We start from the raw sequence: 72,089 nt of genomic DNA, 5'->3' as shown, positions 1-72,089 counted from the left end.
ACTGCTGAGGATGGCCCATCCGTTCTCCAAAGGAGATGTTTCCTTAGTGATAGCTTCAGAGACTGGGCTAGAAGTAAAGCTGGTATCTGGGGGACACTCATATTTCCAAGACTCTGGAGTTTAGTGTCCTGGACTGTCTCCCTCAAAGGCCAAAAGGAGGAGGTCATCAAGGTGACAGTGGTGATTTTGTTAATTGGATCCATGCTATCTCTTCTCTCTTGCTTTGAGATGCCGGTGCTGCTTCAGAAAATATGAGACAAAACAAAAATGAATGACTGGACTAACTAGCAGAGCAAAGCAAAACTTACTAAGACTAAAAGCAAGCCAACTCTCTGCAAACCAAAATAAATGACCTAAAAGTTCAGTTGAATGATCCGAGAATTATTGGCCTCTCCCAAAATAATAATAGTTAACATTTATATAGCATTTACTATGTTTCAGGCTCTGTATTAAACACTTTGCAATTATTATCTCTTGCAAAAAAAATAAAAAAAGTTTAAATAAATGTAAAAAATGGGGGCAACTAGGTAGCACAGTATATAGAGCATCTGCACTGGAGTCAGGATGATCTGAGTTCAAATTTGACTTCAGACACTTAATAATTACCTAGCTGTATGACCTTGGACAAGTCACTTGCCCCCATTGCCTTGCTACAAACTTTAAAAAATATTAAAAAACCCAATTATTATCTCATTTGATCCTACCTGAGAGATACTATCCCCATCTAACAGTTGAGGATACTGAAGCAAACAGAGGTTGAGTGACTTACCCACAGTCACACAGCTAGAAATGAATTGCCATCACATTTGAATCCAGACCTACCTGATTCCAGGTCTAGTCCTCTAACTTCTTTAACACCTAAAAACAAACTAGAATGCAGAAACATGTAAACAACAACTGAGACAAACAGTGTCTGGGGTCAGATCTGAACTCAAAAAGTTATCTTCCAGACTCCAGTCCCTCCATTTTATCCAATGTTCTACCCAACTGCTCTAGGGTTTGTATATAAATATGTCCTTAATCAAATTGAATTAGATAAAATATTTGTAGGTCATTGAGAGAACATTTGTGAACTAGTCCTAGAAAAGATAGGAGAAAGGAAAAAATGAATTATTATTTTCTGCACTTATAAGTGACAGTCATTCAAAACAGAAATCAGAAGATGATCAGACCACACACACACACACACACACACACACACACACACACACACACACAGACACACACATATATGGCTGGGCAAAGAAAATATAAAAATATATGTGAATGAAAGCAGGATCAAGGAATCTGGGTCTTGATACAGGGAGAGCTATCTTCTAGGATAGAGTCTGGGATAAGATCTTTACAAGAAAAACAAATTGTAGGCAGCTTGTGCTGTTTTTTTTTAAGGGTCATATCCAAGTATCTGGATCCTGGCTGAGCAGGGTATGGAAAGGGGAGGAAGTCATGTGTGTGTTGGTGGGGGTGGGGTGGGGGGGTGGGGGTGGGTGTAGGTAGAGACTGAGTTAGGATTCCTTTGAGTTAAACAACCCAAGGCAACAAAACAGGGCTTGATGGAGGGCTGGAGGAAATCATTAAAAATTTAAATAAAATAGAAAAGGATTGTAGAAGGGATTAGAAAACAGAACTCAAAAATTTACTCCATATAAAAAACATACCTAGAACATAAAAGCATAAAGACAAAAGTGAGGGTCCGAATTAAAATTTTTATTAACTCCAAAAATTCAAGAATTGAAACCATAATTTCAAATTAGAAATTCTTTGGAAATAAGAAATGAGTTAGTGGAAAATGAAAATAAGGCATTTAAAAAATATTACATTTAAAAAAAGTTGTCTTAACCAGAAAATAAAAGAAACAAGCTTAGATTACAACTAATTCCAAATAATCAGTGATCTAAATTTTAAAAGTTACCCTAGGAAAAACTTTAAGTCTAGAAGATTACATCCTTCACAACTTGAAGTTAGAGCAACACCTTTTTTTTTTTCAAGGTAAAAGCATTCCCCCATTATCCAGTATAATTCCTTGCATTCAAGTCATCATTGACTAAATGTTTGCTAAATCAATGAATTATCTGCAAACAACTCACATAGGAAATAAGCATTTAAGGAAACAAACACTTACATGCCCACTATGGGCTAAAACTTCAGGCAACTTAAAATCCCCAAAACATAATTACTATATCAATGCTTGTACCTGATCTGGTATCTATGAAATTTTATCTTTAATCTTGATTGGTTATGCTTTATACATGTTCTGACTGATTCCTGAGTCACTTAATGTATGTAATTATATTGGGAATTGATTGTGTTTAGCTCCACTAAATGAATTCCCAACTAAACAAGTAAAAGTTTCATGTAATTATAGATTTAGAACTGAAAGGCATCTTAGAGGCCAACCAGGTTTCTCCACCCCCCCCCCATTTTACAGATAAAGAAATTGAGTCCCAAAGAGAAATGAATTGCTCCCAAAGTGACCCAAGAGTGAGAAAGGTAGGAGGTGAACAATAGACCTTTGCTTCCAAATTCCCAGTTCTTTCCACTGGATTACATTACATTAGTTTTAATTGAATCTTACAGGAATGTGTATGCATTTCTGAACAACAACAACAAATTATGAAGTGAAGAGTATTCCTAAATCATTTTCTTTCCTTAATTTGGAACTATGCTAAAAGGGCAACAAAAATATGCATACCCTTTGATCCAGCAATATGATTACTGGGTCTATACCCTGAAGAGATGATGAAAAAGAGTAAAAGCATCACTTGTTCAGAAATTTTCATTGCAGCCCTGTTTGTGGTGGCAAAGAATTGGAAATCAAGTAAATGTCATTCAGCTGGGGAATGGCTTAGCAAACTGTGGTATATGTATGTCATGGAACACTATTGTTCCATTAGAAACCAGGAGGGATGGGAATTCAGGGAAACCTGGAGGGATTTGCATGAACTGATGCTGAGTGAGATGAGCAGAGCCAGAAAAAACACTATACACCCTAACAGTAACATAGGAGCAATGACCAATCTTGATGGACTCACTCATTCCATCAGTGCAACAATTACTTAGCCCACATAAAGATTCCTTCTTCAGAAGTCTCCCTCAGGGGCAGCTAGGTGGCTCAGTAAATAGAGCACCCCCCTTGGAGTCAGGAGGACCTGAGTCTAAATCAGATCTTAGACACATCATAATTGCCTAGCTGTGTGAACTTGGGCAAATCACTTAACCCCACTGCCTTGCAAAAAATCTTTAAGAAAAAGAGGTCTCCCTCAAAGCAGGTGAATATACATTAATCACGACTAGAGAATACTTGAATTATTCCAGTGGAAATGGAATATTATACTCACAAACATACACATACATAAGTATGGACACATGCACTCAAAAATGAATTCAAAAGCAAAACTCAGAAGAGTGTGTAGGATCTCTCATATTAAATCAACTAAAGGGGTCAAGAAGTTTTCAAAATTGATATTCTGAAGAAGCCACAAAGAGAAGCCATTTCAATGAGAAATACAAAGAAAGATTATTGAAAGGGAACAAAGTAGATACATGGGAAACTCAGCAAATAATTTACATTTTTCAGACATGTCCAGAAGATGGAAACAAAAAGAGGCAATAAAATATAATCTTTTAAAGTTTGCAAAACACTTTATATACATTATCTCATTCTGTTCTTACAACAATCCTGCAAGGAAGCTATGTAATCCCATTCTACAGATGTTAAAAACCAAGGCTCAGGAAGGTTAAATACTTTGACCATAATCACGCATCTATGATGAATATATCAGAGGCAAGATTCAAGATAGGGTTTATCTGACTCCAAGTGTGATATTCTCTATCCACTACCTTTCACAGGCTCTAATTCTGCCTCCCTCTCTTCACTAGAGGATGAATACAAAAATGTGGTATGAAGAAAGATAAAGCAAGAATTATAGAGTTCAAATGCAGATCAAAATTTATTATCTTCAAATTAAAAAAAAAAGTTGATGGAGCTAAGATGGCAGCAGGAGAGGAGCCTCTCTTAGGTGCTCTCTCCAAAATATTTCAAAAACCTTAAAATTATGACTCTAAACTTTTGAGAGAAAGAACCCAAGAACAATCCAGTGAGGCAATTCACCAGTCCAAGGTAGCCTAGAAAATAGTGGGTAGGCTTTATGCCACTGGGTTGGAGGGGCAGCAGCAGAGCGAAGGAGTTTCAGCCTCCTGGGAACAGCCCCAGGCCACCTGGGAGCGCTGGATCCCAGCAGCAGAAGCAGTTTCCTGACCTGCACCAAGCACAACTTCAACAGGGTGACCTATGCCAGAGTGAGCTTAAAGTCCAAGCCCTCAGCATGGCCATAGCACTCAGTGCAGACTTGGAAGCCCAGATACCAGGAAACGGAAGCAGGCCTGTGGAGCTGCCCAGCAGGAGCCTCCAGGCAGCTGTGCCCTAGGCGCTTAGCCCACTGAAGGTAATGAAGTGGAGGGAGACCACCAAGGTTTATTCTCTGTCCTGGTAACAGCATTCTGGGGCTTTAACCACATTCAGACCCTGGTCACAGTCTGGGGACCCCATAAAAGCAGGGACCACCCCCTCACAGACCCGTGGCAGAGGGGTGAACTTGCAGTCATTCACAGACCAGGAGAGCAGTCAGAGCCTCACACACTGAGGTCCTTGGTGGCAGGGAGTGGGTCCCAATAATACTCAAAAACTCAGGAAGTTCCCCAAAGCCAGGTACAGCCTGGGGAAATAAGTAAACAGAAAAAAAAGGAACCTGACCGTAGACAATTACTTTGGTACCATGAAAGACCAAATCACACAATCAGAAGATGTGAAAGTCCAAGTTCTACATCTAAAGGCTCCAAGAAATATAGAAGTTGGACTCAGGCTATGACAAAGCTCAAAGAAAGATTTTGAAAATCAAATAAGGGAGACAGAAGAAAAATTGGGAAAAGAAATGAGAGAGATGCAGGAAAAACATGAAAACAAAGCATCTTAGTCAAGGAGCTCTAAAAAAATGCTGAAGAAAATAACATGTTAAAAACCAGCTCAGGTCAAATGGATAAAACAGTTCAAAAAGTTTATTGAGGAAAAGAATATTTTAAAAAGCAGAATTGGTCAGATGGAAAAGGAGATAAGAAAGTTCTCTGAGGAAAACAAATGCTTCAGATGTAGAATGGAGCTAAAGGAAGCTAATGACTATGTGAGAAATCAAGACACAATACGTCAACAGGGGGAAGGGTGATGATGATAGAGGAGAAAGTAGATCATAGGAGAGAATAATCAGACATAACACATTTTCTTTTTACTTTTTGCAAGGTGCTGGGATTGGATGGCCTGTCTGGGTTGGGTGGTTGCTGGGAGAGAGCTGAACATGAAGGTATAATATATTGTAAAAATGGAGTCAATGGTGAAAAGGAAATGTACTGGGAGAAAGAGAAAGGAGAAGTAGAATAGGCTAAGATATTTCATGTAAAAGAGTCAAGAAATAGCTTTTGCAGTGATATGGAGTGGGGGAAGGTGAGGTGGAATAAGGGAGCCTCCATTTTCATTGGAAATGACTCAGGGAGGAAACAACATACATACTTAATAGGATATAGAAATCTAGAAGAAAATGGGGAGAAAGGGGATGGGAGGAATGGGATGGGAGGAAGGGGGGGATGTCGGGGATAGAGGAGAGGGTAGATCATGGGAGAGGATAGTCAGATATAACACATTTTCTTTTTTTACTTTTTTGCAAGGTGGTGGGTTTGGGTACCCTGTCCAGGACTATGAGGCCAGGTGGTTGCTGGGTCTTTGGTCTGGGATGTGGGCTTAGGGCCTCCTGGTTCTAGGGTCGGTGCTCTGTCTGCTGTGCCACTTGGCTGCCCCACAGCACATTTTTGAAGAGGGACAGAGTGAAATGAGAGAGGAAATATAATAAATGGTAGTGGGGAGGAATGGATGGAGGGAATTACAGTCAGCAACAGCAACTATGGAAAAATATGGAAGTAACTTCTATGATGGAATTATGATAAAGAAAGTAATCCACCTGAGACAGAGCTGATGATATCAGAACACAGACGGAAACACATGTTTTCCTTTTTGTTTCTCTTTATTTTTTGTGAAGTTCTTAATTTTTGTAGGGGGAAGGGGGTTATGTTTACTCTTATAGCAAGACTTTTAGTAATGTGTAAATAAATAAAAATGTAAATGAAAAAATGAAAAAATAAATATATATGTTTGTTGCTTCATACATTTTTGTTTTCTCAAATCACGGTATGAAAATTTGTTATTGTACTCTTTTTATTGGCTTTTCAACAATAGTGGGGAGTGGGAGTGTTTTTTTAAATATAGAAGCCAAGAATTATTGGTAATGTATTCAGTTGAGCATGAATCATCTTAAATACCTTCAAATATTCAACAAAATCCAATGTGTGTTTTATTGAATATTTTATTCATTAATTCATATATATATTTAATGAAATAGTTAATACAACAATCTTATTCATTTTTACTCATGAAATACATTTTTTTTAAAAGACAATATTCTAGTGATCCACCCAAGACAGAGCTGATGGTATCAGAACACAGAATGAAACACATTTTTTTCTTTCCTCTACTTTATTTCTCATGAGAATCTATATTTTTTGGGGGAGGGGGGTATTATGTGTACTCTTAAACAAGAATATTTTAGTAATGTATAAAAAAATCACTTGTACAAAAATATTCATAGCAGCTCTGTTTGTGGTGGCAAAGATTTGGAAATTAATGTAAGTGTCCTTCAATTGGGGAACGGCTTAATGAAATGTGGTATAGGTATGTGATAGAACACTACTGTTCTATTAGAAGCCAGGAGGGATGGGAATTCAGGAAAGCCGGTAAAGATTTGCATGGACTGATACTGAGCGAGATGAGCAGAACCAGAGGAACACTGCATCCTAGCAGCAACATGGGGGTGATGACTAACCTTGATAGACTTGCTCATTCCATTAATGCAACAATCAGGCACAATATTTTTCTTTCTTAAGGATATGATTTCTCTCTCATCACATTCAACTTAGATCACTGTATACCATGGAAACAAAGTAAAGACTAATGACTGCCTTCTGTGGGGGGTAGGGAGAGGGAAGAAAGATTAAGGGAAAAATTGTAAAAAATTCAAAATAAAAAAATTCAAAAAACCCTATCATTGCATGTAGTTAGAAAAACAAATAAATAAAATATTTTAAAAAGAATATTCTATTTTTGTCTAATATATATTATTTATTAAGACATGTTTTGCTGAGACAAAATGAAATTCACACTTCAGAGTTCTAGTTAAATTTTATAGTTTTTTTCATCTTTATTTCCCATTCATTGGTGATAGACAATGTTGTGATACATTAAGGGCACAACCTCTAACTTGCAAGTAAAAGACATTTCCAAGAAATGGAAAGGGGCATTGCTGGGTATTGTAGGTGGTTAACATGAAGAGATAGACTCTAAAATGAAAATACTGTGTGAGAGGGAAAATGTTCCCAAATGTAGGACTATGGGATAGAAAAATAAGGGTTTAACACAGATCTGAAGTTGAGAGTTATGTAAATTTTTTTTTAAATTTTTCTAATAATTTAAGATAAACCATCAGTTTTAAAAAAACATTTAAATTGAGAAAGACAATATATCATTGATTGTTTTTTTATAAAGTGTCGGTGTACAAATTTTATCAAAAGTCTTGTATAAAAACTTAATCGTCCAGTTATATAGATACACACATATGCATATATATTAAAATTGAAAGATGGAAATGAACTTAATTCTTTAATTTAGCCTTTATTAAGCCTTTAGACTTTGGAAAGTTGGAGTTGGGAAGATTTTGGGCTTGAATTTCAATTTAATCACTACAGTAATTACTGGCAGTGCTGCCTTTATGTAAATGGACCATTCCATAGACTTCTATATAAAATGATTTTTACACAATATAGGTTTGTTTCATCTACTCACTTTACTTAGCCTGTGTTACAAGACACACAAAATAATACCTTTACACAAGTCACAAAATCTATTTAAATGCAGCCATATTAAACAATGTACTATGGTAATAAATAGAATTATGAAATGAAAGGTAAATTTAATGATAAAGTTTGCTCAGGTTTGTAAAGTTAACATAGGTGTGTAGTATGTTGCCCCTTCCCCATCCACTGTACTTTGCCTTTATCACTAGTGGTTCACTGCATAACTTTTTTTTTTTAGGTTTTTTTTTTTTGCAAGGTAATGGGGTTAAGTGGCTTGCCCAAGGCCACACAGCTTGGTAATTATTAAGTGTCTGAGGTTGGATTTGAACTTAGGTACTCCTGACTCCAGGGCCGGTGCTCTATCCACTGCACCACCTAGCCGCCCCCTGTATAACTTTTTAAAAGAAGCTATTGAGAGATGTTTGGACAGTGACTTTATTTCCCTTGCATCTGATGATAGAAAGCAATGCTCTCCTCAAATCATTGAACTCTTGAAAATCTTGAAGTATTTGAATCCATCTTTTTAATACAAGAAAAAAATTCAGTCAAATGATTAAATGCTTCTGCCAGTTGTGTTGTTGTGAACCTTTTTGGTTTGACTTCAGTTTTTTAACGCTTCCTTTCTTTTGCAGTCTTTGCAACTAACAGCTCAAGCAGATCCTCATTTAAGCATTCTTTTCATTTCAGTTCAATCAATTCCTCTACATCATTCTCATCCACTCATCCATTTTACAGTCTCTCTATTCACTTCTTCAATGGTTTTATCTTTGTCAAATTCATTTTATCTTTGTCAAATTCACAAAAATTGAGAACAGACTGGGGGCACGTTTTTCCCAAACTCTCTTCATACATGTTTCCCTTAAATCTTCCCATGCTTTTCAGAACTCTTTACATAAAGTCAATTTTGTATAATGTGAATTTACATAATGTGAGAACTGTCTATACTTAACCTCTTTTAGTGTGTTTCCTTATTTGTTGTATGGGAATAATGATACTTGACAACATACATTATTTTACAGAAAGAAATTTATTTTTAATTTTTAAATGTAAATATTTTATATATTTTTCCAAAAATATACAATAGTAGTTTCTACCTATCATTTTTGTAAAGTTTTGAATTTTACAATTTTTTCCCCATTCTTGCTTCCCTCCCCCCACCCACCCCTACAGAAGGCAGTCTGTTAGTCTTTACATTGTTTCCATCCCATACATGGATCAAAATTGAATGTGTTGAGAGGACAATCATATTCTTTAGGAAAAAAAATAAGAGATAGCAAATTATGTAATACATAAGACAATTTTTTAAATTGAAATTTTTAAAAATTTAAAAAATATTAATAGTTTTTGTTTAAACTTCATAGTTCTTTCTTCATATATAGATAGTTTTCTCCATCATAGATACCCTAAAATTGTCTCTGATTATTGCACTGATGAAATGAGCAAGTCTATTAAGTTTGATCCCATTCCCATGTTGCTATTAGAATGTACAAGGTTCTGGTTCTGCTTATCTCACTCAGCATCAGTTCTTGCAAATCCTTCCAGGCTTCTCTGAATTCCCATTCCTCTTGGTTTTTAATAGAACAATAGGGTTCCATAACATATGTATATCATAATTTATTCAGCCATTCCCCAATTGATGGACATTCACTTGATTTCTAATTCTTTGCCACCACAAACAGAACTGCTATGAATATTTTTGTACAAGTGATGTTTTTACCCTTTTTCATGATCTCTTCAGGGTATAGACACAGTACTGGTATTGTTGGATCAAAGTCATGCACAATTTTATTGTCTTTTGGGCATAATTACAGATTGTTCTCCAGAAAGGTTGGATCAGTTCACAGCTCTACCAACAATGCATTTGTGTCCCCGTTTTTCCACATCCCTTCCAACATTGATCATTTTCCTTTCTGGTCATATTGGCCAATGTGAGAGGATGAGATGGTACCTCAGAGCTGCTTAGAAAGCAATTTATAATCCTAAATATGAGTCATTATTGCTGTTTACTAAGTATTGTGTCAGGCATTTAGGATGCTACTAAATTTAGATTTGATGATGGCCTTACCATCATGTGACTTACATTGTAGGAGAGGAATAAGCTGAATTGGAATGGGATGCAGAGTATGTGGAGAGGAGTAATATAAGTTTTCAAAGAGAAGGCAATTAAAAGATAATTAGGACAAAGAATTCAAAGTTTTATTTGCCTATCAATCAATCAACAAATATTTATTAAACACTCAAGTGATGAGTATATTAAGTTCCCCCTGCCCAAATGAAATCCTTCTGCTTTTCACGAGCTGACATTTAATCAGGAGAAATTATATATATATATATATATATATATATATATATATATATCTAGAGTAAGTGTTTAGAGATTACATACATCTTAGTGTCTAGAGATTATATATATGTAAGTATCTAGAGATAACATACAAAGTGATTGCAAGTTAGTTAAGTAAAAATTTTTTACAGAGGGAGTACTGTAGCAGTTGGGGGCTTAAATGTAGAAATCGTTGTTTAAGTTGGATCTTGAATGAAGAATGCTATTCTTTGAAGTAGAAGTAAGGATAGAATGCTCTCCAGTTATAGGGGAATAGCATGGCAATGGGAGAGAGAGAGAGAGACGCTAAGGGTGAAGAACAGAAAGAATCCAGTCAGTCTAGCAGGATTGGCTGTGGGAAAGGTTAATAATGTTTAATGAGATTGGGAAGATAGGTTTGATGTTGTCCTATGAATTGAAAATAAAATAAATGTTAAAAAATGCTTTTTTGACCACCTTCCCCCCTACCCCAATACATACATCAGTTAAGGACAAGATATATGGGATGTGTTTAAAATCTAAACAAAGGAGTTTATATTTGATCCTAGAGCCAATGAAGAAGAATTGGAGTTTATTGAGTTAAGAGTGACATGACCTAGCTGTGTGGCCTTGGGCAAGCCACTTAACCCCATTTGCCTTGCCAAAAAAAAACAAACCTAAAAAAAAGAGTGACATGGTCAGATGTGAGTTTGTTTCCTTAATTTTGATAAATCTTTGGAGGATATATTGAAATGGTGAATGAATTAAGATTTTTACAGAGACAAGACTTGAGAAAGATTAAGTATTAGAGGGGCAGCTATGTGGCACAGTATAGTACTGACCCTGGAGTAAGGAGGACCTGAGTTCAAATCTGACCTAAGACACTAAATAATTGCCTAACTGTGTGACCTTATTTTAAATAAAAATCCCATTGCTTTAAATAAAAATTAAAAAAATAAAAAAATTAGAATTTTTCCTCTTCTAAGAGAAAGAATTGAGAAAGATAGGGAAACCAATGAAGAGATCATTTTAATATAGTTATCCCTTTTACACTACCAGTGTTAGGGGTGTGGCACCCCTTGATCTGGAAAATCTGTGTAAAATTTTTTGGCTCTTCCATCATGCCAGAGAAGTCTGAATTTTTTCTTTTTTCTTTTATGGGGTGTTTATAGTACCTTTTTGTAAAATTTGCTATTAATATTTAGTCAGGTTCCAAGTCATCTGCTGACCTTTGTAAGTTGTCTGTGGCTTCTACAAAATCCCCCCCCCCCCACCCAATGTCTATTTAATTTCTACAGTTGATTTGTGAGTTATTGAATTTGTGATGGGGAAAGGATAACTGTATTTTGGGTAGAAGTGATTAAAAACCTACAACTACCTAAGAAGGCAGAAGATATGTAAATATATGTATGTAAACATGTATATACACATATAAATATACCCACTCACATATGTATGTATATACATATATAAAATACATATAAAATATGTATATATAAAATGCATGCAATACTATAATAATATACTTTGTGTGTAGCTTCTATGTACCTGGTTGTTTATATTATGTCTCTCCCATACACCCCCCACACACAAACAAACAAGTTAAGGAGAGGATGGAAAGGCTGTGTTTTAAAAATCTAAATAAAAGGAGTTTATATTTACTCCTAGAACCAATGAAGAGGAATTGGAGTTCATTGAGTTGGATGGTCAGATGTGAATTTAAGTTTCCTTATTTTTGATAACTCTCTGGAGGATATATTGAAATAGTGAATGAGTTGAGATTTTATGTGGAAAAGACTTGAGAAAGATTAAGGGTTAGAATTTTTCCTCAAAGAAAAAAAATCACCATTTTATACGTGAATATTTAGAGCAGCTCAGTTCTTTTTTTAGAAAAACTGCCATCTACCTACAACTTCTTTATCCTATATTTATGAAGTTGATTTAAAAAACCAAGTATGACTTTAAATTTATCCTTATTGAATTTCATCTTACTTGTTTTGGCACAATATTCTAGACTAGATTGTCACTGCTTTTGGATCTAGACATATAATACTCCAGTGTGTGAACTATCTCTCCCAAATTTGTGTCATCTGCCAATCTGATAGGAGCACCATCCATGCCTTTACCTAACACATTGATAAAAAAATGTTAAACAGCTCTGAGCCAAGTACAGAGCTCTCCTTAGGGCACTTACCTAGAGAACTCCTGCCAAATTGACAAGGATTTATTAAAGACTGATTGCTCTTTCAGTCTGGTCTTTTGGTCTGTTCTAACTCCATCTTTTTCATTTAGTTCATGTCTCTCTATATTTCCCTAAAGAAAAAAAGAGAAATTTTCATCGACAGGGAAAACAAACAAAATGAGAGCTGATTAACTCTGCCTTCTCTCTGTTGTCAGTTAACATAGTCCTATCCACTCCAAGCAGGGTCTCTATCCTTTCTTTGGTTCTCTTCTTTCCCCCAATATAGCTTAACCCCACATTTTATGGTCTCTAGTATTTTATTTTACTAGTCTCCCTTCTTCTTTCCTTCTTATATCCTCTCTTCTTTTTTCCCCCTCCACTCTACTTCATTCTCCTCATTGGACTTAGAGTTAGGAAGATTTCAGCTTGAATCTTTTCTGTGACACTTATTAGTCATATATAAATCATTGGAAAATCATGTATTGTCTCTGAATTCAATTTTCTCATCTATAAAATAAGTAGGATTTTCTTAATTTATGGAATTGTTAAGGGCTTAAATGAGATTATGTATTTAAGATACCATCAAAATGCCAATTTCATGATTATTCCTTTTCTTCTCTAGGCTTCAGTTTGATCATTTTTAATGATGAGGGTGGTTGGACTATATAATTTCAAGGTTATTTTCAGTTTTAAGATTCTAGGTTTCTATTTTCTCTGATAACATCTTAATAAATTCCTTAATCGCAGTTTCTAAATAGTCCAGGAAGCACTAAGGAGTCTAAAGTGCTTCCTACAGTTTCTTCATCTCAGCATGATTGCTTTTGATGAGCAAGCCAAGAATTGCAAAATGTAAAACTCTGAGTGGAAATAGTTCAATAATAGCACAAGTGCCATTTTTTCCTGTGACTTCTTTATGCATCTAGTCTGTTAAACAAATGCAATTAAAAGTCTACAACCCACAGAAGGAAGCTCATAAATTATTATTTTTGAAGGACACAGCAATAGAAACATTTTTCTGTAAAAACCAAAAATCAAGATATTTAAAAGTTTTAAGTTCTGAAGGATTAATTATTTAATTCTGCCCCTCAAGTGCACTATATCTACAAATGATAAGGTTTGCTTTGACTTTTTTTTAAAAAAGGACTACTTATATGATGTATTTTCTAAAATTATCTTTAAGCATATTTTCACATGAATTTATCTTATTCTGTCCAATTAATAAACCCAGAGAAGGAAGGTGAAAGAGAAAATAAATAATTATAAATATACTTTTCCATTTTTTTATTGTTCAGGAAAAATTTGTCATAGGCTTTAACCCTTTTCTTTAGCTGCTATTTTTTGAAACTTTTAATAATTGGTTAAAGTAATAGTAAAGAGCTTATTATAGTCAATACACCAGGGTTCTGCAAGTAACTTGCTTTAGACAAACCCTTTCCATTTGTCTTGACCTGATTTGTGAGGGGATTAGATGATTTCTAAGCTCCTTGTAGATTAAGCATTATAGAATTCCAATATTACCTCCTCAATAATAATACATGGCCTGTTACAGGTTACTTCCTCCTCTAGTGCAGATTTGTAACCCATCTATATATGCCTAACCTGCGCAACTCATGTCCATGACTTTTCCTAAGTGTGCCAAAGGAACTCTGCCTAATATGTTGGGGATCTTTTTCTAACTCTTTTCACATTGTATAAATACTAATGGAGGACTGAGGCTATCTATCAGTTGTCCCTTATTTTTGCTATGTGGTCTTTTTCCCTCTCTGGGATTTTATTTCTCTGATATTATCTGTTATGCTATATCTTCTGAGTAATTCTTCATTTGTAATACATTGTAGCCTCTTTGTTGCCCTCTCAGTAATTTTCAGCATCAATTTTTCCTAGACTATATGTAATATCCCATAACAATGAAGTGTTAAAATGATGGACCTTTGTTTTCAGGGAGAAGTTTGGGATCATTAAAGAAGTATAGTTTCCCAAAGACAGCCAAGCTCAGTTTTCTCTATTAAATTTTGAACTCTACTCAATTGCCTATTATAGTGCCTAGCCAAGATTTATGTACTGATGAATATATTCTATAGGTTAACTATCCAACTGTAATTTTGAGGTGTTGAGAAATTGATTCTTGATTATTTTCACATAAAGAGACGGTACTAAATTCAATGAAAAAAATCCCAGATTATTCTTTGCTGCTTATATAAATTTTTCACAGGAAGACATAAATTGGGACTTGCTAACCTGGTTAATTATGGAGCAGTAGCCACTAATATTCTCTTCCCCTCAATTCAAAGACATTTTCAGTGGGTAGTCACAATTTCAAAGAAATAATACTTCCTACACCCCACCTTGTAATGAGGGACCTCCTCAGATCTGCTATGTTTGACAGTATCCTAGATAACAACGGACAATCTTTTAAAAGGGAATGAAGATATAAAAGAATCTGCCCCTTTCCTCCTTGGTTCTGTTAAGTTCAGGATGGTTCTCATGAAGTCACATAGGGAAAGTATGACTTTTTTTTAAGAATGATGTAGATTTCACTTAAATTTAAAATTGTGATTTAACAGCATGTCATATGAACTTCTCTTTCAGATCTCTTTCAGGTAAAAACTGACTTGCTGGCAAAAATATTGCTTCACTTTTGTAGGGGGAACTAATGAGCAACTTTGGATTATAACCAAAAGTAATGTAGGTGAATGCACTTGATTGGCAGGAGTGGGTAGGGATTTAAGACATTCCTCTGTGTTCTTTCATTTCATTTTGCAATCTTTTTCTTTCCTTCCATTTGATGAGGTGAATAGCAGCCTTTTTGGTTTCACTCCAATCTTGTTCTCTATTCTGGCTACTTCACCCATTTTCTGAAAGATGGAATAATGGAGAGTATAGAAACTCAAAGGGGCAGAATTTCACAGAAACCTAGAAGTTGTTTCTATTGAATAATGGGGAAAAATTTCCATGGGAAAATGTTTTCAGAGTTCTAATTTGGGATGTTAGGAAAAAGTCTTCCCTCATTACTTTGTCTGATTTGTGTATAGTTTCTATGTAGTTGGTTGTTTTCATCATTAGAATGTGTATTCCTTGAGAGCAGGAATTGTTTTTGCCTTTTTTGTTTTTGTTTTTGTTTTTATAGAGTCTAGCATAAGTTAAGTGCTTAATAAATGACTATTGATGAATTGACTTCAACTCCATTGGCTTCTCGGTCCCTGAGACTTTGGAAGTAGGCTCTTCCTACTTTCTTCTGCTACTGTCCACATAGTTGGATGGTAGAATCCTCTCTATGCTGATGTGGAATCTGGGACTTACATATATTCTAAAAGCTTTATAAAACTTAAAGTGCTATATAAATGATAGCTACTGATGTTATTTGTATGACAGGGACTGACTTCCCATCATGATAATTGTTTTAAAATTCTATTTTTCTCCCAATGGAGCATTTTATTTGCGTGAGTATTTAGACCTTTAGAAAAAGAACAACAGAATTTTTCCTCCTGTGTGTTTTTATCTTGCTCCCCAGGCACTCCATGATGAAGGAACCCAAACTGACAGGGTGGTAGCACATTATTCTTCCATTTTTCCCCAGATCTTTCAGTTGAATATCAAATTAAAGGCTGATTACATCACACTTGCTTAGTCTGCCTGAGAAGTTTATAACAATTTTTCTTGCTCTATGATCATCAATGACTTCAAATTTGCCAATGAGATCATGCTTCATCATCACAGTTAAGAACCAAGCAATTATTTTAAGAGCATGACCTAGTAAAACCTGACATTTTCCTTACTTCTCTGAATCAGTGAAGCTTTTGAGAGCATCTTCCAGGACATTCGTGTACATCATGGTGGTGATGTTGCAACATGACAGAAAGAGGACTGGATGGGTGAGAATGGAAAGATATGAGCTGTTTTAAAATTCGTAAATCAGTATGAATGCCCTAGGAATAAATGAAGAATTTATTCTTCTCTGAATAGGTTTAGTGGTCACTGAGATAACTGAGAAGATCTGGAGGAAAAACTCTTGGTAGGTGGTTCCAGATTATAAAAATCCATATGTCTGGAACTCCAACTCCTTCCTGAGCTCTCATGCCATGACATTAGAATAAGATGACTTTTGAATCAGTCTGGCATAAGTCATGTAGATTCTTGTCATTCTTATAGTTTTGTTCCAAAAGGCAGGAGATGATAGCAGAGGGAACTGAAATTCTCTGTTGCCCAGATGTGTTAATTTCATGCTGGAATGTGGTACCTGTCTAAGTACATAAGAATTAGAGTATTAAGGAAACACAGATGTATGATACAATTCCAGACTCCTTCCACACTGAAACATTTTGTTTTTGTTTTGTCCTGTCCCTTTTTTTCTCTCTCTCTCTCTTATTTCAACTAAATGGATATATATATATATATATATATATATATATATATATATACATATATATATATATATACATACAGTTACACATATCTTTAAATTGCTATAAACATGAGAATCATGTTTGGATAATTTTTACAACTGGAATACTAAATTCAAAATATGCTGTTTTAATACACTGCAGTGTTTAATTTACTTTCAGAATTGTTAGCATGTGGAAACCATTTGCAAAAAGAAAAAATCCTGACTCTTCTATGCTTTATTTACTGAAGCAGAAAAATAAGCAAAAACCTATAAACTGGGTAAATCTAAAACATCCCAAGCTCATAATAGAGAGCACTAACAATTGGGGGAGTCAGGAAAGATATTTGCTAAGATGTGACACCTGAATTGTTCTTTTAAAGAATTTCTGTGAGGTAGGCATGAAAAAAGGAAAGAGTTCCAGGTTTGGAGAATGGACTAGGGAAAGGACTGGAGCCTGGGTAATAGCATATCAGTAACAGGAAATTGGCCAGTTTTGATCACAAAGTTCATATGATCATATGATCTTATGATTAAAACTGACAAATTTACTTAGAATTTATCTAGTCTAATCCCTTCAATTTACAGATGAGAAAGTTAAGACCCAGGAAAGTTAAGTAGCTTACCCAAGTAGGTAGCAAGCATCAGAAGCAAGATGTGAATTCATGTTCTCCAACTCTAGAGACAGAGTGCATGATAGAGAATAATGTGACCTTTCATAAACATGTTAGAAAAATATTATAAAGGACTTTAAATGTAAGATAATGGAGCATGACTTTTTCCCCTGAGAATCTACTGACATTTCTTTTTTTAAAATTTTTAAAATTTTTTTAAAATTTATTTTTATTAAAGATATTATTTGAGTTTTACAATTTCCCCACCAATCTTACTTCCCTACCCCCCACCATGAAAAGCAATTTGTCAGTCTTTACTTTGTTTCCATGTTGTACCTTGATCCAAATTGGGTGTGATGAGAGGGAAATCATATCCTTAAAGAAGAAAAGAGAAGTCTAAGAGGTAACAAGATCAGACAATAAGATATCTGTTTTTTTCTAAATTAAAGGGAATAGTCCTTGAACTTTGTTCAAACTCCACATCTCCTTATCTGGATACAGATGGCACACTCCTTTGCAGACAGCCCCAAATTGTTCCCAATTGTTGCACTGATGGAATGAGCAAGTCCTTCAAGGTTGAACATCACTCCCATGTTGCTGTTAGGGTGTACAGTGTTTTTCTGGTTCTGCTCATCTCACTCAGCATCAGTTCATGCAAATCCCTCCAGGCTTCCCTGAATTCCCATCCCTCCTGGTTTCTGATAGAACAATAGTGTTCCATGACATGCATATACCACAGTTTGCTAAGCCATTCCCCAATTGAAGGACATTTACTGGATTTCCAATTCTTTGCCACCACAAACAGGGCTGCTATAAATATTTTTGTACAAGTAATGTTTTTACCCTTTTTCATCATCTCTTCAGGGTATAGACCCAGTAGTGGTATTGCTGGGTGAAAGGGTATGCCCATTTTTATTGCCCTTTGGGCATAGTTCCAAATAGCTCTCCAGAAGGGTTGGATGAGTTCACAGCTCCACCAACAGTGTAATAGTGTCCCAGATTTCCTACAACCCTTCCAACAATGATCATTATCCTTCCTGGTCATATTGACCAATCTGAGAGGTGTGAGATGTTACCCCAGAGAAGCTTTAATTTGCATTTCTCTAATAATTAATGATTTAGAGCATTTTTTTCATATGGCTATAGATTGCTTTGATCTCCTCATCTGTAAATTGCCTTTGCATATCTTTCGACCATTTGTCAATTGGGGAATGGCTTTTTGCTTTAAAAATATGACTCAGTTCTCTGTATATTTTAGAAATGAGTCCTTTGTCAGAATCATTAGTTGTAAAGATTGTTTCCCAATTTACTACATTTTTTTTGATCTTGGTTACATTGTTTTTATCTGTGCAAAAGCTTTTTAATTTAATGTAATTGAAATCATCTAATTGGTTTTTGGTGATGTTCTCCAACTCTTCCTTAGTCATAAACTGTTCCCCTTTCCATAGATCTGACAGGTAGACTAGTCCTTGATCTTCTAATTTGCTTATAGTATTGTTTTTTATGTCTATGTCCTGTAACCATTTGGATCTTATCTTGGTAAAGGGTGTGAGGTGTTGGTCTAATCTAAGTTTCTTCCATACTAACTTCCAATTTTCCCAGCAGTTTTTATTAAAGAGTGAGTTTTTATCCCAATGGCCAGACTCTTTGGGTTTATCAAACAGCAGATTACTATAATCATCTCCTGCTTTTACACCTAGTCTATTGCACTGGTCCACCATTCTATTTCTTAGCCAATACCAAACAGCTTTGATGACTGATGCTTTACAATATAATTTTAGATCAGGTACAGCTAAGCCACCTTCTTTTGCACTTTTTTCATTTGGCTCCTGGCAATTCTTGACTTTTCATTTCTCCATATGAATTTACTTACAATTTTTTTTTCTAACTCATTAAAGTAATTTTTTGGAATTTACTGGCATTTCTTAAGTGAGTGAATGACATGGTCACAATTGTACTTTTTCTCAATGACTTGCATGAAGTCAGATATTACATAAGTTATCATTCTTTGAGATACTACAAAACCGTGGGAGCATAGCTAAGATGATTAATGATAGGATACAAAGAAATCTTGGGAAGTGTCACAGCCCAGAGGTCAGTAATAGGACCCATGCTCAAGACCCCTTATTAAGCATACAATAGGGAGCAGGATATTTAACGTCTATAGATCTCAGTTTCCTTATTTGTAAAATAAGAGGGTTGGAGTGAATTATTTCTAAGATCTCTTCAAACTCTAGATCTACTGTCTGTTTTGAGAGGTGAGATGAAATTTAAGAGGAATAAATGTTAAATATTACATTTGGGTTCAAAAAATTAATTCTGTAAGTATAAGTTAAAAGTATTGGACTTCATAAGCAGATCTGAGAAAAGGTCTGCTAGCTCAATAAGCCCCCACAATATGATATGACAGCTAAAAAAAAGTAATGCAAAACTAGGCTACATTAACTACATTTCAAGAAGAATAATGATAAGCTGGAGAATATTTAATGATGAAAGATTTTGAGATTATGCTATATAAGAAATGATTAAAGAAAATGTAAAAGAGATGATTTATTTGAAAGGTTGTTGTGTAAGAAATTTGTTCTACTTTGCATTATAGGGCAGTACCAGGAGCCTTGGATGGAAGATTTACAGAGATAGATGTGTCAAACCAATATAGGGGAAAACTTTGCAACAATTAGAATTGTCCATAAGTAAAATGGGAGGCAGTATTTTCCTTCTCATTAAAGGTTTTCTTATTAGTAATGCAGTAGAGGTATGCTCAGGTTTCACTTGTTTTCAGAGTCCTTTGGGGTTGCTTCTGGTGGTGAGATTGTGTGATTCTATATTCCCTACAAACCTGGGTCAAAAGCCAACTTAAATGTGTTACAATGAAAATAATCTTACTATTTTGTTTTCTACCTATACGTATAACAGATCTTTTCAACTTTTTTACCTGCCAATTATATGCAAAAGACTCTGCTGGGCTCCTGGGATACAAAAACAAAATGAAAAACATGGATTTTTCTTAAGGAACATATATTTTATAGGACAGAAACATAGGTCTATGATTTAAAAAGTACATGCATAAATGTATGTGTGTAAATATATACACATAAGCATATGTGTAAACATACACGTATATTGATGTATCTATATTTTTTTTGGGGGGGGAAGAGGTCACTAATAGCTCAGGGGTTCAAGTTTGAGATAATTTAGGTTACAAGAAGAGACAACATATGAGTTGAGCTTTGAAAGCACCTAAAGAGTCTAAGATATGAAGGTAGGGAGAAAATTCATTCTAGGCATGAGAATCGGCCTATATAAGGCCATTTATATCTTTTCATCTTGCATAATTTATTTTTCTGTGTTCTCTCCTTGTTCATCTATTTCCTTTTTTTTTTTGGTTCTGTGGGTATTTTTATTTTATTTTTCTGTTTATGTTATGAAAGTTTTTCAACCTTTATCCATATACATATTTATAAGTTACATGATTTTCTTCTACCCTCCCATTCCACTCAGTGGCAAAAAAATCTAGTGAATCTTGTACATTTACATCTATCTATCTATCTATCTATCTATCTATCTATCTATCTATCTATCTATCTATCTATTCATTCATGTATTCATTTAATTATTCATTTATTCATTTAGGTTTTTGCAAGGCAATAGGATTAAGTAACTTGCCCAAAGTCACACAGCTATGTAATTATTAACTGTCTGAGGTCACATTTGAACTCATATTCTCCTGATTCTAGAGCTAGTGCTCTATCCACTGCACCACCTAGCTTCCCCTGCATGTATATTTGTGCTTCACGTGCTTCATATTAGCCATTTTTTGTATGAGGACTAAGGGAAAAGAAAGAAAACCATGGGATAGGAATGAAAAACATAAGAGAAATTTTTAAAAAAATGAACACAGTATTCATTCAGATTCTGTAGTTGGTTTTCTTCAACTGGATGTGGATGTCCTTGCCCATAATGGGTCTGCTAGGGTTGTCCTAGCTCTCTGAACTGCTGAGGGGAGCTGTATTTATTAAGTTTCATCAACTCATAGTGTTATTGTTAATGTGTACAATGTTTTCTTGGTTTTACTCATTCAACTTCAGTTTGTGTAAGTCATTTCATGCTTCTCTAGAGTCTGACCATTTATGGTTTCTTATAGAATAAGAGTCCTCCATAACATTCATATACTATAACTTGTTCAACCATTCCCCTATTGATGGACATTCCTTCAATAACCAGTTCTTTGACACTACAAAAAAGAACTGTTATAAATATTTTGAAATATGTGGGACTTTTCCCATTTTTTATGATTTCTTCTAGATATAGGTCTAGTGTTGGTATTACTGACTCTAAGGGTATAATAAGTTTTATTGCTCTTTGGGCATATTTTATTGTTCCTTGGGCATAGTTTCATATTACTTTCCAGAATGGTTGGATTAATTGACAATCCCACCACAGTGCATTAATGTCTCAATTCTTTCATAGCCTCTCCAATATTGATTGTTTCCCCCTTTTTGTCATTCTGATCAATTTGATAGGTGTGAGGTGATAACTTTTAGTTTTTTTAATTTGCATTTCTCTAATGATTTGGAGCAATTTTTCATATGATTTTATATAGCTTTAATTTCTTTTAAAACCTGTTCATAAATTAAAAAAAAATCAAGCCATTCCCCAATTGACAAATGGTCAAAGGATATGCAAAGACAATTTACAGATGAGGAAATCAAAGTGATCCATGGTCATATGAAAAAATTGCTCTAAATCACTACTTATTAGAGAAATGCAAGTTAAAGCATCTTTGAGGTACCATCTCACACCTCTCAGACTGGCCAATATGGCCAGAAATGTTGGAAGGGATGAGGGAAATCTGGAACACTAATACATTGTTGTTGGAGCTGTGAATTCATCCAACCTTTCTGGAAAGCAATTTGGAATTAACCCCAAAGGACAACAAAAATATGCATACCTTTTGATCCAGCATTGCCACTACTGGGTCTATACCCTGAAGAGATTATGAAAAAGGGTAAAAACATTACTTGTTCAAAAATATTCATAGCAGCCCTGTTTGTGGTGGCAAAGAATTGGAAATTGAGTGTATGTCCATCAATTGGGGAATGGCTTAGCAAACTATGGTACATGTATGTCATGGAACACTATTGTTCTATTAGAAACCAGGAGGGATGGGAATTCAGGGAAGCCTGGAGGGATTTGCATGAACTGATGCTGAGTGAGATGAGCAGAACCAGAAAAAACACTGTACACCCTAACAGCAACATGGGGGGTGATGATCAATCTTGATGGTCTTGCTTATTCCATCAGTGCAACAATTAGGGACAATTTGGGGCTATCTGTGATGGAGAATACCATCTGTATCCAGAGAAAGAATTGTGGAATTTGAACATAGACCAAAAAAAAAACCCTTTTTATCTTATGTAATTTTGCTATCTTTTATAATTTTTTTTTCATTAAGGATATGATTTCTCTCTCATCACATTTAACTTATCTCAATGTATACCATGGAAACAATATAAAGATGAACAGACTGCCTTCTATGGAGGGGAGAGAAGCAAGATTAGGGCAAAAATTGTAAAATTCAAAATAAATTAATTAATCAAAAAAATAAATAAAAAACCAAAAAACCTGTCCATTCGTTTCCTTTGACCATTTATCAATTGGGGAATGACTTATAACCCTATAAATTTGATTCAATTCTCTATATATTTTAGAAATGAGACTTTTATCAGAAATTTGTTTCCCAGTTTTCTGCTTTCCTTCTAATCTTGTCAGCATTGGCTTTATTAGTGCAAATACCTTTTTTTTTATTTAATGCAGTCAAAATCATCTATTTTAACAATTTCTAATGTACACTATTCCTTGCTTGGTCATAAATTTCTTCCCTTTCATAGATCTGATAAAGTATCTTTTGATATATTAATTGGTCTGTGGTATCACCCTTTATGTCTAAACCCTGTATCTACTTTGACCTTAATTTTGAATAGGGTGTGAGATATGGGTCTATGCCTAGTTTGTGCCTTACAATTTTCCAGTTTTCCCATCAATTTTTTTAATAGTGACTTCTTATCTAAGAACAGGCTGACCTCCTAAAGGAAGGTGAGCAACTGAACTGAGGAGAGGTGTTTTTTTTTTAAATTTTATTTATTTAAGGCAATGAGGTTAAAGTGACTTGCCCAAGGTTACACACCTAGGCAACTATTAAGTGCCTGAAGTCAGATTTTGAACTCTGATCCTCCTGACTCCAGGGTGGGTGCCCTATACACTGCACCACTTAGCTACACCCAAATTGTCATTATATTAACTTGACTTATCCATGAGCAATTGAAATTTTTTCCGGTTGTTTGGATCTGCTTTTATTTGTGAAAAGTGTTTTGTAATTGTATTCATTTAATTTCTGGCTTTACTCTTGGGAGGTAGATTCCCAATTCTGTTTTGTGTCTGCAGTTACATAAATGGAATTTTTCTTTATATCTTTTGCCCTTGGGCTTTGTTGTTCATATATAGAAATGCTGATGATTTTTTTTTTTTTTGCCTGGGCACTAAGTTTTATTGGATGGGGGTTCAGCCTGCTTGCTGTCTGGGCTTCCCTGCCCGGGTCAAAATGCCCCTCCAGCCTGGGGCCCTTGGTGGCCTCGGCTGCTGGCTGCAGGGAGGCCATTCTTGCTGCCTCCTTCTTCTTCTGCTTCTGCTGTTTGAGACACTTGCAGTCCTGCTTCTCCAGCTCCTGGAGCAACTTCTGGAAGTGGGAGCTTCTCGAGTCCACATCAGAGCCGAACTTCTCCTGTGCCTGGGCCTGTAGCCAAGCCCTTTGGGCCTTTTCTGCCTGTGTCTTCTCCCAGAGTTCCCGTTGTTGCTGCCCCCAGGCCATGATCATTTCTGGCATCTGGACCGTTTTGGCAGCAATGAGCTGCGCCCTCTCCCGGTGCTCCCCGTTCCTGGAATGCTGATGGTTTATGTGAGTTTATTATATATCCTGCTACTTTTCTGAATTTGTTAATTGTTTCAAATAATATTTTTAGATGATTTTCTAGGGTTCTCTAAATATGCCATAATATCATTTGCAAGAGTTAAAACTTTGCTTCCTTATTGCCAATTCTAATTTCTTCAATTTCTTTTTCTTCTCTTATTGCTAAAGCTAACATTTCTTTTTTTGTTTCTATATTGTTGTGTTTCTTCATTTTTTTAGTTTTTTGAATTTTACAATTTTTCCCCCCATCTCGTTTCCCCTCCCCCCACCCCCACAGAAGGCAGTTTGTTAGTCTTCACAATGTTTCCATGGTATACATTGATCAAAACTGAATGTGTTGAGAGAGAAATCATACCCTTGGGGAAAAAGTAAAATATAAGAGATAGAAAAATTACATAATAAGATATGTTGCTGTTAGGGTGTACAATGTTCTTTTGGTTCTGCTCATCCCACTCAGCATCAGTTTCTGTGAATCCCTCTCGGCTTCTCTGAATTCCCATCCTGGATTCTAATTTGTTCCATGACAAACATTCCACAATTTATTCACCCATTTCCTAATTGATGGACAGTCACTCAGTTTCCAATTCTTTGCCACCACAGACAGGGCCACTATGAATATTTTTGTACAAGAGATTTTTTTGGAAGATTTTATTTATTTTGAATTTTACAACTTTCCACCTAATCTTGCTTCCTCCCCCCACCCCCCACAAAAGGCAGTTTGTTAGTATTTAAATTGTTTCCATGGTATACATTGATCTAAATTGAATGTGATGAGAGAGAAATCATATCCTTAATGAAAATAAAATAAATTATAAAAGATAGCAAAATTACATAAGATAACATTTTTTGAAAAATTAAAGGTAATAGGGGAGGCTAGGTGGCACAGTGGATAAAGCACCGCCCTGGAGTCAGGAGTACCTGGGTTCAAATCCGGTCTCAGACACTTAATCATTACCTAGCTGTGTGGCCTTGGGCAAGCCACTTAACCCCATTTGCCTTGCAAAAACCTAAAAAAAAAATTAAAGGCAATAGTCTTTGGTCTTTGTTCAAACTTCATAATTCTTTCTCAGGATACAAATGGCATTCTCCATTGCAGACACCCCAAAATTGTGCTTGATTGTTGCCCTATTGGTATGAGCAAGTTCATTAAGGTTGATCATCACCCCTATGTTACTGTTAGAGTGTACAATGTTTTTCTGGTTCTGCTCATCTCACTCAGTATCAATTCACGCAAATCCTTCCAGGCTTCCCTGAATTCCCATTCCCCCTGTTTTCTAATAGAACAATAGTGTTCCATGACATACATATACCATAGTTTGTTAAGCCATTCCCCAAATGATGGACATACACTCAATTTCCAATTCTTTGCCACCACAAACAGAGCTGCTATGAATATTTTTGTGCAAGTGATGTTTTTTACCCTTTTTTTCATGATCTTTTCAGGGTATAGACCTAATAGTGGTAATGCTGGATCAAGGGGTATGTACATTTTTGTTGTCCTTTGGGCTTAATTCCAAATTGCTTTCCAGAAAGGTTGGATGAGTTCACAGCTCCACAGCAATGTATTAGTGTCTGAGATTTCCCACATTCCTTCCAACATTGATCATAGTCTTTTCTGGTCATATTGGCCAGTCTGAGAAGTGTGAGGTGCTACCTCAGAAATGTAAATCTAACATTTCTAATACTATGTTGGTGATAATGGTGATAATGGGAATCCTTGTTATCTTTCAGTCTTATTGGAAATGCTTCTAGTTTATTCCCATTGCATAGTTGATGGCTTTAGATACTGCTTATTATTTTAATATTTATTAATACTTCTTATACTCTCTAGTGTTTTTTAATAGAAATGGATATTATATTTTGTCAAAGGCTTTTCAGCATCTATTGAGATAATCATATAACTTCTGTTGGTTTGTTATTGATATTATCAATTATGTTGAATATTTTCCTAATATTGAACCCTCCCTGCCTACCTGTTATAAATCCTACCTTATCTTGGTGCAATATCCTGGTAATAACTTACTGTAATCTCTTTGATAAAATTTTATTTAAGATTTTTGCATCAATGTTCATTAGGGAGATTGGTCTATAACTTTTTTTGTTTTGATGCTTTCTGGTTTACATATCAACACCATATTGATGTCACAAAAGGAATTTTTCTGAATTCCTTCTTCTATTTTAAAAAATAGTTTATATAGAATTGGGATTAGTTTTTCCTTAAATGTTTAGTAGAATTTACTCTTAAATCCATCTGGACCTGGAGACTTTTTCTTAGCGAAATTAATGATGGTTTCTCTAATTTCTTTTTCTGAAATAGTGTTATTTTAGTTCTTTATTTCCTCTTCTGTTAATCTGGCTGGCGGCATTTTTATAAATATTCAAACATTTCATTCAGGCTATCAATTTTATTAGCAAACAGTTGGGAAGAAAAGCTCTGTATTATCTCTTTAATTTTTTCCTCATTGGTGGTGAATTCACCCTTTTCCTTTTTTTCATTCAGGTAATTTGGTATTCTTTCTATTTTTAAAAATCAGATTAACCAAAGGTTTATCTATTTTATTTTTTTCCATAAACCAACTCTTAGTTTTGTTTATTAGATAAAAGGTTTTCTTGCTTTCAATTTTATTAATCTCTCCTTTGATTTTTCAGAATTTATAAATTGGTATTTAATTGGAGATCTTTAATTTGTTCTTTTTCTAGTTTTTTTTTAAGTTGCATACCCAATTCATTGATCTCCTCTTCCTCTATTTTATTCACCTAAACATTTAGAAATATGAAATTTCCAGTAAAACCTGCTTTGGCTGCATCTCATAAATTTGGTATGTCTCATTGTTATCATTTTGTTGGAGGAAATGATTGATTATTTCTATGATTTGTTTTTTGATCCACTCAGTCCTTTAAGTTATTTAGTTTCCAATTAATTTTTGGTTTATCTTGCCATGGCCCTTAATTACATGTAATTTTTATTGCACTATGATCTAAAAAGTATGCATTTATTATTTTTGCCTTGCTGTGTTTGACAGTAAGGTTTTTTTTATATACCATAGTACATGATCAGTTTTGGTATAGGTGCCATATACTCCAAAGAAAAAGGTAGATTCTTTTCTATCCCCATGAAGTTTTCTCCAGAGTTCTATCACACATAAGTGTTCTAAGATTTTATTCACCTCCTTAACTTTCTTCTTGTTTATTTTGTGATTAGATTTGTCTAGTTCTAAGAGAGAGAGAGAGAGAGAGAGAGAGAGAGAGAGAGAGAGTTTGAATTTGGACAGTCTATCTCTAGGTGCATATATTTTTAATAATGATATAACTTCATTGCTTCTGGTGCCTTTTAAGAAGATGTAGTTTCTTTCCTCACCTCTTTTAATGAGATCTATTTTTGCTTTTGCTTTGTCTGAGATCAGGATCACTATCCCTGATTTTTTTGATTCCCCCTGCAGCATAATATATTGCTCTGATCTTTTACCTTTACCCTGTGTGTATCTTCCTGCTTCAAATATAATTCTTGTATACAATATATTGTAGAACTCAGATTTTTAATTCATTCTGCTATCCATTTCTGTTTTATGGGAGAGTTCATCCCATTAACATTTACAGTTAATATTATTAATTCTGTATTTCCCTCTTTATATCTTTCACTGTTTGTACTATTCTCTTTCCTTCCCTCTTATTCCTCCTCATCAATGTTTTGCTCCCTTTCCCCTTTAACTTTTCTTTTCAATTTCAATTTTAAGTTTACTTTCACTTATATCTATCTTTACCTTCCCTTTTATAAATCCCTTCTTCCTTTTCTTTGCCTTCCTCCCCACCCTCCCACTTCCCTGTAGGATAGAATAGATTTTTTTTAGGTTTTTGCAAGGCAAATGGGGTTAAGTGGCTTGCCCAAGGCCACACAGCTAGGTAATTATTAAGTGTCTGAGACCAGATTTGACCCAGCTACTCCTAACTCCAGGGCTGGTGCTTTATCCACTGCACCACCTAGATGCCCTAGAATAGATTTTTAAACCCAATTGGGACCATATGCTAGTCCCTCTCTGGGTCAAATCTATTGAGTAGGATTTACTCAGTGTTCAAACCCTCCCATCTTTCCCTCTACTATAATAGGTCTTTGTTTCTCTCCACCTGATGCTATTTATCTACTAATGTCTAGAAGGCACTAGCCTTCTCCTAGTATAATCCTTTTTATGTTTTTTTAAATTTTTTTTACAAGGAAAATGGGGTTAAGTGGCTTGCCCAAAGCCACACAGCTAGGTAATTATTAAGTGTCTGAGACCAGATTTGAACCCAAGTACTCCTGACTCCAGGGCTGATGCTTTATCCACTGTGCCACCTAGGTGCCCCCTGTTCTTTATTGTTTGAACTGTCTTATATTACCATCCTCTTTGTCAAAATATACTCCTTTTATCTGACCTGATAGAAGTACTATTTTTTTTTAGGTTTTTGCAAGGCAAATAGGGTTAAGTGGCTTGCCCAAGGCCACACAGCTAGGTAATTATTAAGTGTCTGAGACCGGATTTGAACCCAGGTACTCCTGACTCCTGGGCTGGTACTTTATCCACTGTGCTACCTAGCCACCCCTAGAAGTACTATTTTTAAAGGTTGATTGACTGATAAGCATCCTTGCCTATTTGTTACTAAGTACCCTCCCCTCATTAGAAATATACTTCTCAAGAATCATGAGTCACATTCACTTTATACCTTACCCACTTTTCAAGTACTTTCCATGGGCACACAATCCTCAAGAGCCAAAGCATCCTGCAAAGCCAATCATTTCATGAACCATTTATAGCACCCCCTTCCCCCGACAGCATACTCCCTCCAATTGTAGCTGAAATTTCAGTCAAAGCAAAATTTCTTCATGATGTTTTCATTTCCATTTCCTTTAAGTATACTCTCTCCATCCATCTCTATAGTACCCCAATCATAGACCTATAGTCTTCCCCAACCAAAGTATTGGATACACCTTCTCTCAATGTCCCTTTGGCAACTCACCCAATCATACTAAAATTCTCATTAAATAAAGTATGGATTAATATAAGATCACTTCCTAATCTCTTTATGTCCAACCTTTTAAAGTATGCTCTTATCCCCTGCCCCATTATACTACAAACTTCTAGATATCCAGTAAAATTATTTCTGATTTAATTATGGATAGAACTTCTAAGTTCTCTAAGTATGGGGAGAGGACTGCCTCATCAGAGAAAGTGCTAAACTCAATTCACAAGGCAGACTTAAAGTAGCTCAGAGGAAACATGAGATACATAAGTTTAGAGTAAATATCCCAGATGTTCACCTGGACTATTTGTGCACAAACTGTGGTAGAGAATTCTGAGCTCCCATTGGTCTGATCAGTCACATTTGAACACACTGCAATTTGTCTCAAACATAGTGATGTCATTTTGATCTTCTTTGATAATGAAGTACAAAGTATCCATATCCTCTAAGTACAATTTCTCCAACTATATTCCATCTTTTAACTATCCTAAGAGAAATACAATTCTCATAGTTTACAAATGTTATCTTCCATTGTAATGTTGGATACAACCTACAATTTAATGTTTATGACAAACATTTGTTTTTCTACCCCTTTCTGTTTACCTTTTTATGTATCTCTTTAGTCTTGTATTTGATGATCGAATTCTCTGTTCAGTTCTGGTCTTTTTATCAGGAAAATTTGGATGCCTTCTATTTCATTAAACATCCATCTTTTCTCCTGACAGAATAAGCTGAATTTTGCAGGGTAGTAAATTATTGGTTATATCTAAGGTCCTTTGCCCTCTGAAATATCATATTCCAGGCTTTAATGTTGAACTGATAAGTTCTATGTAATTCTGATTGAGCTTCTTTTGTATTTAAATTGTTTCAAAATTTTTGGCTACTTGCCGTATTTTCTCCTTTATTTGACAATTCTGGAATTTGGCAATGATAGTCTTTGGAGTTTTTATCCAGAGGTCTCTTTGTGGAGGTGTTTTGTGTATTCTTTCAAGAATGAATTTGTCTTCTTGATCTGTATATTGGGACAGTTTTCCTTCATAATTTCTGGAAAAATATTTTCCAGGCTCTTTTTTTTTTTTGATCTAGGCTTTCTGGTAGATCAATAATTTGTAAATTTTCTCTCTTGGATCTATTTTCTAGATTGCTTGTTTTTTTTTTCAGCCTTTTGATTTTATTTGAAGGTAACTTGGTGTCTCCTAAGTTCCTTAGTTTTGACTCATCCAATTCTAATTTTTAGAGTTTTATTTTCTTCCTTTAGCTTTTGTGTTTCTTTTTCCTGTTGGTTAGTTTTACTTTTTGCTTGATTTACATTCCCTTTCCAGTTGATTGATTTGAGTTTTAGATGAGTTGCATTCACTTTCCAGTTGGTCAATTTTATTTTTTAAAGAGTTACATTCTTTTTTACAGTTGGTTATTTTTACTTTTTAAAGGTGTTGATTTATTTCATTAATTTTTCATAATTTTCCTGCATGGCTCTGATTTGTTTTTTCCATTTTTTTTCTTCCTGTCTTCTTTGGTTTTTAAATTCGTTCTCTTCTAGGACTCTTTTGAGACTTACCATGTATATCATTTGTCACTGCTTTCTTCTTCTGAGATGGCATTTTTTTATCATTGTTATCTGCATGGTAGCTTTCTATGGTTAGTTCTCCTTTAGTTTTTTTTATTTTTTTGCTCATTTTGATTATTAAGCTTTGCTCCTGGGATATCCTGACCTTTTTTGGTTGTACTGGGGTCTGGTCCCTGGCTTATCATTGGCCAAGTAATAGCCCAGGCAACCCAGGTGATGGCTATGCAGAGGTTTGTTTCCTCCTTCATGTCCAGGATCTGCTCATGCAGCGGTTTGTTTCCAACCTAGTCCTGTCTTTTGCCCCAGTGTTCCCAGGGTTCAGACTTTGACTGAGGTTGGGACCTTCCCTGTTGGCTTGCTATTTAGTTGCTGGGACTTGTGCTGTTGTCTAACTGCTGGGACCTGGACTACACTGTGGCTAGAACCTTCCCACTGGCTTTCTACTCTCCTGCCTAGCTGGGTTTTACTTTCTCTTTTCCCTCAAAGAGACAGACCTTCAATGAAGATCCTTCATGAAATCTGCAGTTGAAACTTGTTTAGAAGTTTTTTTTAGTAGAATCTGTGGTTTTAATGTCTGTTTAGAGATTTCATTTAAAGTTGTGTAGGGAAAAGCTCTGGGAGCATGCTTGCTTCACACATCATCTTGGCTCTTCCCTGAATGTCTTCTTTGTTCCTTTATTTACTAAGAAAGCTACCAGTGAAGCTTTTGGACTGTCAGCCTTTGTTCTTCCCTCTCACATCATGACTGACAACTCTGAAAGTAACCTAGGACATACCAAGTACCAGGATAATTTCTAGGGATTCAGACAGCTTTTCTTCTCCCTCTATACTATTTTGATTAATAATTTCATCAGTTCCCAATTGGTTCAATGTTCACCTCTATTCACTTGATTTCCAAATCTCTTAGTCTCCTGGTCTCTCTTCTGATTCTCAAAACTGAATGTTTTTTAGCCATCTTAAACCCACCACATCCAAAACAGAACTTATCTTTTCCTCTTAAAGCTCTCCAGAAAACCCTGTCTTTCAAACTTCCTTTTAATATTGAAGGCACCACCATTTTCCTAGTCTCCTAGGATCTTAAATTTGGCATTATCTTCAACTTTTTTCTTGAATTCACTCTACATCCAATCTGTTGTCAGATTTTTAAAAAAAATTATTTTATTTAAGGCAACGGGGTTAAGTGACTTGCCCAAGATCACACAGGTAGGCATTTATTAAGTATCTGAGTCTGGATTTGAATTCAGATCTTCCTGACTCCAGGGTCAGTGCTCTATACATTTTGCCACCTAGCTGCCCCTTTGGTGCTAGATTTTGTTATTCATAACTTCTCTCTCACTCATACACTTCTTTTCATTCATACTGCCACCACCCTGGTGCATGTTCTAATCACTGATTGCCAGTATTATTGCAATGGTCTTTTTCCTGCCTTACATGTCTCTTTACCCAGTTGTCAGAATGATTTTTCTAAAGCATTAGTCTCCCTGTATTATCCCCTACTCAGTAAATTCCATGATCAAATAGAAAATGTTCTGTTTTTCATTTAAAACCCTTCACAACCTTGTAACATCCTCTTTCTAATCTTCTATCTTTTCCCATACATGAACTTTACTTAGCCTTCTTACTGTTTTTGCATACTCCATCTCCAAACTCCCTTTCCAGTGACTGTTCTTCATATCTGTAAAGATCTTCTTTCTTACCTCCACTTACTGGTTTCCTTCAAGAATCAGTTCAAATCCCAGTTTTTGCAAGTATTTTCCAGTTTTCTTCTTTTACGCCAACCTATTTTTACTTCTAGAGTCTTCCTTCCTTCTGAGATTAACTTCCATTGATAAATTCTCTCTTTCTCTCTCTCTCTCACTCTCTCTCTCTCTCTCTCTCTCTCTCTCTCTATATATATATATATATATATATATGTATAATATAGCAATTAATAAATTCTCATTAGAAGACTGACTCATTTCATTTGTATAGGTATCTCCAAAATGAAGAATCTCTCCATACTTAATAAAGTCAGCACTTTCCCTATAACTTAGAGTTTCATAGAGTTGCTTCCAGTATCCCACGTTCATCTAGGCAGTGTATGTCCAAGAGATAGAAACTGAATCCAGGACTTCCTGACTTTTAAGTCTAGCTCTTGACCTACTCAGTCACATTGGTTCTCATGCAGAAAAGCATAGACAATGTTCTTGGTTAATGGAAATTTTGGGGGGGGGGTGAAGGCAAAATGGAATAAAAGATTTGAAACAGATTGCAAGAAAATAAAATTGGAACCATGCCTTTATAGTTCTGATCTGTTTGGAGTTTGCAGATTGTTGCAGATGAAATTACTTTTTTTTAACCTCAGAGATTTTTGGACCAACTCTCCAAAAAAGAGTGCAAGATGGAAAGTTAGGTGATATAAAAGATTTGAAGAAAAAGGTCCAAAGCAGTCAGTGTGTCTATGGTTCCCTTTGTAATTCATGAGACAGCCAAGGAATTTTGCAAAGCTTTTTTTTTTTTTTTTTTTTTGGTAGTAGATTTAATATCAACAGCAGTTGGCTTGGTATTTTCTATGTGGAATGGTTGTTCCACCTACATAAATAATTGGAAAATAGGAACAATATTGGTGTTGCCATGGGCATTAAAGCTCTGACATCTTGATTAAGTTGCCATGAAGCCTAAAGTTTGAAGCATTTCCTCTGTTGGGAGCAGTACAATTTAAAACAAAATGAAGATATGTGGTATAAAGCATTGTTCAATTATTACAAATCAGTTTCTGTTAGTCCATTCTGGCTGAAAAATGGGGTGTCAACCTCTAACTGACATAAGAAATCAGAGGGCAAGGACCCTTTAGAGTAGGAAATTTAAGTTTTCAAGCTCAGATGCAGAATTCAGGGACAGGAACTTACAATTCTATTTTACACATATTGTTGTTGTTTAGTCATTTTTCAGTGTGGTCCAACTCTTGTTTTTGGTGGTTTCTTGGTGACGATACTGGAGTAGTTTCTCCAGCTCATTTTATGTTAAGAGGTTTGTTTTTGGGGAAAGATCAGGAGACTTAGAACTGTGCCTGTCTTCTCTCTGCCATCTTGGCTGGAAGTCCTCCATCTCATTTTATAGAAGAGGAAACTGAATCAGAGTGTTAAGTGATTTGCCCAGTGTCACACAGCTAGTTAATGTCTGAGGCTAGATTTGAATTTAGGAAGATGAATCTTCTTGGCTCCAGGTCTGGTATTCTATCCGTTGCATCACCCAGGTACCTAGGACATTACATATTGGTACAGATATTTAGTAACACATTTATTGCTTCACAAATCTGAATTAGAAGTTAAAAAATAGTAGCACTCATTACATCTCTTTCACTCCTCACAAAGGTAGGTGCTCCAGGTATTATGACCATTTTAATAGAAGATGAAGAAGACCCCCCATGCTCACATAACTAGTAAGTTTTGTAGGTTGGATTTGAATGCAATTCTAGCATTCCTTTCATGAAATCATTCTCCTCATGTAAACTATATACAGGTTGGGTTGGAACTACTGTTAACCAAATAAAGTGTTGTCTTTTTATTTCTGTTCTTCCTGTCCTGGCTTTAAATTTGCCCTTTGTCCTTTTAAGACAATGAATGATCAATATCTGATTCAGAAATGATTACTACATCAATAACAAATTATTTTCTGGTTTTTAAAATATGATTCATTTCATTGTTTCATAGTATTATTTGGGGTTTACAATGTTTAGTGCCTTCTACTTCTGATGAAATATTCATTACAAGGCATGGAGGGTTCTGGGTAGTTTTGTTTGAGAGTTCTGTTTCATTTCTTAATCCCAAACATATTTCCCAACATATTTTAATCTTTGCCTTTGCATTGAAATTACTGAGTACAAAGGATGTGCTGCCTGGGAAGATACTGTCAAATTCTTTGTAGGATTTTTCTACCTCTGCATTGTCTGAAACAGATGTTGGCACATAAACTGCAATTTTCATGGTATTCTTTTTTTTTACTCTTATCATGAGCCTCACAATATGAAATTATCATATAGCCCATTAAATGATATTTCTTGTTGCTTTCATCTGCTTCTCCAAGAAAGACTTGTAAGCCATAGTTCTATTTAACTGAAACTCTCTTGTTTTCATGTTTCATTTGTTGTGAGAATCTCAAAATTGTTGATTCAGTTTTGCCAGGAATATGCCATTCAATAATCATTGGGTAAGGATACAACATTTTAAATTTCAACTGTTAAATTACAATTTATAGTTACTTTGAAACACCAAATTTTAGTTTTTTTCTGTCTCTTTTTCCACCACTGGCACATTACAAGAAGGAGTCTTCTCAGTACTGAAAATCATTTTATAGCTTTTTCATGAGTTACCATCCCCCCCCCCCAATCATTATTAAGATTTGTTATATAATTTCTGAAGCCACCTTTTTTATCCCATTCTTTCTCTCTTGGCAGAAGAAAGACTACATAACCTTTTACTTCATTAAGAATATAAAGGGATAAAACTTGAAACTAAGGACTCTAACTAAACTTTCAAGAGACAGAACCCACAAAGGGACCCAATGAGGCAGTTCTACTACTCAAGGTAACCTGGAAAAGAGCAGAAAGGCTCTGCTCCCTGGGGTCGGAGGGGTGGCCCACCAGAGGGGTGGCCCGCCAGAGTGAAAGAACTTCAACCTCCCAGAGGCAGCCACAGGGCGCCAGGAGCCCCAGCTCACAGCAGCAGGGGAGTCTCCTGAGTTGCACCCTGAGGAGCATCGGGCACAAAGTGGGGGAACAATGGGGGGACCTCTGCCAGAGCGAGCACGTGGAGCCCAGCCCTCAGGGCACACAGAGAGCAGCTTGGTCTTTCAGCAGCGCAGATCGGGAAACAGAAGCTGGTAGAGCCAGTAAGCAGGAGCCCCCAGGGCATGAGTCCATTGATCCTAGGGAGGGGAGTGAAGAGAGAGAGACTGCTGAGCTCTGTCCTCTGCCCCTGGAACAGGACTCTGGGGCTCTGACCACATTCAGATCCTGATCGCAGTCTAGGCCCCCCCCATAGAACAACAGGGCCCCCCCACCTTGGCCTGTGTCAGAGGGGGGTGCTTATGGTCATACACAGACAAGGAGGGAGGACAGAGCCTCACACACTGAGACCCTTGTGGGAGTGTCCCAAAAGCTCAGGAAGCACCCCAAAACCAGGCCCAGGCTGGGAAAATGAGCAAGCAGAGAAATAAGAGGAAGACCATTGAGAATTATTTTGCATATGAGCCCAAGAAGGGTCAAACCACTCAGTCTGAAGATGAGGAAGCACAAGCTCCTGCATCTAAAGACTCCAAGAAAAACAGAAATTGGGCTCAGGTTATGACAGAACTCAAAAAAGACTTTGAAAAATCAAATGAGGGAGTTCAAAGAAAAACTGGGAAAAGAAATGAGAGAGATGCAGGAAAAACATGAAAATGAAGTCAGCAGCTTAGTCAAGGAAATCCAAAAAAAATGATGAAGAAAATAGCATGCTAAAAACCAGCTTAGGTCAAATGGGTAAAACAGTTCAAAAAATTATTGAGGAGAAGAATGCCTTAAAAAGCAAAAGTGGCCAGATGGAAAAAGAGATAAGAAAACTCTCTGAGGAGAACAAATCCTTCAGACAAAGAATAGAATTCAGGGAGATTGATGAATTTACCAGAAATCAGGAATCAATACTTCAAAATCAAAAAAATGAAAAATTAGAAGAAAATGTGAAATATCTCATTGAAAAAACAACTGATATGGAAAACAGACTTAGGAAAGATAATTTAAAAATTATTGGAATACCTGAAAGTCATGATCAGGAAAAGAGCCTTGACATCATTTTCAAAGAATTACTACAGGAAAATTGCCCTGATATTCTAGAAGCAGAGGGAAAAATAGAAATGGAGAGAATTCACTGATCCCCACCACCCAAGAAAGAGATCCCAAAAAACCAACCCCTAGGAATATTATAGCCAAGTTCCAGAACTCCCAAGTCAAAGAGAAAATATTACAAGCAGCCAGAAGGACACAGTTCAAATATCATGGAGCTGCAATCAGGATCACACAGGACTTAGCAGCAACTACATTGGAAGCTCTTAGGGCTTGGAATACAATATACCGGAAGGCAAAAGACCTTAGAATTCAGCCAAGAATGAACTACCCAGCAAGGCTGAATGTCCTCTTCCAGGGAAAAAGATGGATTTTCAATGAACCAGGGGAATTTCAAAGGTTCCTTTTGGAATAGCCAGAGCTGAACAGAAGGTTTGATCTTCAGATACAGGACTCAGGTGAAGCATGGAGATGGGAGGAGAGGGGGGAAATATGAGGGACTTAATGATGATGAACTGCATGTATTTCCGCATAGAAAAATGACACTGATAATACTCATATAAACCTTCTTAGTTAATAGAGCAGGTAGAGGGAGCTTTTATAGTTGAAGCACAGGAGAAAGCTGAATTCGAAGATAAAATATGGTGTAAAAATGGAGTCAATAGAAAAAAAGGGAAATGTAATGGGAGAAAGAAAAAGGAGAGGGGGAATAGGCCAAGATATTTCATATAATAAGTTTTTCCTTTATTACAATGTGCTATTGCAATGATATGGAAGAGGGGAGGCAAGGGGGAATGAGGGAACTTTTGCTCTCATCAGAGATGGCTAGGAGAGGAAACAGCATATATACTCAATGGGGTATAGACATCTGGAGTAAGAATGAGGGGGGAGCAGGGGGAAGGGGTGAGGATGTGAATAAAGGAGGAGAGGATGGACCATGGGGGAGAGTGGTCAGATATAATGCATTTTCTTTTTTTTTACTTCTTGGAAGCGGCTGGGATTGGAAGGCCTGTCCAGGACCATGGGGCCAGGGGGATTCTGGGCCTAAGGGGTGGTATGGGGGCTCAGGGCTTCTTGGCCCCAGGACCAGGGATCTGTCTGCTGCGCCACTCAGCAACCCTACAACAGAGTCAAAGTGAAAGGAGAGAGAAAATATAGTACATGGTACTGGGGAAATAAGAAAGGAGGGAGTTGCGATCAGCAATGGCAACAGTGGAAAAATATGGAAGCAACTTTTGCGATGGACTTACCATAAAGAATGCGATCCACCTATGACAATTGTTGGTGTTGGAACAAAGACTGAAGCACATTTTTTATTATTAATATTTGAGGGAGGGTGCAGGGCAAATGGGGCTGGGTGGCCTGCTTGGGGCTGAATAGCAGGGTGATCTATGGGTGTCTGAGGCCGGATTTGGACCTGGGTGCTCCTGGCTCAAGGGGCAATGCTCTGTCTGCCACCCAGCCACCCCTACTATGATTACTATTTTATTTTATTTTGGGTCTTTTTTTCCCTTCTTTTTGTTTTTTTGCAGGGCAGTGGAGATCAGGTGGCTTGCATGTCACATGGCTGGGTGATAATTGGGTCTATGGGGCTGGATGTGGGCTCGGGTGCTCGTGGCTCCAGGGCTGGTGCTTTGTCCATTGTGCCACCTGGCCATACCTACAATTTTTACTATTATTTTTTTTAATTTTAATTTTTTTCTCTCCCCTTTACTTTATCGCCAAAGCAAGTCTACATTCATGGGGGGAGGGGTATTTTGGTTACTCTTAAACAAGAATATTTTATTAATGTAAAAAAAATTTGTACAAAATGAGAATTAAAAAATAAAAGAAAAGAAAACAAAAAATAAAATAAAAGAAAAAAGAAAAAAGAAAGAATATAAAGGCTCTTTTTATGAGTTTTTAATTCTTTCTGCTTCTAGAATTCAAAACCTCTTAGTATTCTCCATTCTTTTCTTTGCTTGAGTTTCTGAAGAGGTGAATCTTTTTCATTTTGAGGCTACTTATGTCCTTCAGCCTATTTCCTTGTCTCATCTAGGAGTCTGTTTCTTCAATTATTCTTCATCTCTCTGTCTGTCTGTTTCTTTATCTTTGTCTATCTGCCTGCCTATCTATGTGTTTTTGTCTGTCTGTTTATGTGTCTGTCTCTTCCTTCTCCCATACCATTTTTTTAATCTTCTTATCTGGTAGCTTGGGCCCTGCTGTTTATATTTATAGCCAGAATTCTTCTAGTCTTAAAAAATACTTTAATTGACCATTTTGATAATGTGCCCTCAGAAATAACCGTGGAACAATGGAAGAAACTCCACAATGTTTCAGAAGAGCAGAAAAGAATGTAAAGAAGAAATAAATGAACAAAGACAAAATTGGTATTCTTAAGAAATCTGTCAGACTAAGAAAACATAGAGAATTTAGAAGAAATGGGAAAGAAATTCTCCAAAACTATAAATTCCTAACCCTCCCAACAGATTTGAATTGTATTAATGAAATCAGAAGTAAAATTAATTAAAGAAAAATCAAAAGACAAAAAACTCCCCTTTCTCCCTCTCTGACCCGCTCTCCCTCCCTCTCTCTCTCTGTTGGAATGGTTCCCCTTCTATCTTTCTTTTTCCTGTCAAGTGAGTGAGTGTAGCCATCTGTGATTGTCTGTATAGTCCAAACAGGATGGAAAACAGCTGGGTCTTTAAGGTGAGACTGAAGTAGTAGCTCTTTTTATAAGTCTTTCCTCCATTTTCTTTATCTGCTTTGTCCTGAGAGTGAAGATCACAATTCATGATGCTTGTAGTGGATGGACATCTACAGGATGTCTTCCTTAACTTCTCTGAACTCAATTCCATTGTTTTCCTTCAATTAATCATTTCCTATTTATCCTTCATTATAGTCTCCCCCATTAGATTATCAACGTTTTTGAGGGCAGAAACCATCTTAGGTCTCTTTTTGTATCCTTAGCACTTGGTACGGTGCCTGCGCATAGAAATAATAAATGTTTAATGATTGATTTGAAAATGTTTTATAAATAAAAATATTGTCTTATTTAGTCCTCACAACTCTTGGAGTTTCCATTTTATAGATGAGGAAACTGAGGCAAACAAAGATTAAGTAACTTGCCCAGAATCATACCTCAAGTAAGTGAGGTCCTAAGGTCAATGCCATCCTACATCAGTTCATACAAGTCTTCTAAGGAGCTCCTGTCTTTGAATTGGTAGCTCTTGGATGACTTCTTGTTTCACCTAGATGGACATGGTATAGACTCTGCATATGTAGACCACTCTCTCTTCCTGCTAACCTTGACTTGAATAGCTTTGCTATCAATAGCAGATGACTATATTCAACAGATTGTTCCTTCCATTCAAAAACTTTCCAGGCAGAAGTAGAAAAGTTGTCCTGGAAGGAGACACTTAAGTCAGATTAGCAGTCTCTCATTCGGTATGTTTTTGTAACCTAGCAAACTTTGCCATAAAATTGTGTGATGCTGGGGTGGCAAGATTATTTTTAGTTCCCATAATGCCTCTGGTTCTCATCCAATGTCCAAAAATATTCACGTGAAATCGGTGAAGCTGATATCCTTTTTAGTTTCTTAGTTTATCATGCAACAAAAGTCCCTGGTCTCTCTATTTTTTGAAAGGCAAACATAAGTTTCATATTGATTTGATGCATAATAATTTAACTATATTGTTTATTTAAAGACATATTTGGAAAGCTTAGATAGTCCATATAGACTGGGTTGCTTTCTGAACCCAAGGTCAGAATTTCTTGTGTGTGTATGACTTGTATGTGTAGGACTTAAAATATTTTCTGGATTTGGAATCTAAAGATGGCCCCTTAGGTATTGAGTTCAAGGAATGATGACAAACTTATTGTGGAAATCTCATTTCCCATCCCCCCTTTTTTCTTACATAAGGGTTGTGACATTTAAATATTTCCTTAATGTTATTGGCTTAACTGGCTTTGTGAAAGAGCCATATGGTTTATACAATCACAAAAATAATCTTGAAACAATGACATATGCAAGCTTAATTTTAAAAGCCTGTGAAAATAGTGGGAAGCAGATGGAGAGTTGCCATGGAAATGACTCATGCCTTGAGGAAGAAAAACATTACTTTAGGACCACTGTTATTTCTAATGGAATCATCAGATTTTCAAAATCACACCCTCCTCCCTTCTTTTGACACAGCTATTATACTTAGACAACTTTAATTCCATATTTATATAGTTTTGTTCATTAAAGTTTACAAATTAGAGGTTTAAAATTTTACATCTGTTTTCAAAATATTGCCACTTTTAACTAATACTTTTTCTTCAATGGGGGAGGAATGGTATGAGAAAGTAATCATATTTACTTATAACAGAAGCAATCACTTCTATTATTTGCTTATTCCTCTTTCATACAATTGGATAGATATATTCAGTGACAGATACTATTTTTTCATAATATAAAAAAAGTCTAGATACTTATGTTTTGAAACTCAAAACATAGTGTATTTTGAGACTGTGGGTCTTAACATTAAGTTTACATTTTAGTGGTTAAATCCCTTAGGTCTTAAGTTTCATAATATAACTAGAACTAAAAATAACTAAATCTAGATTTAGTAAACTGCCAGAGTTTACTCTTTATTATTATTTATCAATAGGTCATTTCAAAACAATTATTGTCAAGTAATTGCAAGGTTCATTTTACATGGATAAGTATTTTTTTTTAATTTTTTTTTTTAGTTTTGACAAGGCAGTGGGGTTAAGTGACTTGCCCAAGGTCACACAGATAGGTAATTATGTGTCTGAAACAGGATTTGAACTCAGGTCTTCCTGACTCCAGGGCCAGTGTTCTATCCATTGTGCCACCTAGCTGCCCCCATGGATAATTATTTACAATCGAATTATTTATTAATCAGCATGCCCTTTTGTAAAATTCTAATTTTCTTCCTTCTTAAAGTGATTGTATTTTAAAAATTATGTAATGATATAGAGCAATCAGAAGTGAGAGAAGGATTAGAGTTGGAATTAGAAGTCATCTAGTTGTTCAGCAAACCAGGCAGAGTAATTTAAGATCTTATGAAGGTAAATTCATTCGGCATTTGGCCTTGAAAGGTCCCAATCTTAGGACTTAGGCCAAGATCTGACAATGGATCAATCACAGAAATTCATTTTCTCTTAGACTCATATTATTTTCACCCAGTATTATCCCTGGGAAATTTCAGAATATATCTTGTATCTATATTTCACAGATTTCAGGAAAACTGGTTCAGTCATGTTCACTTGTAGTCAACATGTGATCTTATTCAGGATTAAGTTGGCAAAGATCCTGAAGTTTATGTTATAATGGCAAAGATACTGGAGTGGTTTCCCATTTCCTTCTCCAGCTCATTTTACAGATGAGGAAATTGAGATAAATGGAGTTTAATTACTTTCCCGGGATCACACTAGTAGTATCTGAGGCAGAATATGAACTTAGACCTTCATGACTCTGTTCACTGTACTACCTAACTGCCCAATATAAATGAAAATAGTAAATATATTTACTGGGTGCATGATAGTATTAAGCACAGTGCCACATCAGAGTTCCTTTAATAAAAACCCTTATTTTATCTCAGAGAAAATTTAGAAAATGCATAAAAGATTCACAGTAGTCCATAAACAATGGACAAAAATCTCCTCCCTCTCCAGTGAGTCCTGTCTTCTCTAGAATCCCATCTTCCTTTAGACTCATGGGTACCATTTTGTTTGGAATCTCTACAAAAGAGAAACAAACTTGGGATTGCTAGGGAGAACTATCCTAACATGAAATTGTGAGTTCCACTTTAGCTTCAAAGATCCAACTGTTTTTTCAAATTAGTGTCCAAGATTATGGTACTAGCTGGACTTCTCTGGGAGGAAATTTCCTTGAGGATGCTAGAGATTCAACCTTGTTTTCCATTGCATTGAGATGGTTCAAATTATCCCTGGTAAAAAAGATGGCAATGTGTTTTTCCATTCTGTGACTTAGACTCCTTTTGCTGTTCCAACTTGGGGGTTATATACATAATTCTCTTCTCTCTCCAGGAAGCTGGGTCTGTCCAGGAAATCCCTCCACCTTTATCAAGGAGGCATGAGTTTAGAAATCATCACTACTTGTTCATATATTTATTTTCTTTTTTTTCCACAATAGTCATCTGTCAGATTGATTGGTTATTGTCACAGTATTTCAGCTGTGGGTCTAGGAACTTAGAGTCCTCAAATTTTCCTCTTGGGTCATGGGGTATATAGTCATCTGGCTGCTAATAAGCTTTTTAAAAATTTTTTAATTTTTTTTATTTTTGGGATTAAGTGGCTTGCCCAAGGCCACACAGCTAGGTAATTATTAAGTGTCTGAGGCTGGATTTGAACTCAGGTATTCCTGACTCCAGGGCTAGTGTTCTCTATCCACTGTGCCACTTAGCCTCCCCCAATAAGTTTTGATTCATGTTTTAAATACATGATATTGTGTATGTTATTGTATTTCTTTGTTTTCTTGTATTATGATTTTTAGGAATCCATTGTATAAAAAATAATGTTAAGAAAGTAATGCAATTGTATACTGGAAAATTTAACTCCTTTTTTATATGAATACTATGAAATTATTGTTATTAGAAATTATTGTTATGATGTTAGAACCAAATATTTAATTGATTATATTTTAAAGAGTATTATTGGTTATAATTTGTTATAATTGGTTATAATTTAAATAATAATTACTTTGTGGAAAAGGAAAAAAGAGAGAGACCTTGTAATATTTCCTTATTTTTGAACTTGCCAGATTTCTTGAGACTGTGATTTGATTTTGCTTTGAGTTTTGAATTCAGGTTTAAATGTCTGATATATTATTAAGTCAGTAATTCACCTTTTGAAGGAAATGCTATAAGATGCTCAAAGGAAGTATGATACAAGAATTGTTACAGGTAGATGTCTGTGTCTCGAAAAAGTTAAGGGAGACCTGGGCATAGCTCAGTTTCCCCCCATTATGTCACTTTCTTTTTGAACAGGGTAGGCTTCCTCCTGATTAATCCTGAGCCTCTCTGTGCTATCCAGTGTGAATAAAGTGGATATTTGTAACATGATTTGACTGTTCCAAAAGGTTAACTACAATTCTGAGCTGAAATCAAGCAGAACCAAGGATGCTTTATTTTATTATACCTGTTAAGTCATTCTGTACCCTCAGGCTTAGGCCTGGAGAACCAGTCTTTTTTAGTTTTTTTTTTTTTTTTTGCAAGGGTTAAGTGGCTTGCCCAGGGCCACACAGCTAGGTAATTATTAAGTGTCTGAGACCAGATTTTAACCCAGGTACTCCTGACTCCAGAGGCAGTGCTCTACCCACTGCACCACCTAGCCACCCCACCCCTTTCCTTTTTGACTAATAATTTGGTTTTCTTTGAAACCATTCTTGGAATATAATTGACTCAGGAAACCAAAGGCTGAGGCTGTTGACCTCACTTCTTGAGTACTTGAGAACAAGACAGCCATGGGGAATTCTAGGAGAACTTGGGTGCGTGAGCTGGGGGAACATATAGAACTCAGAGTCAGAGGACCACCAAATTCAGCTTGTCCTCAATGCATATTTTTGGTGAATAATCTGCATTGGTTAAGCAAATCTTGGCTAACTGTTGAAAGACCTATGCGTACTTCATTTCATTCTGATTTTTTAAACTATCAAGTTCAGAACAGAGGGCATCTCAATAAAGAAATGAATAAAGGCCAGAGCATTGATCATGCAATCTTTTTAAGGAAATGTAACAGTTTGCAAGTTCAAATATGTTCTCCCTAGACCCCTCAGATATGCTGCAGACTAGTAGATAGCAAGTTCCCAAATCTTTTAGTTAGTCTATCAATCAGTTCTTGTCATTCGGGGAGAAATAGAGATAAAATTCAGTTTTTAGTTGGAAATTGTCTGTTGGTGGACTCAACAACAATACAAATTCAGTATATAAGAAAGTATACAGAAGTTCAGACAGGATTTACCAGTAAGCATGTGCAAAGTCAGCTGCCAACTTAGTCTTTTTTTTTTAACTTTAATATTTGTTTATTCTCATTTTGTACAAATAATGTTTTTTATACATTAATAAAATATTCTTGTTTAAGAGTAAACAAAATACCCCCTCTCCCAAAAAAATATAGACTTGCTTGAGCAATAAAGGAAAGGGAGAGAAAAAAATTAAAATTAAAATTAAAAAATAATAGTAATAATTGTAGGTATGGCCGGGTGGCACAATCCCTGGAGCCAGGAGCACCAGAGCCCATATCCTGCCCTGTACACCCAACAATCACCCAGCTGTGTGACATGCAAGCCACCCCAACCCCACTGCTCTGCAAAAACCCAAAAAAAAAGGTAAAAAAAAAAAGACCCAAAATAAAATAAAATAGTAATAATAGTAGGGGCAGTTGGGTGGCAGACAGAGCACTGGTCCTTGAGCCCGGAGCACCCAGGTCCAAATCTGGCTTCAGACACCCAATGGTCACCCTGCTATGTGACCCCAGGCAGGCCACCCAGCCCCATTTGCCCTGCACCCCCCAAAATAATAATAATAATAATAATAATAATAATAATAAATATGCTTCAGTCTGTGTTCCAACACCATCAACTCTGTCGTGGGTGGATCACATTCTTTATGATAAGTCCATCGCAAAAGTTACTTCCATATTTTTCCACTGTTGCCATTGCTGATCTCAACTCCTTCCTTTCGTATTTCTCCACTACCATGTACTATATTTTCTCTCTCCTTTCACTCTGATTCTGCTGTAGGGTAGCTGAGTGGCACAGCAGACAGATCCCTGGTCCTGGGGCCAAGAAGCCCTGAGCCCCCATACCACCCCTTAGGCCCAGAATCCCCCTGGCCCCATGGTCCTGGGAAGGCCTTCCAATCCCAGCCCCTTGCAAGAAGTAAAAAAGAAAATGTGTTATATCTGACCACTCTCCTCCTTTATTCACATCCCCACCCCTTCCCCCTGCTCCCCCCTTCCTTCTTACTCCAGATGTCTATATCCCATTGAGTATATATATGCTGTTTCCTCTCCTAGTCACCTCTGATGAGAGCAAAGGTTCTCTCATTCCCCCTTGCCTCCCTCGTTCCATATCATTGCAATAGCTCATTGTAATAAAAAAAATCTTATTATGTGAAATATCTTGGACTATTCCCCCTCTCCTTTTTCTTTCTCCCATTCCATTTCCCTTTTTTTCTATTGATTCCATTTTTACACCATATTTTATCTTCGAATTCAGCTTTCTCCTGTGCTTTAACTATAAAAGCTCCCTCTACCTGCTCTATTAACTAAGAAGGTTTATATGAGTATTATCAGTGTCATTTTTCTATGCAGGAATACATGCAATTCATCATCATTAAGTCCCTCATATTTTCCCCCTCTCCTCCCATCTCCATGCTTCACCTGAGTCCTGTATCTGAAGATCAAACCTTCTGTTCAGCTCTGGCCATTCCAAAAGGAACCTTTGAAATTTCCCTGGTTCATTGAAAGTCCATCTTTTTCCCTGGAAGAGGACATTCAGCCTTGCTGGGTAGTTCATTCTTGGCTGCATTCTAATGTCTTTTGCCTTCCAGTATATTGTATTCCAAGCCCTAAGAGCTTCCGATGTAGCTGCTGCTAAGTCCTGTGTGATCCTGACTGCAGCTCCACGATATTTGAACTGTGTCCTTCTGGCTGCTTGTAATATTTTCTCTTTGACTTGGGAGTTTTGGAACTTGGCTATAATATTCCTAGGGGTTGGTTTTTTTGGGATCTCTTTCTCAGGGGGATTGGTGGATTCACTCCATTTTCTATTTTGCCCTCTGCTTCTAGAATATCAGGGCTGTTCCCCCCAGGTTATGCCTGGTGCTCCCCCATGTGTAGCTCAGGAAACTCCCCTGCTGCTGTGAATTGGCTCCCAGCACACTGGGGCTGCCTCCAAGAGGATCAAGTTCTTTCCTTCTGGCGGGCCACCCCTCTGGTGGGCCTCCCCTCTGACCCAGGGGAGCAGAGCCTTTCTGCTCTTTTCCAGGTTACCTTGAGTAGGAGAACTGGCTCACTGGGTCACTCTATGGGTTCTGTCTCTCGAAAATTTAGAGTCCTTAGTTTATAAGTTTTATGAGAGAGCACCTAAGAGATGTTCTTCTCTTGTCGCCATCTTGACTCTGCCTCCCCAATTTAGTCTTAAAGCAGAAGATCAACTGGTAAAATAACAGGGAATATAATTCCCCACCATCTACAAAAAAAAATAACCAAAAAATAGCCTCATAATTAGGTTGCAGTTGGATTTGCCTTTAAACTCCCTTTCCCATAGCCTTTGACAGGATGGCCTTGCATAACCCTGAGGGATGGATTACCAGTTATAGTTCAATATATATTAGGTATTTGATTTTCCATAATATTAGGCAAGTTAGGAAGAGAACCTATAATTCTTAACTCCCAGAATTTGCTCCCTTTAAAGGAACACATCATAAGGCTCCCTTTGTATGATAAAAGGGAAAGGAATTCTCATTTTTCTCTCCGAAGCACTCAGGAAATCATTCAGAAACAATTAGTAGAAAATATTTCAAGCCAAACTGTTAATTAAAATAAGCAAAAAGCATGGTCAGAAAATCATGAGATTATAGACAAGAATGATTCTCTATTCACTATGTTAAAAAAATCCATTTTAAGGGATTATATATTAAGAGAAATCTGAACTCTAATGATAAATTGTCCCAAAATTATTCAAAGCTTGAAATGGGTGGTGGAGGGGTATGATTGCTCTAGTTGCTTTTTTATGCTCTTTTGCTTCAATTCATTGCTTTACATGTACATTGTTACTATCCTTGGTTCTCGAAGAAGACCAAAATGACAATGCTATGTGGGGGTCAAGGTATTATCTGACAGACTGCTTATACCAATAAATATCAGAAAGCTCTAACACAGTCCAGATACAAATAGTCCATATGAACATTTAGAATGGGGATGTCTCTAAATTTGTGTATCTCGTGCTTGAGCTACTACAATTCTGCTTTACTCAGAATACAGTGCCTTCTTTGATGTGAACACACTATGAACCAGTGTCTCCCATGACTCACAATTGATTCCAAAGTTCTTCTGAAAGACCTTGAGAGCATCCTTGTGTCACTTCTTCTGACCTCTATGAGTGCTTGCTTTGTGTGAGTTCTCCATAAATTAGTCTTTTAGTTAAACATACATTTGACATTCAAACAACATGGTCAATCCACTGGACTTGTGCTCTCTGCACTCAAGAAGGAACCTTAGTTTCTAGTATCTTATCTTGTCTTATCTGGTGCCTTATTTTATTATCATGACCTTTGAAATCTTCCTAAGACAATTCAAATGGAAGTGGTTTAGTTTCCTGGCATGGTGGTGGTAAACTATTCCCAGATTTACCAGCATATAACAAAGAACTCAACAACAATGACTCTGTAGACCTGCAGGTTGGTAGGCAGCCTAATGTCTCTTCTCTCCCATACTTTCCTTTAGAGTTTTCCAAACACTGTGCTAACTCTGGAAAAATACCTTATTTTTTCTACAATTTTATCTTTGAAAAGTATACTGCCAAAGTAATGTACTTATCTGCAGTATTCAAAATTTCTTCATTTGCTGTAATTGAAGGTTCCCCATATGGATGAAGTGGTTGGAACTTTTTGGTGTTTTTTTTTTTTTTTTTTTTTTTTAGGTTTTCACAAGGCAAATGGGGATTAAGTGGCTTGCCCAAGGCCACACAGTTAGGTAATTATTAAGTGTCTGAGGCCGGATTTGAACTCAGGTACTCCTGACTCTAGAGCAGCCCCTAGTTTTTTTTTTTTTGTTTCCTTTTTTACTTTTTGGTGTTTTCTTGGTGTTCATTGTTAGAACAAAGTTAGCAAAAGCAGCAGAGAATTAATTTACACTTTTTTGCATTTCAGGCTCAGAGTCATATCTGTACAAAAAAGTCACCTACCAACTCTTCCTCCACTTTAGTCTCATTTTGTAGCCTTTTTCAAGCTAAATAATTTACAATCAGTGAGGTAAAAATTTACCATTAGATAAGAAGAGCTCTTCTTACTAGAAGATTCTTCTCTTAAGTCTTTTGTCCTTTTTCTTAATAATGACCCTTTAATTGTGAAATTCATTAACATTTTCTCATTCTTCTGGATCTTTCTGTTGTATTGATTTTATTAACCACTTCTACCTTCTGCTTAAGGACATCATTCCTACATTGCTCAGTCACCCATCTTCCCTTAAGGTTCATTCAATCTCTATCACCCATTCAAGATTCTATAGAGTACTGTTGTGCTTGAATTTTTTATCAGCAAAATTGGTGCTTGGCTTACAGTCTTTCTGTTTTCTGCAATTCTTTTTTTCTTACTTTCATATACATATTGTTAATCTCTCAAACACTGGCTTAATAGATCCTTAACTTATTCATATCCATGACCCATTCTTCCCCCTCAGTTATGCACAGAGATGGTCACATTCTTTTTTTTTTTTTTGATGGTCACATTCTTGATCTTGCCATTACCCTCCTGTGTTCCACTTCCATGTTCATTTACTTTGAAATACCCTTATTTGATCATAATATACATCTCTCCCTCTGTCTTACAACCCCAAACCCTGTTCTTTATTATCACTATGACCTCCATTTCTTTCCTAATTCTAGACCATCACTCTTGCACTATCTATACTCCCTTTACCTTCTTGACTCTTTTGTGAACCAGTTCGGTTTTATGTTATTCTCTTCTCTTGAGTCTTTTGTCCTCTTTTTTCAAAGGTTAATAACCACTTAATTGTGAAATCCAGTAGCATTTTCTCCAATCTTTATTCTTCTGTTGTATTAATTCTACTGACCACTCCTACCTTCTGCTTAGGTTCTTTTCTTCCTTGGTTCAAGTGACCATTCTCTGTTCTGCTTTTCACACTTGATAGGCTAATATTTCTTGTTTTATACTTCTCTTATTTACTTTTTTCTCCTCTGTCCTAAATAGGAGTATCCTCAAAGGCCCTCATATTTCTCCTTCTATTCTCTTCCTTGATAATTTCATAGTGTTACACACATAGACACACTCATACATGTATATGCAGATGATTTTCTAAATTGTCCATTCAGTAAGACTCTGAGTATGAGAACCACATTTTAAATTTCCTACTGGATTTTTCCACCTGAAATTAACCTATCTAAAATGGAATTTATCTATTCCTCACTTTCTCACATTTCTTTCATTTCCATAGTCCTATTCACTCAAACAACCAGCTTCAATTCTTTCTTTTCATAAGTTTTACCTTTGCTAGTTGTACAGTTATGGCAATGTTGTTTCTACAATATTTCTTATATCAGCTTCTATCTCTCAATTCAAACAGTCATTATCTTGAGTCAGAGTTTCATTTGGATTGTAATAACTGATTTATCTCTTTCTGGCCTCTCCTCTCCAATCTCTGCCTCAAACAGCTGCCAATATAATCTTAGCAAATGGGCTTGACCTGTCACTTTCCTGATCATAATCCTTTAATGACTTCCTATTTCCTTTGGAATTAAATATAAACTCATGAGCTTAGCATTTAAGATTTTTTTTTTGTAATAGGGAACTGACCAATAAAGTCAGTTCTTATGAGCCTGTGTAGAGAGTAACAGTGTGCTTGACTGAGGCAGTTTCCTCTATATGGAAGAGATTGGGAAGACTAATTCTTGGACAGCTGTGATGATGTGGAATTTGGAGCATGTGTAGATATTATGTCTACATTGACCACCCTGGTCCTTACCACTTAAAGGACCAGTCATAAATGTGTGTGTATATATATATATATGTATATATATATATATATACATGTATATATATTATATAATAACTCCTTTTTATCTGCTAACCATATGGTGAGTGGCATCTTCTATGATTAGATATAGTTGTGGAAAGGGACCTGGGGCATTTTCAAAAATACATTAATCAGTCTTGGACTCTCTTGGTTAGGCTTCTTTCTGATTTTTATTTTTTCCTGGCCAAAAGGCACCTGGTGAGTGACAATATTGTAAGAGAAGAGGTCTTGGACTATCTCCCCACCACTGAAGGTTGACATGTGACCTTGTAAAAATGTGTCCCCATTCTTTTTCTGTCTTGATATTTGTTTTTTTATTTAAGGTGAAATAAGTTGTAGGTCATAATTTAATGTGTTTTGAAAGGTTAGGAGTATGAGGCATTCAGGAGTCTGGGACTCTGGGAGTCTATGAGTCAAGTTTATACTGGTTTTTGTAGCCAGTCCAATATCAATACACCAGGCATCAAGGGTGACCTTTGGGACTCAGTCCTGAATAGTTGGGATAAGCACTCATCTAGTAGTGATGCCAGATTTGGACATGAAATTGGTAGGAGGAATTCTATACAAAACTACATTAAGCCTGAGTTCACTCTCCACAAAGATTAAAGTGATATAAGAAAGAATGTGTCCTGAATTAAATGGGAGAAATGTTTGTTCTTCTTGGTTTACCATATCCTTGAAGTAAATATGCATTTGTTAAAAACTAATTGATGTTTCTCAGTTCAGGGATTGTCATGGATAATTGGGAAGGTCAGCAGAAAAATTCTGCCACCCCAGAGTGAGAGTGAAAACCAGTTCAGCAAAGACCTCAGCACAGACCTGGCCCCAGGGGACCAGGAATAGGCTTCAGGAACCATTTGGTAGTTGCTTCCAGAGTGCTCAGTCCTTGGAAGGAAAGGGAGTCAGGAAGACTGCAGAGCACTCTTTGCTATTCCTGAGGCAGGACTCTGTTGTTTTGCTAATACTCAGTTCCAGGTCGCAGTCTGGGGCCCCAGTCTCAGCAAAAGGAGCAAAAGCACAACAGAACTCTCACTTCCTTCAGCAGAGCAGGGATCCTCTTCATCATTTCAGGCAAAAAGGAGTGCTTGTGGTCATCCGCAGACCAGAAGAGCAGTCATAGCCTCTCATAAGACCTTGAAGGAATTGAGAAATTGTCAGTTTCTGGGTGGGGTGTCCCTGAAAACAGCTGCAAAAACCCTCAAAAGCTTGGGAGTGTGCCCCCCACCCTGGAAGTACAGCCCCACCTTAAAAAAGAGGGTTAAAATCAAGTCCTAGACTGGGTAAATGGGCAAACAGCAGCAGAAAAAAATATCCGACCATAGACAATTACTTTTGTCCTATGGAGAATCAAAATACTCAGAAGATAATGAAGTCAAAGCGTCTGCATCCAAAGCCTCCAAGAAACATATGAATTGGTCTCAGGCTATGGCAGAGCTCAAAAAAGATTTTGAAAATCAAGTAAGGGAGGTAGAGGGAAAATTGGGAAGAGAAATGAGAATGATGTGGGAAAATTATGAAAATCAAGTCAGCAGCTTGGTGAAGGAGATACAAAAATAGTGAACAAAATAACACCTTAAAAGTCAGTTTGAATTAAATGGAAAAAGCAGTCCAAAAGACCAATGAGGAGAAGAAAGTCTTAAAAAATTGACCAAATTTTGGGGAATTGACCAAAAGAAAAAGGAGATACAAAAGCAGAAGAAAATAATTCCTTAAAATGTACAGTGGAGTTAAAGGAAGCTGATGACTTTGTGAGAAATTATGAAACAGGGGAAAAAAACTGTAAAACTCAAAATAAATAAAATCTTTCTTAAAGAAAAAAAGAAAAAGCTAAAAAAAGAAATTATGAAACAGAACCAGAAGAATGAAAACTAGAAGAAAATATGAAATATCTTATTGGAAAAATAACTGATCAGGAAAACAGATCCAGGAGAGATAATTTAAAAATCCTTGGATATGACAATCAGGAAAACCCTGTTCCTCTTTCTGGAAGACATCACATATAATGTCTCTCTGGTGGATCTTATTTCTATTTTATTTTATTTTTTTAGGGTTTTTTTTGCAAGGCAAATGGGGTTAAGTGGCTTGCCCAAGGCCACACAGCTAGGTAATTATTAAGTGTCTGAGGCCAGATTTGAACTCAGGTACTCCTGACTCCAGGGTCAGTGCTTTATCCACTGGGCTACCTAGCTGCCCCTGTGAATCTTATTTCTGAAGATATATAGTGTACATAACTAACAGGGCTAGTGAAGAGATAAGACTGGGCTATTACTTGTTGAATGTAGTTCCCTTTTATGCTGATCTTTCTCTTTGAGCCTGTTTAGATGGAGAAGACTTTGGGCCAAGAGCTAGTGGGGCTGCACATCTTTGCCTCTTCTCTTATCTATTATAGCTATTTTCTTTACTCTTTCAATAAATTTTCATCTTTCCTTTTTGCCTTGCTCCATCTTTCTTCTATTTCTTCTTATAGTGCTTATAGGTGCACATTTTCTCCTAGGGTAGGTATTCTTCACTTTTTCTATCATGTACTTCTTTGACAGTCTGGTAAAACTTATGGATTCTTTTAAAGAACAGTATTTTTTTAAATGCATAAATTAACATGATAAGTTTACAAAAACCCCCAATTCTATTGAATACAGATATCAAAATATTTTTTAAAAATGAATTTATGGAAGTCAGGTTGAAGACCACTGTTCTAGTTGAATATGATTCTCTGTAGAGGCTGAATGATCTCTCTCTTTAGAACCAAATGCAGTATGATGTCTCTGAGACAGTGTTTCTCAGTTTGAGTATATGGTTTTTTTTAGGTTTTTGCAAGACAAATGGGGTTTTAAGTGGCTTGCCCAAGGCCACACAGCTAGGTAATTATTAAGTGTTTGAGACTGGATTTGAACCCAGGTACTCCTGAATCCAGGGCCGGTGCTCTATCCACTGCGCCACCTAGCCACCCCTTGAGTGTATATATATATATATATATATATATATATATATATATATATATATATTTTTTTTTTTTTTTTTTTTTTTTTTTTTAGGTTTTTGCAAGGCAAATGGGGTTAAGTGGCTTGCCCAAGGCTACACAGCTAGGTAATTATTAAGTGTCTGGTGCTTTATCCACTATGCCACCTAGCTGCCCTCAGTATATGTTTTTAAAAGGTCAGATCAAGTATGTGAATTTTATTAAGGAATTATCAACTTGGGGATTCTCAGTGCTACTTTCTAAACAAAGATCATACTAGAACTGATGACAAGCGAAGTCATACCTTGTCCCAGAAAATTTATATCTTATTCATTCCCCATATTTACCTTACTTGTCTTCTGTGCTCATTTGAATTTGGCCTTAAAAGTTTTCTTTTTCTTTGTGAAATAGTAATACTTAAACACATTAAATAAATCTGAGTAAAAGGCTATTTGGAAAACAAAGCACTTCTAGGGCATAACTAAACTAGAGGAGGTCTTTTGGAAACTTCTCTAATTTGTTTTTTCATAAAACCACAGCTTTAAGTAGCTCATTGATTATTCATTAGTCTATTTTCCAACAGCTGAAGTCTAATTTGAATGATTTAGGACCAACTGGCTAGTAGAATGTGAGCTCCTTGCAAGCAGGTCCTCTGTCTTTTATTTTGATCTTTTTGTTTCTGGCACTTATGATGATTCTTCTGTACCAGCAGAAACTTAATAATTGCTTGTTGAATCAAGATTCACAGTGTCTGAGGCAGAATCTGAACTCAGATCTTTGTGACTTCAACTACAGCATCTCATCTACTCAGCTGCTTAGCTATTCTTCAGAACATAGTCAGGTGGTCATTTTGACAGATGACATGAAGTTACAAAAAAGATTTTCTCTTCTTAGTTCTCCAGTTCTACCCCATAAAGACTTTCATTTAAGTCTTACAACTGAGTGTAGCCTGAGTCACAGGAAGAATTGTAAAGTTATGATAGTTCTACCATGTCAAAATGAATTTGTCTCAGCCAAGACTTATTGAATCAGAGATCATTTTAAGATAAAAGCAGACTTTTCTCAGTTCAGGAAGGCTATCTCCAGGATCTTTTACTTTGCACTAACTTTCAGTCTGAGGATAAGCATTATGCATTATTGAGGTAGAAAGGGAAACTTTGGGGGGAAAGCTTATATATAGGAATATGTACTTATATGATAGTTAGCTTTTGGACTTTTCCCCTCCACCTCGTGCTGAGTACATTGCTTAGCTCATATCCCATGGGGCCTGAAATGAGATAATAGAGCTAGATGCTTTACCTTCTTAATGAAAATATTTCCCTGGGTTCTTAAGTCTAGTACTGAACAAGAATAGAACATTGTGTTTAATAGAGCAAGATAATATAGGTCATGGTAGGATAAACTTCATATGTTTAATTGAATCTTTTAATAAGTGGCATTACTTAATGATTTTTAAATAGAAGGCAAAATGTATTCATTAGTAATGGAAGGAAGAATTGCTTCATAAACTTTTTGATCCACAATTTATACATTAAAATGTCTGTGTGCAGCTTACCCATATGATTATAATTTGGAAGTTACCAAAAGGCAGACAATATTTTAGTACATCATATGGAGGTATGTTGTCTCCAAGGGGTGTCTTTACTGTTTCATCTGAAAGAAGCATGCAAACATTATTTTCCCTTGAAGTAAAATAAGCTATTTGGGAGACTATATTAAGACCAAAATTTCTTTATAAATTTGACAAAGATTAAGAAATATTTCCATTTCCAAAGAACAAAGAAGATTATTATGAAACTAACTCTCTATTACACGTAATTTATTTTGTGTGTATAACAGTGAAATGCTAACCTATTATATTTGTCTATAACCCCTTCTGAACTTCTTTCTATTTTCGAATGCTTTTTAAATTTTTTTCTTTTTGAATGTTTTACTGACACTTTTTCCTTTCTTCTTTTCTTTGTTTTTTGTTTCACCATGACTCTCACTATAACTTGTATAGCAGACCTTTTGCAGCAAATAGGTTTCCTAGTTAGCTATTTCCCTTTTAATTCTAACTTCATTGATTTATTTGTATTAAACTTTTTGTCAATTTTTTATAATCAAAAATGTCCACTTTATCTTCTGTGATCTTTTCTCTTCCCTCTTTGACCCAAAACTTATCTCTGATCCGTAATTGTGAAAACTATCACCTTCCCTGATCATTTAAATTAGTTTATTAGTTTATTAATTATTTATTAGATCATTTAATTAGTTAATTAGATATGACCTAGGTCATGCATACATTTGAGACTGTTATGATATATGGTATAAGATGTTAGACTAAACTGAATTTCTTTGTAATCTTTGACTTCTTTGACTTCTTTTTAACAATTTTATGATCCTTACTTTCCAATATATTTCATGTTGCTCATCTATTTCCATCTTTTCATTAACTAAGTAAATTATCTCTCTCTGTCATATATATACATATATATATATATATATATTCATTTAACCCTTCTACATTATGCAATATCCACATTCCTTATCAAAGTTTTGCTATATTGTGGGTCAATATAAGAAATTAAATGGGAATTTTTTGGGGAGTTTTGGGAAAACCACAGACAACATGCAAAGATCAGCAGATGACATAGAAAAAGTTCAGAAACTCAAAATGCATGAATTATGTGCATCTATCTATCTGTCTATCTATCTATCTATCTATCTATCTATCTATCTATCTATCTATCTATCTATCTATTTTGTCTTTTAGTACCCTGATAGTTCAGGCTTCTTTGGCACAAAGGAAGTGTCAAAAAATTTTATATGGATTTTTCCAGATCACAAAGGCACTGCAACCTTAACCCCAATGATGTAGAAGGAATAACTCTCTTTTATGTTTATGTGTATGCATATATATATATATATATATATACAATTGATATATATAAATATATATATTTATGAATATCATTATCAATATGGAGGGCCTTATTGAATTCTTCATAGGATTTTTTTATCTTCATCAATCAATGTTGCTGCACCAGAAACAGTTATTTTCTTTCTTTCTTTTTTTAGTTTTGTGCTAGGCAAATGGGGTTAAGTGGCCACTCAGCAAGGTAATTATTAAATGTCTGAGGTTGGATTTGAACTCAGGTACTCCTGACTCCAGGGCCGGTGCTCTATTCACTGTGCCACCTAGCCACCCCCGCAACAGTTATTTTCATTGTGATGTTTCTAGAAATCCTGCTCATGTGCATTGTAATGAAATCTTCAAATGCTCTATGAAATAATGTATCTTGTTGACTTTGAATGTATGACCAAAAACAACTCTTCCTATTCCTTTCTTTGCTTCTCCAAGGAGAACCTGTAGCCATACTTTCTTTTATTTGCCACTTCCTTCTTCTAGTTTCATTTATTATGAAAATGTCAAGATTTATAAGATTCACTTGCTTTAGTAGTATATCCACTTATTAACCATTGGACGAGAGTCATATTTAAAGCACCAAGAATTAGGTTAAAGTTTAGAGATAAATCTTATATGAATATTAGCACTCATTTTCCCTTTTTAAGTTGCTTCACTATGGAAATGGAATGAACCTGCATAGGAATTAAAATGATTTTGTATTGTCCTTTGCTTCCTGGGTTATCATGGTCAAAAAATTTATCACTAGATAGCTTTCCTATGAGTGAAGAGTTTCTCCATACTTAGCTGTTAGTCCTCATATACCAGACTTGGTTCAACATTATAGAACCTACCAGGGTTTGAGTTCTACTGTTAGAACCTTTGAGAGCCCAGTGCCACTAATATGTCTTGATGAGGTGTTGAAGTTATATTTTTGAATTATACTTTTGGAATCATATAATCATCCCTTTAAAAATCCAGGGTCTGGATTACTTATAGAGTTTAAAAAGTTTATAGCTACCAACTTACCTCTAGAAGTGACTTCCACAAGTCAGTGAGTCAATAAATATTAAACACCTCCTATGTTGTACATACTGTGTTAAGTGATGGAGAAGTGAAGAAAGGCAAAATACAATTTTTATTTTCTAGGAACTCACAGTCTAATGGGGGAAGCAACATGTAAAAAAACCATGTACACTAAACAGAGTAACTTGGAGATAACACGCATATGGCATTCTGACTCCTAATATTGGGGGAATCTTCAACAAGTTTGGTTCCAGCTCATCAATCCTTTCCCTATCCCTAACTTCATCTCTTTCCAAACCTCTTTAAAGTCTTAGACCAATCTCCCCTCCCATTTTGATGGAACTGCTTCATATTTTCAAGCCTGGCCTAAGTCAAGAGCTGACTCTCAAAGACATCTAAGAGAAAGGAATGATCATTTTCCCCAAACAGGTTCTGGAATCTATAGGAAATATAGGAAAGAGTATAGGGAAAAGTGTATAGAAATAGAGTGATATAGGTATAGGAAAGAGTGTCTTAGAAGCTTTGAGTAGCACTGAAAAAGTAACTGAAAGGGTATATCCCTTTGAATGACACTGAAATAATGGGATTATTCAATCAGGATTAAAAGTAAAATTTCATTTCTGTTGCCCAAGTAATAGCTATAACTGAAAGAAATAACTCTTTGAAATTCTTGAAGAATAATGGATGTAGACAAAAAATAAGAACAACATCTGATTATGATTCTTTAGGGAAGGCTTAGTAGAAAAAAAGATTTTTCTTCTTTAACACAAATTCACTAGTACTGTGAATGAGTGAATAAAAAAATGCTTATTAAGGACTTACTATTGTTCCAAGCACTCTGATAAGAACTGGGGATATTCAGTTTTAAAAATGAGACATCTTTGATCCAGATGCTCACATTCTATTTGGAGGATACAACATTCCATGAAGTTCAGTTGCAAGGCAAGGGGAAAGACCTGGAAGTCTTAAAGGTATGTAAGGATGAATGGAAAGGCCAGAGGGTCCTTATATCTTTTAACCAAGTTTTTTTTTTTTTTGTTTTGTTTTTTTTGCAAGGCAATGGGGTTGTGACTGTCCCTAAGTCATAGTAGATACTGGAAAATATCAAGTGTCTGAGGCTGGATTTGATCTCAGGGCCTCGTGGCTCCAGGGCATGTACTCTATCCACTGCATCACTTAGCTGCCTCTTCCTTGTATTCTTTATATAAATAGGTCAGATACAGTGCCAGAGAACTGCAGAGTCTAGGACAGGAAAGAAGTCGAAGTCCAGAAGACCTTAGGATGTAGTGAAGATCAACTTGAATTTCACATCCTACTGAAGTTTAGTTACAAGCATTAACAAGTTAGCATGAATTTGCTTATAAGATTAGCTAGCTAGTCACCAATTAGGTCTTTGAGAGAATAAGGCACAGAACTGGTAAATTTTGTTTAGGAAAGAGGTTCCAGAAAAATATAGACCATGAGGTAATACTAATAAAGGGGAAAACTGGACTGGTTCCCATAAGAGGAGATTCTAGTCAGGAAATAGATGAGGAATTTGGGAAACAGATCACAAACCTGTCATAGAGGTATGATATAGTAGCGATGAGAGACTTCAATTACTCAGTCATATTCTGGAGCTCTGTCTGCCAAAAAGCAGAGCAGCTAATAACCTCCTTTTTAAAATGAGAATTCCATCCTTCAAAAGGTAGAGCATCAAACAAGGGAAAATTTTCTTCTGGCTTTGATTCTCACCTACACAGATGAATGAGTTTCTGGGATGGAAATTAAAGAACCTTTGGGGGAAATGACTATTCTCTTCTATAGTTTATGATACAGAAAGGAAATCTGATCCAAATCTAAAATACATAATAGATATTGAAAAGCAGATTTCAAAGGGTTCAGAGTAAAGATATATAGGATAAAATGGGCAAAATGTTTTGGAGGAAGTCATCTCAGGAGAGATGAGAGATGATCAATAATGACAATCTGAAGGAACAAAGGGGAAAAAATTCAGTTAAGAGGAAAAATACAGTTTGTTTGAAGAGGCTGATACAGAGGCATCAGAAATTTGCCAATCAACTTAGATTTTAAAAAGAAATGTATGGAAGAGAAAATCAAGACCAGGGAATAGGAGGTGTTTGTAAAATCTTGACACAGGTCTATAAAAATAGTGTTAGAAAAGCTGAGACTCAGGAAGAGTTGAGGTTGGAATGGCAAACTAACGACTACAAAAAAGGTTTTAAAATATATGGAGAATGGCTAGGCAGCATAACTTCCAGGTGATAAGAGATAGAGTGCCAGACCTACAGTCAGTAAACCTGAATTAAAATTTGGCCTTAGACACTTAACTGTGGGACTCTGGCCAAGTCATTTAACTTTGCCTCAGTTTCTCATCTGTAAAAGAGGGACAACTGGGTGGTGCAGTGGATAGAGCACTGACCTGGGAGTCAGGAGGATGGGAGTTTGAATCCAGCCTCAGACACTTGCTACTTACTAGCTGTATAACCTTTGACAAGTCACTTAACCCTGATTGCCTTGCATCCAAGGCCATCTCCAATGGTCCTGATTTTCATATCTGGTCACTGGGAGGAAAAAGTGAGACTGGTGACTTAGCTCGGGACCCCTTCATTCATTTCTTTTTTTTTTAGGGTTTTTTTTGCAAGGCAAATGGGGTTAAGTGGCTTGCCCAAGGCCACACAGTTAGGTAATTATTAAGTGTCTGAGACCAGATTTGAACCCAGGTATTCCTGACTCCAGGGCCAGTACTCTATCTACTGCACCACCTAGCTGCCCCCAGGACTCCCTCATTCAAATCCTTTTCATGGGCTTGTCATGACATCACCTCCCTGATGTTATGGTCTTCTTCGAGAATGAAGGACAAACATACAATACAATATATACATCTGTAAAATGAGTTGGTCTTAGCCAAGAAAACTCCAAAATGGGCCAAAGAGTTGGACACGATTGAAATGACTAATCAAGAACAAAAATTCCAGTATACTTCATCCTTATCTGACCTCATGTGGAGTGCTAAGCTCTAGACACCACAGTTTATGAAAAACATTGGCAAGTTGAGATTGACCAACAAGGATGATGAAAGGGCCCTGAATCTATGACACATGAGAAGCAATAAGAAGAACTGGAACTGTTGAGCCTGTAGACAAGAATACACAGAGATGATATGATAGCAATTTTCAGGTATCATAAGGGTTGATATATGGAGAAGGGATTAAATGTGCTCTGTCTGGCTCCAGAAAGTAGAATTTAGAGAATGTCTGGATACTGCAAAAAAAAAGATATTTGAGTTTGATAGTAAGAAAAGGTTCCTGACCATTCAAGCTTTTTCAAAATAGAATGGGTGAAGCTTTCTAGAAGGGCTAAATAAGCACCTGTTGAATATATCATTGTATAGATTCATTTTATCTATAAGTTAGAGATGGGCCCTTAGTTCTTTTTAAAAATTTTTTTTAAAAAATATTGTTATCATGTGTTTTCCTAGTTTTGTTCACTTCACTTTGCATCATTTCATAATGAGTTTTCTCAGTTTTCTCTGGAATTGTGCAATTCATAACTTCTTGTGGAACAATAGTATTCCCTTACATTTATATGCCATGATTTATTTAGTTACCTAATAGGTAGGTATTCTTTTAATTTTCGATTTTAAGCTGCTATGAAAAGATCTGCTACAAATATTTTTGTTTATGAGTCCTTTTAATAAAGCTCCTTTAACTCTCAAACTCTGTGATTTCATTAGTCTTGGAGACTAATCATTCCTCATTCCAACTAGGTCCCATAACTTATGTTTTGAGGTCTTCTCATTATTCTTTCATTCTTCTCTATCCCTTCTCAATTATAGTACATAGAATTGGATCCAACAATCCTAGTTTCCCCTGGCTTCCTAACAATCCCAGCTAAAATACCACCTTTTACAAGAAATCTTTCCTGATTCCCCTTAATTTATCCTGTATGTGTTTTGTTTGTATATTTGTTTTGCATATTATCTTGCCCCATTAGACTGTGGGCTCTTTGAGAGCTGGGGCTATCTTTTGACTTTCTTTGTATCTTTAGGACTTAGTGCAGTGCCTAAAATGTAGCAAATGGTTAATAAATACCTACAGACTTCTGCTTCTGTTACAAAATACTCCCTTCACTGCACAAGGATTTAATATGCTATACAGATTATCTAGTCAGTATTTTTTCTATGCTTGTCTTTTTTTTTTTTTTTTTTTTTAGGTTTTTGCAAGGCAAATGGGGTTAAAGTAGCTTGCCCAAGGCCACACAGCTAGGTAATTATTAAGTGTCTGAGATCGGATTTGAACCCAGGTATTCCTGACTCCAAGGCTGGTACTTTATTCACTACGCCACCTAGCTGCCCCTATGCTTATCTTTCAACTGCATTAGGAAGGTTAGAAAATCTTTTGAATGCCTTTTAGAAATAATATTGAATACTACAGATTAAATACATTTCCTGTTGAAGCAAGTGGTTAATTATGAAAAGATAGTTGATTGCTTAAAGCAATAACTTATCCCCCAACCTCATCTTTTTTGGTGATACAAACGGACAAAAGTAATGGGAGCTAGCACTAAGTCTCTCAAAAGCCAGTCAAAAAAAAAAAACAATTAGCTGAACAGCTGGAGATAGATTTTTCCCCTTGAATATAACTGGCATACTGTTTTTAACTTTTGATAATTACAATAATGAAGCCACTCAGGAGTAATATTTCTTAGGATCTAATATTTTCCCAAACTCCTTTCCTTCCCCCACCACATGGTCATCCTCACACTCATACTACAGATGATTGTGATCCTATGTCCTAAGTGCAACATTGTCTATGAGTGTAATTGCATTCTATGTATGACATTGCAGGTGACAACAATCTTAAATGAGTCTCACTTGTCATATATACTTTGAGACTAGATTTGACATCATATGATCTAATTTGGGGATTGGCAGCCTTTCAGGGACATTATGTCAGATCTTCATTCATTCACTCCTTTGATGGGGTAGGACATTCTTTTTTTCTGAGTTTCATGGAATGACCATGCTTCTTTGATTATGTGGGAGCCCATAGCTACCCAAAGATCATTCTAGCAGAAACCACTGAAATATGAGGCAATTTCATAAAGAGAACTTGATTGAAATCTGTAGTCTTCCTGTAAGAAACCTTCCCTGAGTCTCAGGTTCCAGGAAACAACAAAAGTGTTCAATTCCATTTCATTTGTTATTTTTGCAAGAAAAAATATTTATGACCAATCTAAAAAAGTTATTCAAAAAGATTCAATAACTAAGGGTGGTGGTGGTGGTGATTATTGGAATCTAAATAATTTTTTCATATTTTTGAAAAACTTTGGGCAAAGTTTAAGACTTATTCTCCTTTACCAACTCTTTCTCACCCCCTAATAAAATTAGTCACATGGAACTAGAGACAATATTTTGAAATCAACAGAGTCCAAAGTTAATGAAGGAAAAAAGTTAGGATAAGTAGGTCATTCTCTTGAAGAAGAAATACGTTTGAATTAGTTTTAGTTAATGTGAAAAATGGAAGGATTTTTATCTATCACTCAAAAATTAGAACAATGACTAACAGTTGATCAATTCTTTGGGCCATTAGGGTAGAGAAAACTCTTCTGATCTGCATAGGTGGAAGAAATATCTTTGCTCTAAGTAATTAAATAAATAATACTTGAAGCTTCTGGACAGCAAGGATTCTTCCTTCCTTCCTTCCTTCCTTCCTTCCTTCCTTCCTTCCTTCCTTCCTTCCTTCCTTCCTTCCTTCCTTTCTTTTCTTTCTTCCTTTCTTTCTTTCTTTCTTTCTTTCTTTCTTTCTTTCTTTCTTTCTTTCTTTCTTTCATTTATCATTCATTCATTCCAATTGCATACAAAGATAGTTTTCAATATTCATCCTTTTGCAAACTTTTGAGTTTCACATTTTTTGTCACCCTCCCTTTCTTCTCCTAGCTCCATGGCAGTTAATAATCTGATATATCTTGTACATGAACAATTGAATATGGACAATATTTCCATATTAGTCAGGTTGTAAAAGAATTAGAACTGGGGGGAAAACCATAAGAAAGAGAGAAAGAAAAAAACACAAAGAAAATTTTAAAAAGTGAACAAGTATACTTTGTTCTGCATTCAGAATCTATAGTTTTTTTCTCTGATTTTGGATGGCATTTTCTTTTCTCAGGATTGTCCTTTAACAGGTCTCTCAGGATTGTCATTAGCAACGAGGACTATTTCACTGTTGTCTTTAAATCCTCATCACCTAACACCAGACCTGGTAAATCATAGGTATTACTAGATGCTTGTGCATTAATTAACTGAATAGTTACCATATACTATGTTTATTTTCTTTAATTTAGACTCCTGGTTTCAATTCACAGATTCATAGAATTTCAGAGTTGAAAGGAACTTCAGAGACCATTTAGTCCAACCCATATCTGAAAAAGATTCCCTCCTATGTCATCATAGTCAATTAGTGCTCATTCATTCTATGCTTAAAGATATGAAGTGAGAAAAAACAACATTTTTTCATACCTTTCTTTTTGGGGGGATGGGGAAAGGAGTGTGGCTAGACCTGTAATTTTATTTGGTATAGGGAGCCCCCTGGTGAAAAAACTCCTTTTATCAATCCAAATCAGATTATATTGCAATTTACAATCTTAGAATTTTTGGATGGAGACAGAGAAGTTCTGTGACTTGCCTTTGATCAAACAACCAGTTTGCATATGAGGACAGCAATGTTTTTCTGACTTGGATAATGACTTTGAGTTTAGATATATCATGCTTCTTAAAGCTTTAATACTTAGAATTTTTTTCTTTGTATAAAACCTAAATTAGTCTCTATGTACCTTTTATCCATTGCTTCTGGTCCTGTTCTCTGGGCCCCCTAAAATTAGTCTAGTCTTCCTTTCATATGCCAGTCCCTCAAATATTTGAATTCCCATCTTTCCAACCCTTCCCCTAAGTTTTTTATTTTCCAGGTTAAACATTCTCCATTCCTCCAACTGAGCTTCATATGGCATGAATTCAAGGCTGTTCACTATCATGGATGTCCTTCTCTGGCCTCTTTCCAGATGATTATAGGGCAGACACAGTGCACAGAGAGCTAGGTCTGGAGTCAGGGACACAAGTTCAAGTCCAACCTCAGACACTTTAGTTTTGTGACCCTGGGCAAGTCATTTAACCTTCATTTGCTTCAGTTTCCTCATCTCAGGATTGCTGTGAGGATGAAATGAGAAAATAATTGGAAAGCGTTTAATACATTGCCTTAAATATTCAGAAGGGGATATAAACAAGCAAGGAAGCCTTGCATACATACAGAGAAAATTTGATTGTATCAAAAGTTCTTCAATTCAACCTAAGGTTGTATCCATTTTCTTGGCTGCTATATTGCATATACAAGTCAATTCAAAGATCAACAGTATAGAATATTCATCAGCTCTAACTATGCTAACTCTCAGTATACCATTTGTAGAGTAAATATTTTCAACCTTATGGAAGCTAAAGCTACAGTATTAGATGATACAACTTCATGGGCCAGCAGATGGCACACTTCACTTTGGACTGGCTGCAAAGAAAGCTTTCATATTGAAACTTTCCTAGGACTCAGTCCTGGGGAAACTGTTAGAATCTTCATTTCCATTTTTTCTTCTAATTTTGAATTACTAATTTATCATGCTCAAGTAATTAAGCCACCCTATAGTTATTTTTCCTATTATAGAATAAATGGGTTCATGTGCAAAGCTATTTCTGTAGATATTTTGTTCAATTATTTACTAGCACATGTGGAATTGCTAGGGATCTATGTGGATGACAAATGGCCATTTTATAAATGTTACTTTATTATATCATTATCTTTTCCTCTCTTATCCACAAATTCGGAATCTTAATCTGATAAACCCAGCTGGAAGGACACAATAGAGAGAGAACAATGCTTCATACATCTTAAGAATCACTAAAGTTTTAATAGCTTTTAATAGTTTTAATCTCTTCAGAGGAGGTAAGTGAGGTCTAGAAGATGTGATTTAAAGAAAAGCTTTGTGAAAGAGAAGACATTTGAATCCTGAAAGTCTTTAACAGATAAAGATGGGAGAGAGGCATTCCTTTTTTTTTTATTTTGAAAGATTTTATTTATTTTGGGTTTTATAAATTTACCTCTATTCTTGCTTCCCCCGCCAAAAGGCAGTCTGTTAGTCTTTACATTGTTTCCATGGTATGCATTGATCTAAGTTGAGTGTGATGAGAGAGGAATCACATTTTTTTTAAATATTTATTTTACTTTTGTACAAATGATTTTTTATACAGTATTAAAATATTCTTGTTTAAGAGTAAACATATACCCCCTCCCCCCAAAAATACAGACCCTCATGAGCAATAAAGTAAAGGAAAGAGGAAAAAATTAAAATTTAATAATAATAATAATAATAATAATAATAATAATAATAATCATAATGGCAGCTAAGTGGCATTGGACGGAGTACTGGCCCTGGAGTCAGGAGCACCTGAGCCCAAATCTGGCCCCAGACAACCAACAATCACCCAGCTGTGCGACCCTAGGCAAGCCACCCCAACCTCACTACCCTGCAAAAATAAAAAAAAAACCAGAATAAGATATAATAATAATAATAGTAGGGGTGGCCAGGTGGCACAGTGGACAGAATACCGGCCCCAGAGTCAGGAGCACTTAGGTCCAAATCCAGCCTCAGACACCCAACAATCACCCATGCTGTGCGACCCCGGGCAAGCCACCCAACCCCATCCACCTGTAACCCCCCCCCCAAATAACAATAATAATAATAATAAAAAATGCACTTCAGTCTGTGTTCCAACACTACCAGCTCTGTCGCGGGTGGATCACATTCTTTAGGATAAGTCCATCACAAAAGGTACAGGAATCATATCCTTAAAGAAGAAAAATAAAATATAAGAGATAGCAAAATTACACAATAACAGTTTTTTCCCCCCTAGAGTGAAGGTAATAGACTTTGGTCTTTGTTCAAACTCCACAATTCTTTCTCTGGATACAGATGGTATTCTCCATTGCAGACAGCCCAAAATTGTCCCTGATTGTTGCACTGATGGGATGAACAGGTCCATCAAGGATGACATTCACCCCCATGTTGCTTTTAGGGTACACAACATTCTCCTGGTTCCCCTCATCCTGCTCAGCACCAGTTCATTTAAATCCCTCCATGTTTCCCTGACTTCCCATCCCTCCTGGTTTCTTTTTTCCTTTTTTTTGGTTAATATGACTTGATTTACACATTACTAAAATATTCTTGTTTAAGAGTAAACATAATACCCCCTCCCCCACAAAAATATAGAACCTCACGAGAAATAAAGTAAAAGAAAGAAAAAAATGTGTTTCAGTCTGTGTTCTGATACCCATCAGCTCTGTCTTGGGTGGATCACATTCTTTATCAGGAGAGGGCATTCTTAGTGTGTAAAGGATGGTAAAAACAAAGGTTCAGAGGACTTGATCATGCATGGGAGAGGAAATGTATTGAAGGTATTTCTCATCTCAACAAGTTTGGTGAGAAATGGATTGAGTGAAAGACATAACTCTGGCAAGTTTAGTATAGAAGGTTTTGGTCATGGGAGGACTTTGGGGTCAATTAGTTTAAGACAACCTTAATTCAATTCCTTGTATAAATAAAAACAGGTTCATAATTTAGCATTGATAATATTCCTTTCAACAGGTACTTTCCCTTGTGAATGTAGAAAATAATAACTGCATCATGTTTGGGAGAACGAGCTCTTATCTTGGCAGCCAGGGAACGTGCAACAGGCTTATGCCTCAGTTGGATGAAATCAATTCCATCAATTGTGTTCATGTTTACAAGGTTAGCTAATAACCTGTCTTACAATCCAATATTCATGAATATGTGAAGTTCCTTCTCAAAATGAAACCAAGGTGTGAAACCTTAGAAATCCTCAAATTGACAGAGGAATATTATCATCCTTTTGCCCAAGACTTTCTAGTATCCTTGCTTACATATCCTCTGCCTGCTTTCCAACTGAGGTCTAGAGAAGATATTTGTAACTTTTGTTTGTTAAATTTGCTCTTTTACTTTATGAGATCATAAAGCCAGGGCTAGAAGGGACCAAAGAAGCCTTTTAATTATACCCTCTCATTTTATGGAAAAGAAAGTTATTGACTTGCTGAAGGTCATATAAATATTAACCACCAGAAGAAAGGATTTGAAATAAAGCTTATTTGCTCTAAAGTCAGTGCTGCTTCTACAAATTGAATATAGATAAGGGCACTGCACAGATGTTTCAGTTAGGAACTTTACATTTATAACATGTATTTTTTTATAAATGACTTTTTTTCTTAATTACATGTAAAGATAGTTTTCACAAGTTTTTTTATTTTTGTTTTTTGTTTTGCAAGGCAGCAGGGTTAAACGACTTGCCCAAGTATTAAGCTAAGTATTAAGTGTCTGAGGCTGAATTTGTACTCAGGTCCTCCTGACTCCAGAGTTGGTGCTCTATCTAATGCACCACCTAGCTGCCCCCTCAACAATTTTTTTTAAATTAGATTTTGAGTTCCAACTTTTTTCCCCTCCCCTGTCACCTCCCCCTAAAGGAAAGTAATCTGCTGTAGGTTATACACATGAAATCATATTAAACTTATTTCCACATTTGTCATGTGAAAGAAGAAACAGAACAAAAGGAAAAATCATGGAAAAAAAATTCCAAAATGAAAATATATGCTTCGATTTGCATTCAGATTCTGTAATTCTTTCTCTGAATGTAGGTGGCATTTTCATCATGTGCCTTTCAGAATTGTCTTGGATCATTGTATTGCTGAGAAAAGCTAAGTCTATCATAAATGCTCATTGCTTAATGTTGATTTTACTGTGTACAATGTTCTCGTGATTCTCTTCATTTCACTTAACAATAGTTCATATAAGTCTCCTTTCCAGGTTTTTCTGAAATCCACCTGCCCGTTATTTCTTATAGCACTATAGTATTTTATTACATTCATATATCACTACTAATAACACATATATTTTAAAGCCACATACATGTTTCCCCCCCATATGAGAAGATTCTACTGCAGTGTAGCATATGTTCTGGAGCTACTCTCCAAACTTCCCAGAACAATGGCAAGTTGGGGGGCTCAAGAACTTGGGTGTCTGCACCATCTTCCCAGGGTATCAAGGTTAACCCTGCGGAACTGGGAAGGGGGGAGTCTCTTTCTGATGCTATCTTGTTGATGATGCTTTAGTATATGAGTCCCCATTTCTCTCCCAATGATTATCAATTAATATAAACTAGTTAGCCATAATTTGATTAACTTTTAAAAGGGGAGTATTTATTAAAGTGATATAGAAAAAAGAGTTTGCATAAAACATCCACTAAAACTCTGTGACACACTTTTCCACAAGGATATATGGAGTCCTTGGCTTAAGCTTAGAGAGTACATGTGAGGAAAGGATAAGTGCAGGTCCTGAAAATGCTTTTTTAAATATAGTCCACAAGATGTTCTCCTTAAGTAAAGAGCAGCTTTTTTTTTTGGCTGTGTTACTTGTAAAATTATTGAAACTGCCTTTCTCCAGTGGGTCTGGTTTGTTCCTGGGTCCCTGTCATTATTGTCCTAGGGATGCTGCTAGAATACCACTAAGAAGGCTATGTATCCTCTGATGTTCACTAGAAGGTCTTCATCTGCTCAGGTGTTAGGAGTGGTAAGGATGTGACTAAGGCTGAGGTTGAGGGCAGGATTCTACTTTTTTACCCTTGAAGTGACTCCTTCAAGACTTGACTTGAAGTCTTTTGGATGCTTAAATCTCCAAGTTCCTGAACTGAATCTTTATTTTACAGATTATTCATAGGGCATGATCAAGTTTTCTCAACTAATAAAAACATATGTCTTGTGAAATCTCTCTTCAGTCCTTCCAATGACTTTCAAAGACAACTGACTGAACATCAACCTTCCCCTAATTAATCTAAAGTTTATAGTTGATTGACTGATTCAATAGAAACTGACTTTCTCATTGAGTTCACCTTTTTGAGTGATTAGTTACATTTACCTGGCACAGTTTTCAGGGCCTAGCTTCTTGTCACTTTACAGAGGATGGAGTAATTGAATGACTTAATTAAACCTACCCCCCCATTACAATAGAATAGAATAGAAATGTTTGTGTTAGTTTGTCCATATACACATTAAAAGCATGTGTATATATATATATATATATATATATATATATATTATATGTAGGTATACATGCATGTGCATGTGTGTGTTAAACATAGCTTTTATAATATATTTCGCCTTTTAGCCAATCAATATCAAATAACCTTTTGTGTTCTTTTTTTTTAGGTTTTTTTGCAAGGCAAATGGGGTTAAGTGGCTTGTCCAAGGCCACACAGCTAGGTAATTATTAAGTGTCTGAGACCAGACTTGAACCCAGGTACTCCTGACTCCAGGGCCGGCACTTTATCCACTGAGCCACCTAGCTGCCCCTTGTGTTCTTTTTCCTATTTGTTACCTTCTTGACACATTTAGCAAAACTTTCTTTCAATTTATAAAACTATAATTCCCAAATAATTATGGCTATGAAGATAATGACCATCTACATGTATAGGTGGATCTATAAGTTCTGAGTGCTAAGATACGGTATCCTTTCAGACTTCATACCAAGGTCTTGGGTAAGATAAAGGCCAATTCTTTGCCTGCCCACATCTGCCTTAACTAATCAATGTTTTAGGATCCCCAAACTTTGGATGTTGAAGCAAAGGAACTGGTTAGACATCATCAGAATGTTTCCCCCTTCTGTATATAAAGGAAGATCCTAAGTCCCCTGTTAGAGCTATTGTTTCTCTCCCCAGATGAAAACTCCTAGGAATATTATAATCAAATCCCACATTTTCTGGGTAAAAGAAAGAATTCAGATTCTAAGGATCCACAGTCAGGATAACATGTGATTTAGCAATCATCATTATAAACCAAAATTGGGAGGTACTATATTCTCATATTTTAATTTGGGTTCAAACTTGCTTATTATATGTTGTTGGTAATTGATCAAGAACTGGAAGGGACTACACAGACCATCTATTCCAATTTTTTCATTTTCCCAGTGAAGAAACTGAGTCATTTGGGATGCCATAACCTGTAGTAAGCCTCAGAAGTGGGATCTGGACCCAAGGTTTCTGACTTTAGAGTTAGTGGTCTTGCCATTGTAGCTTTAATTTTTGTTGGTATCTGTTGTCCATTCCCTTTATATTATAGAAAGCGTTTTCTATATTGTTTTTTGGTTACTTCATTTTATATCAGTTCATACATAAGCCCATGCTTCCTCTATATTTTTTGTCAGCAGCATTTCTTAAAGCATAGCAATCTTCACTTACATTGATGTACCATAATTATAAATTGATAGCCATCTGCTTTGTTTTTGGTTTTTTCCTACCAGAAAAAGTCCTGCTATAAATATCCAAGTATATATGGAACTGCTCTATCTTTGGCATATATGCTCTCAGTAGGGTGACTACACAAAGAATATGGACATTTAGTCACCCAACAGAATTCCAAAACAACTTTACACAATGCAATTTACAGCCCAGGAGCAGATTGTTAACATATTACCTTTCTAAAGCCCCCTCCATGATGGATAATTTCTATTTTTTATCATCTTTGTCAATTTGTTGATTGTGAGGTAAGAACATCAGAATTGTTTTTATTTGCATTTCTTTCATTATTATTGATTTGAAGAAATTTTTCTCATAGTAGTTAATGGTTTGCCATTCTTTTGAGAAGTATTTGTTCATACCCTAATACTATTTATCCCTTGGAAAATGTTTTTGGGCTTATATATTTATAGAATTAAAAGTTTTATTTCAAATATTGTTAAATATTTCTTCTCTTTTCCATCTTCACTTGAAAATACCACTTCCTCTTCTCTACTTTATCTGAAGGTCTTGTGTTTCCTCTCCTGTCCTAGACTAGGCTTCTGATTACTTCATTGAATTTTACTTCTATATTCTCTTTTTAATCTATCTATCCATCTATCTCTCTAACTAATCTAATTTATTGGTCTGTCTACTTATCTATTTATCTATTATCTCTCTCTTTCTCTTTCTCTCTATCTAACCATCTTTCAATTTATTTTTTAAACTTTTACCAGTCTAGTCTAAATAAGTGAGGTTAAATAGTGGCATATTTGCTGATTTTTTTTTTAAAGTCACTTGGGGATAACTTTTTTGAATTTTTTTCCCTTTCCTCTTTCATCTCTGATTTCTCAGGCCCCTTGTCCATGTAGTACTGTCATGGAGATGAGAGATTTAAACATACACTATCCCAGAGATTAACAGTTGATGACATGTTTTGAACTTCACTTTCTGGGACTGTATTTTTGAGGCTTCTGGGAGAAGGGATCCAGAGACTGGAATGAACAGCCGTTATTGTTTCCCACCATAAGGAAGGGAAGTGGACAATGTTGATGAGGGTATCTGATGTCTGGGTGCTGACTTGCCTTTCTCTGCCTCCTCGACCTGATGAACTTCAGTTTCAGACGATGGGAATTGTCTGCTGAGGAATGACTTTCGCCTTCTCCACTTTCCTCACTGGCAGAAAACTGATAGACTATGCTTGGGGAAACTCTGGAACAGCTGGAGAGAACTTGGCATTTCCCTTCTCTTGCCTGTTAAAGAGGAATTAGATCAAAGCTCATATTTCTGTTAATCTGGTGGACTATTTCTTCTCCCTTTGGG

At 35.9% G+C, this 72,089-nt stretch overlaps 1 pseudogene; it reads right to left on the bottom strand.

The window, feature by feature from the left end:
* Positions 1–23,968: 23,968 nt before the first annotated feature.
* LOC141494224 (large ribosomal subunit protein mL64-like) lies at positions 23,969–67,210 on the bottom strand (annotated as a pseudogene).
* Positions 67,211–72,089: the final 4,879 nt, after the last annotated feature.

This window comes from Macrotis lagotis, chromosome 7, assembly GCF_037893015.1.
Source record: "Macrotis lagotis isolate mMagLag1 chromosome 7, bilby.v1.9.chrom.fasta, whole genome shotgun sequence".
In the NCBI taxonomy this organism is placed as follows: domain Eukaryota; kingdom Metazoa; phylum Chordata; class Mammalia; order Peramelemorphia; family Peramelidae; genus Macrotis; species Macrotis lagotis.
Note: the sequence above shows the minus strand (reverse complement) of the source record. Positions and strands in the feature narration are given on the sequence as shown.